The 72,089-nt window shown below is 37.8% G+C and overlaps 2 protein-coding genes and 3 pseudogenes across 4 annotated transcripts; 3 read left to right on the top strand and 2 right to left on the bottom strand.

The window, feature by feature from the left end:
- Nucleotides 1-19,014: 19,014 nt before the first annotated feature.
- LOC143557009 (receptor-like protein kinase FERONIA pseudogene) lies at nt 19,015-21,519 on the top strand (annotated as a pseudogene).
- Nucleotides 21,520-40,947: 19,428 nt separating this feature from the next.
- LOC143557011 (COBRA-like protein 1) lies at nt 40,948-44,902 on the top strand. The gene is made up of 6 exons (XM_077046187.1): nt 40,948-41,132; nt 41,839-41,918; nt 42,384-42,840; nt 43,444-43,603; nt 44,071-44,348; nt 44,438-44,902. The coding sequence occupies exons 1-6, from the start codon at nt 41,042-41,044 to the stop codon at nt 44,716-44,718; spliced, it is 1,347 nt and encodes a 448-aa protein (XP_076902302.1). The 5' UTR covers nt 40,948-41,041; the 3' UTR covers nt 44,719-44,902.
- Nucleotides 44,903-44,911: 9 nt separating this feature from the next.
- On the bottom strand, nt 44,912-46,881 carry LOC143557012 (COBRA-like protein 4; annotated as a pseudogene). The gene is made up of 6 exons (XR_013139493.1): nt 46,653-46,881; nt 46,503-46,582; nt 45,956-46,408; nt 45,724-45,871; nt 45,297-45,574; nt 44,912-45,216 (listed from the first exon to the last, which is right to left on the bottom strand). The product of XR_013139493.1 is annotated as a COBRA-like protein 4 (transcript).
- A 6,198-nt stretch (nt 46,882-53,079) lies between these two features.
- LOC143557013 (UDP-arabinopyranose mutase 1-like) lies at nt 53,080-54,994 on the top strand (annotated as a pseudogene). The gene is made up of 3 exons (XR_013139494.1): nt 53,080-53,576; nt 54,174-54,424; nt 54,504-54,994. The product of XR_013139494.1 is annotated as a UDP-arabinopyranose mutase 1-like (transcript).
- Nucleotides 54,995-55,106: 112 nt separating this feature from the next.
- Nucleotides 55,107-60,347, bottom strand: LOC143557010 (tRNA (guanine(26)-N(2))-dimethyltransferase 2-like). Its single transcript, XM_077046185.1, has 12 exons — nt 60,123-60,347; nt 59,382-59,639; nt 59,226-59,313; nt 58,403-58,524; nt 58,175-58,314; nt 57,978-58,050; nt 57,788-57,876; nt 57,599-57,704; nt 56,718-56,930; nt 56,434-56,628; nt 55,543-55,620; nt 55,107-55,438 (listed from the first exon to the last, which is right to left on the bottom strand). Exons 1-12 carry the CDS (start codon nt 60,255-60,257, stop codon nt 55,202-55,204), a joined length of 1,734 nt encoding a protein of 577 aa, XP_076902300.1. The 5' UTR covers nt 60,258-60,347; the 3' UTR covers nt 55,107-55,201.
- Between the last annotated feature and the right edge of the window lie 11,742 nt (nt 60,348-72,089).

The raw sequence follows: 72,089 nt of genomic DNA, 5'->3' as shown, positions 1-72,089 counted from the left end.
ACCATTCTTCAACACAGCCAGATGTAAAATTAAATACTCTTTTCTTTGGAGACGCATATCCCAAGAAATATCCTTCGATAGCCTTTTCATCAAATTTACCCGAATCCTTCTTCAACATTGTACACGGACACCCAAATGGTTCCAGGTACTTTAAATTAGGTTTTCTGTTATTCAATATTTCATAGCTTGTCTTCTTGAGTCGCTTTACTGTTAGACCCGATTAAGTGTATAACAAGCTGTGTTCACTGCTTCATTCCAAAATTGAATAGGAAGCTTTGAATCAGCAAGCATTGTACGTGCAGCTTCAATCAGAGTTCTATTTTTCCTTTCAGCAACACCGTTTTGTTGTGGTACATAAGGTGCACTATATTCTCGGTGAATTCCCTTTTGAATACAAAAGAAATCCAAAATTGTGTTCTTGAATTCAGTACCATTATCACTTCGGATTCTCCTCACCTTTTGTTTGTACAATGATTCGATCTTAGTAATAAGGTTTTGTACCAAAACAGGTGTTTGATCTTTTGAACTCATAAATAACACCCATGAATATCTTGAATAATCATCAGTCACAACAAGACAATACCAGTCTCAAGAAATACTCGCACGGTTCACTGGACCAAACAAATCCATATGAAGTCGTTCAAGAGGAGTATTAATGGAATTCAATAACTTAGAAGGATGTGTCTTCTTCTTCTGTTTGCCCTTCTTGCATGCAACACAGTGATCAGATAACTTAAAGTTCTTTAGCGAGACACCCTCAACTAAATTATTGGCCATTAAATAATTCATCTTTCTAACATGAATATGACCCATTCTTCGATGCCATAGAATCGAGTCTTTCTCGGTTGCTTTCGAGACAAAACATGTTTCGATCAATGTTGACATCTTAGAACTCATGTTTAAGACATAAATATCATTTGATCGTGGTGATCGCATGACAACCATGTCCTCGGGAATAATAAAACCCGGTTTCAAGATAAGACATTCTTTGTCAGTAAATATTGTAGTGTACTTTTTATCACAAATCTGCGATACACTCAATAAGTTATGATCAACCTTGTCACAATAATTTACTTTTTCAAAAGTAATATGACCATTTGAAACGTCACCCTCTTGTGTGATCATGCCTCCAGAATTCCCAGCAAACGCTACATAACCACCTTGAATATTTCTTACGTTGGTTAATAGGTCGAGATTTCCGGTGATATGACGAGAACATCCGCTATCCATGATCCAGTTTTCACCAGAATTGGTCTTGGATGAACCCTACACATAAACAAGAATGATTAGTTTAAAAAGGCAGCCCAGGCCTCAGTCTTGGGCACCTTTTGGTTTTCTCTTTAATCATTAACTTTAACAGTTTTCAGTTGTTGTTCAGCCACTTGTGAATAAGTTACAGGCTTCTTAGACTTTCGTCTTAAATAAGCTGCTTGAACAATGTTTGAATTCCTGTTTTGACATATAGGTTCAGTTGGAATGAATTTTGGTTTCACTTGACCGTGTGTCTCATTGATCTGAAACACCTTCCGAGGATTCACATCAGAGAACAAAATATGAGTATCATCAGCATACGACACTGGTCGTTTCAGAATCTCCTTAACCACTGGAATTGGCTTAGAATTGTCCTTGATAAAAGGATGAAGATTTTGAAAATTCTGTTGATTACAATTCTTCACAACATGACCTTGTTGACCGCATAAAAAACACGTTCGCATGTGTAAGGCCCCGTTACCGGTAGCCCTACTTTCGTGTTGGATTTACTCATAAACGCAGTCCTAAATATCAGAGTTAATTAAAACATTCGCGGAACATTAAATACATTCAAACCATTACATTCCATAGCCATAATTCTTGTCTTATCGAGCATTCATAGTCATTTAAAAACAAAACATAGTCTTTTAAAATAAAACATCATAGCAAAATCTTCAGATGCCAGCTTCATTTAACTCTGCCATGTGTCCTCCTCAAGCTACCCGCCTCATTCTACTCACCTGCGTGCATACTAAAAGTCAGCTACGCTGAGGGAGTTCTAGTTAATCACATAATCATACAATACCTTCTTACATTTCATACTTAACCTCTTAACTTCCTTACATACACACGTCAGTGCATATACTTTCATTCTTACCTTCATACTTCCTTTATATACATAATCATACGTTTTAAAGAACCTTTCGCCCTATAACCTCACAGATATTATAAGGGTCTGGTCCCTAACATCACAAGTATTATAAGGGTCTGATCCCTAACATCACAGATATTATAAGGGTCTGGTCCTTACCATCACAGATATTATTAGGGTCTGGTCCCTACCATCACATATATTATTAGGGTCTGGTCCCTTTGTTTCATGCTATTGTACCATACCTGCTCTTACATAATTTCCTTGACAATACGTGCAACCTCCGAAAAGCGTTCACGCACCATCAACATAACATACATACATTATGCATACGTCATATATTCATACATACATCATATCTTGCATCATACGTATCAATCATATCTTTAACTACCACCTAACGGTACATGCAATATCCGAAGATCGTTCACGCACCGTCAAGCAATCATCATACATAAATCATACGAGGCATACACTTACCACTTAAGGTAAGTGTATTAACTATCACATCGAGTATGCACACAGCCCCAAAAACATAACAAGGAAGTGGGGCTAGAAACTCACCTCAAGGCGGTTGCGTTCACCGTTTACGGTTATCCCCTTCTTTAGCTGTGCGCGACTAACTGTATAATAATTATACGTATCAATAACTATCACTACACATATCGTCTTTCTAGTTTAATTATTACCCTCAACGAACGGGGGTCCGGGGACAGCGCCCCTGGCAGCGGGGTTCTAGGGGCGGCAGCCCCTAGCGGGGTCCAAGGGGCAGAGTCCCTGGCTGGGGTCGAGCTACCAGGTCAGCTTGGAAAAATTTTATTTTCATTAACTGTCTTATCACATTTTCCATTACAATTTTGAATCATTAATTAATTTGCTAACTCAAAAGTTCAAGGGGTGAATTGTAATTAATTCATTCTTTTTCTAAGTCCAGGGACTGTTCGGTCATTTTATTAAACTTTCTAGTTCGTTATTCAGTCTCTAACGAATTGACTTATCTTAGCGAACTGGTCATTTGTAACGAACTGGTCCTCTAACGAATCCGTCCTTGTATGAACCAGTCCACATAGCGAATCAGTTCACGTAACGAATTGGACCTTCTAATTCGTTATCTCCTTTAACGAATGGCTATAACGAAATGGGAGGGTTAATTCGTTATCTTTTCCTTAACGAATCAGGACACGAACTAAGGCTAGTTCGTTATCTTTTCCTTAACGAATCAGGACACGAACTAAGGCTAGTTCGTTATCTTTTCCTTAACGAATCAGAGGCGAATCATAGGCGAACTAGAGCTAGTTCGCTGTGCCTCCTTATGCGAATCAACTAGCGAATCACCCTCAGTTCGTTAAGTCCCCATAGCGAACTAGGGTTAGGTCAGGGAATGTCAAAACATTCCCTGACATTCCTTATTCTCGTACTACTATTCCGGCGCCGCCTTTGCCGGAAAGCCGCCGGAAAACCGCGAACATGTCGGAAAAACGAGTTTTAGCTCGTTTTTCACCGTTTTTCGTCCCGTTCGATCCAGATCTGAGCTAGGGTGACCCCTAAGCTCATCATAGGTTCGGTTTATACCCGATTCCACCCGGATCTCGTGACTTAAACGGTTTAACGGTGTCGGCTCATCGTTTCGCAACTATATCTAACGGGTTAAGCTCATACAATATTAAACTATCGTTACCTCGGGTCGGTGCTCGGTTTCCTTCTTGATTTCGGCTAGAGATAAGGAAGAACTAGAGAGAAATCTTAAGTGTGTGTTTTGGATGGTGTAAGGGATATGTGTAAATGAATTAAATGGAGGATTAAGGGTATATATATTTTTGATCATGGGCTTAAGCCCATGGTCTTTCCTTCATTCCTCCATAACCCAAGTCCATAACATATATCCATTTACCCAACACAAGTTCATCTCGTATTCTATTCAACTAATCCGATAACGACCCGTTATAAAACTTTATTTTATTAATATAACCAAAAGCAGGATGTTACAGCATGTCCACATGATGATGTTTAGAAGAAATTGGAATAGATGATTGATGATGACTCACATTTTTATTCATACTCTTAGCAAACTCATTAGATAATTCAGATTTCTTCTTTAAATAAAAATCTAAATTAGAACTATTTGAAAAACTTTTTAGTGTATCCGTTCCAGTTGACTTAACAAAGTTAATCTTCTTAGCTTGTTTTAAAAATTGGTTTGCCTTAGTCAATGGATCACACTGAACTGATGTTTTTGTTTGAGCATACACACGTTCAAGTTCTTGAATTTTTGAAGTTTCATTGACAAAAACACTCTCAATAAGTTCAGGTTTGATAATACTTATTGGAATGTCTTTTTCAGTGAACATTGTGTCCATTCCTTTTAACTTAAAAACTCTAGCAGCAGATGGCTTAGAATTAGAAGGATTAATGAAACGCATTAGATTCTCATTAGAAATCTTTGGTTTAATTGACTTCTTTGCCTTCAAAGAGTTCACTTTCTTTGAATTTTCCTTTTTCTCTTGAGGTTTGTGTGAACCGTACACTGCTTCCTCAAATTCGTGAGGTTCGCACAGAATATGATTAGAACTAGGAATGTTCTTATTCTTGTGTATAATTTCTGGTTCAAACACATCCTCAATAATGACCTCGTCATTGTGTTCAACAAACACCTTTTTGCTTTGGATATGAGATTTTTGAGGAGCGACATGGGGTTTAAGAATTTCAGGTTTAATCATTTTAGGTTTCTCAGAAATTACAGATTCTTTTTGAATCAAATCCTCTTCTTTTCTTGCAAAAGGATTAATTTTATAATCATTATGAAAAGGTGGTGGAATTTCAACAAAACCAATACCTTTCTTAGAATCTTTTTGTTTTCCAGAAACTTCAATAATTTCATTCAATAAAAATGAAGAATTTTGAAATTTACCCAACTTGTTCTTCAACTCAAGAACCTCATTCTCAAGCTCAGTTATCTTATAACGATGTTTCAAGATTTCCTGAAACTTTTGGTCATTAATGGTCATTTTCACAGATAACTCGGCTTTGAGATCATGATTACTTGTCGACAATGCTTCAATCTTTTCTCGAGATTTCATTTGAGACTCAAGAGATTGTCGATAAGTGTCCTTAAGAGATGCAATTTCTCTTATAAGATTATCATTTTGATTTTTCAAAGCTTCTAACTTAGAGTTGTTAGATTCACAATCAACACATGATGCTTTAACAAATGAAGTAGAAGAAATAGAATTACTAACCTCATTGATCTTAGCCATGCAAGCAAACATTAATTCAGAAGACTTGTCGCAAGTATCGTCAGAATCAGATCCAGAATTATTATCTGAAGACATCACACTAGCAGTAGCATCTTGACAATCTTCATGTAACCCAAACATAGCTAAATTTGCTTGAACATCATTGCATAGTAGCCGTTGTGACCAATCAGTTCCGTCTGCTAACATTGCTTGTGTTGTTGAAGAAGATGGTTTCTTTTCAGCATCACTTCCCCGTGGGGAAGAAGCATTTTGACTTTGACCATGAGGTCCAGTGTATTCTTTTCTTGGTTTGTCACATTCCTTCGCGAAATGCCCGAATTCTTGACAATTATAACACTTCACCTTCAATTTGTCAAAACCCAACTTCTTGTTTAACACTGGAAGATCTTTTCCAGTTCTCTGCATGAATCTTTTAACTTTACGAACGATCATGGCCATATTCCATTTCAAATCCATGATCTCTAGATCATCCGGATCTATCTGATCATAATCCTCACCTGTTAACTCACTCGTGGCAATTTTACTACTCACCAAGTTTTCATATGAGGACATAAATGCCGTCAGAAAAGCAAAGTTTTGCTCAGCTTCCTTCATATTCATACTAGGTGGTGTAGCAAATGGATTAGTACTAGTAGAACTTCCTGAACCACCTGAATTACCAGCAGAGTAGAAACAAACTTTTGGATCATTAAATATAGCAGATTCTTTTTCACTAGCGGCATGAGTAAGAAAAGCAGTGATAAGTGAGATTGTTGAACTCAGAGGCATACTTCCACCATAGAAAGCCGAATCTTGATTTTCTTTGGAAGATTTTTGACACTTAAGATCATATTCTCTAGCTTCGATCTTTTGTAGAAATTCAAGTGCTGTCAAATCTTCATTCAGAAAATAATCATTCTCTTTCAAAACCATGAGAAATGTTGAATAGGAACTAGGAAGCACACTCTTGATAGTGTCAATTTTATCTCTTTCAGAAATTTCCATTTTCATTTTATCCATTTCAGCAATTAAGTGACTAAATCTTGTAGTCATCTCTTCAACTGTTTCTCCTTTCAATAAATTAAAGTTTTGAAATTGAAACTTAAGCATCACTTTCTTACTCTCAGTTGTGTTTCCCATGCTTCTCATACGCAGATGTTGAAACAAAGATGCACATCTCTTGATACTTCCAACTTGATGAAAAATATTCTCTGGTAAAGCCATAGTCAAAGTAGAATATGCTTTTATCTCAATTTCTAAAGCTTTCTTCTCTTCTTGTGAATATTGAGAAACAGCTTTAGGAGTATATCCAATAGTATCATCACCAATCATTGGTGCAACATAAACCTCATCAAGACAATAAGAACAGTCAGGATGAACAGATCCCAAATGTGCACGAAACCGAGGTTCCCATTTGGCAAAGTCACTGAACTTCATCAATCTTGGACATTTAGAATGTGAACCTATCTCGGTATCAAGTTGCAACATTTGTTGCATCAACATATTTTGAGACGCCAATGCATACATACCAGCCATCTTTGAAAATAAACAAGTAATAAAATATCTTAACAAATCAGTGAACAGTAGTAGCGAACTGTGAACAAATATAGCGAATCAAGGCTTAACGAATCAAGTCTTAACGAATGAGGTGAATGAGTGAATGAGTTAACGAATCAAAAGTCAACCTAGCGAGTCAACTTAACGAATCACAAATAAATTTAACGAATCACCCAAATGGCGAAACAGATAACGAATGTGATGAAGGCTTAACGAATCACAAGTCAACTTAACGAATTGACTAAACGAATTGACCAAGTCAACTTAGCGAATTGATCAAGAGAATTGACCAAGTCAACTTAACGAATTGATCACACGAATTGACCAAGTCAACTTAACGAATTGATCACACGAATTGACCAAGTCAACTTAGCGAATTACTAAGAAGAGCTTAGCGAATTAAAATAACGAATCAGCTACAGTTGATAGCGAATCAACACTATAGCGAATTACAATATAACGAATCAGGTTGTTACAACCGTTTGTAACAAACTTGATTCCTTTCTGCCACGTGGCAAAAAGTTGTTATGGCACAAATTCCAAGACAAACACGTGTCAAACGAATCAGTTATCTAGTTAACGAACTAGATAACACGAATTAATTAACCCACACAAATCAGTTAACGAACTGATTAGCGAATGGCAAGAATTGATAACGAATCAAACTAAAGACATAGCGAATCGCCTGGAACTTTATAGCGAATTGCATTCATCTTCAAATCTTCAAACATTCAAGAACAATTTTCCAGAAATATGAAGATCAAACCCAGAAACTAATCAATTCCAGATCTGTAATACACACTCAATTCTTAACCAAAACTAACAAATAACCTACCAAACTCTTCGTAATCACAACACGAATTCAGCCCAACACATCTCGTAACCGATTATCACCATACACGAATCAATTTCAACCAAAACCACTCCCCTGTTTACGGACTCAAACCGAAAACCCAATACACATCACAAATCCAATTCACAATTCAATTCCACACAATTGAACCTCAATAATACTTTAACTAAACCAGATTCACTCTAATCCATCCAGAATCAATCCAAATCAACTCGAATTGATTCAAAATCAATCCAAACAAAAATTAAACACAAATACTATAACAATAACAATCAAACCAAGTGAATTGAGCCCCGAAAGCTCTGATACCACTTGTTTGATCCCCTTTTACTTACAACTCGTTCTAATCAATATCACAGATCTGATCCAGATCTATACGTTGATATTAATTATACCGGATCTAACTCTTTAATACCTTAGTTCGATTGTTATGTAATTTATATTATCAATAATATTAATCGTGAAGCTTGAGAGAGAGAGAGAGAGTACTTTAAACTTTCTGAATAATGTTAATTCTCTCAAAACTTCAACATCTTACAAGTTAATAGTGGTTCACTATTTATAGAAGACGATCTGGTTCGCTAACATCCCCTAGCGAACCAGCATCCCCTTCGTTAACTGAATTAACTTAACGAACCACCCCCTGATTCGTTAACATCCCCTAACGAATCAGGAGGGAATACATTATAAAGTCCTAGTTCGCTTACATCCCTAGCGAACTAGACTTAACCTTAACGAACTAGTCTTAGTTCGCTAACATTCCTAGCGAACTAGACCGAACATAACGAATTAGATAAATAAACATTAAATATTACATTAAAATAATCAAATAAACATTTAACGATAATTACAAAGACTCGAGACGCAAAACCGTGCACTAACAATGCTTAATGACCCTAGACAATTAGAATCAAGAAAAAGGAATCAAAGCGAGCCTAATTCTTCAAAAGAAAGTTGTAACCAATTCAGTCATGAGAACGAATTAAGAAATAAGAATAACAAGAAACCTAAACTACAACCGGAAAATGTTTTTAAGAGTCACAAAGCCTATGAGCCTAAGAAGTTCAATGGAAATAAAGATACCATATCCACCTTGAAATGGCTTAAGGAGCAAGAGAAAATCTTAAGCAATATTCGTTGCACAAGTAGACAAGCCATTTGGTGTTCTTCACAAATGTTCAAAGATAAATCACTAGAGTGGTGGAGAGTATTACTTCAAGTTAAAGGAAATGAAGTAATGTATGATTTAATTTGGGAAGAATTTAGAAATCTTATTCTACAGAAATTTTGCCCAATTAATAAAATGAAACAAAACCAAATCTTGCCATGGGACCAGAAGGTCATTAATAACAATCTCAAGGAATACAACGCTAAATTCTTAGAATATTGTCAAGTAACTCCGCGATTAGATGATTTGGAGTTTGACAAAATGATGAAATAGATATTTGGGCTACCAAAAGAGACAAGAAGGGTAGTAAGAACTCAGGTACCACAAACAACCTCTGAGGCCATGATGTTGGCCAAATATACAATAAAGCCGGAAGAAAAAAAAAACAATAAAACAAAAGAAGTGAAGAAAAGCAAGGAAGAAAAAGGATCGCCAAAATTCACAAGACCCATATGTAAAAACTGTGAAAAAATGCATCTAGGAAAATGTAAGAAGCTAATTAACATAGCCATGTGTACCTTCTGTAAGAGAAAAGGGCATTTAGAGAATGACTGTAGAAGGAAAGCGGCTACGTGTTTCACATGTGGAGAAAAAGGACATTGCAAGAACGATTGTGCGGAAAATAAAGCAAGTAAGAGTTAAGAGAAGAACATTGAAACACTCACGATGAATGCATAAAGAAATGTCAAGACAATCAAGAAAAGACAAGAGTAGATCAAAGGAATGCTAACTCTTGTAAATAACTATTAGTCTAGTTAACTCTTGTAACCCGTTTACAAACTCGTTCTTTAAACGAGAGATTTTGTAATGATGAATGGGTATTTAAGTCCCTAATATATAAAGAAAATATTAGCATATAGATCGTGTCTTTACACAAGAATGATATTATTTATTCAAGTTTAAGAATAACATCTATCATAAATAGAAAAGTGAATATAAAGAAAAGGATTGATTAAATTAAACTCGAAGATAGAAACTAAGATAGAATCGAAAGGATGATGGATGGAAAGAAATTATCAAAAGCATGAAGAATAGATGAATAATTCTGCAAAATGAGATTCGATTAATTGAATCCGAGAAATATCTAGTAATATTAGTAGATATTTAGAATACTGAAGGTAAGGTAAATAATTAAACACAATTGGCCACTGTGTTTAGCGATTTACAATTACTTGTGACATTCTAAACTATAAACTTACTATATCATCCAAAGATATAGAACGAACGAACGAGATATACTACACTAGGAAGCATTAGTAAAGAGTCAAATAAGATAATTATAGAAGGAGGTTATCTGCTCCTTATTAAAATCACGGAAATTTAATTACAAAGAAGATTGCATAATGGATGTAAAACAAGATGGTATAGCATTAGAACATCTACTTAAGATAGTAGATTCAAATAGATGCTAAAGATAAAACCATTAAGTCTGAAGATTTTATTTCCCAAAATATGAAAGAATGAGAAGACCTGGAGAATTAGAACATTGGAGTTATAGAAATTTAAAACCCTAAGTAAACATAAACAAAGCAAAACCAAGAAACCTCAAGAGTAGTAATCAACAAAAATCGAATCTCCATAGAGAAATATTATGGCACAATCAATGTGTTAAAGTCAAAGGAGATGACGATATTCTTACACTCGAAAACCGAAATTGAATACCGATAATAGGAAAGTTACCGAGGTGATAACGAACAAAGTTCATAAGTACAAGATGCACTTAGAAAGTGATGAAACATACCACAAACCTTGGATCAAATTATTAATATAGGAACATGAAAAAGATATCACCTCATATGTAATGAAAAATCTAATTCATTTACAAGTTAAAACCGAGCACAAGAAACCTTTGTATTAGTTTAAACAACCCAAACTCCCTGTGTAGAAACGGGTAATGATAACCAAGAACTATATTACAAAGCTCTCCGAGACTACACGCCGACACAATGCAAGATGAGTTATTGTTGATAGACTAACAAAGTTTACCCATCTTTCTCCCAACAAACAATTCGTACTCGATGGATAGATTAGCATGAAATTATGTGAACAACACCGTTTCCCTACACTGTGTGACACTATTTAAAATCTCCAATCAAGATAGTCGAATTACATCCCATTTATGAGATACCTCCCAACAAATGTTAGGAAACTCGATTGAACTCTAGCATTGCCTATCATCCCCAAAAGATGGGCAAAGTGAAAAGAACAATCCAAACGTACGAGGTTATGCTCCGCGCAAGTATAAAAGATTTAAGTAGAAGTTGGATAATTATTTTACCCTAATAGAATTCTCAAGTAATAATAATTATCACACAAACATTCGAGCCATATCATATGAGACATTATATGGGCATAAAAGCATTACAAACCCGTGAACGAATCAAGGTGGCGTGAGACCGCCAAAAAGAGGAATAACCAGATATTTTGACCCGAACTAATCCACGAAACAAGGAATTAAGATAAACTTGTGAACTACTCAGGGTGGCGTGAGATCGCCAAAAGAATTATACGTCCATCATAAGCCATTAGAATATAATATATGAGATAGGGTGTTAAATAAAATTTTGCCTTAGAAAGACGTCATTCCCTTCGATAAGAAAAGAAAACTTAGTCCACGATTGTAGGACCATTTAGATTTTAGAATATTCGAGCAAATCAGTACTATCGCATAATATCTGTGATTACCCAAAGAAAACGAAAGGGATACACAATGTATTCCAGATATCTAATCTGTGAAAATGACTTGCCGATAAATCTTTATCTATGCCTTTAAAAGATGTTGAAATAAATGAAAATTTACAAATTTATAGAACGATCAATTCAAAATCGAAGATTTGGAAACAAAAGAAATTAAAAAGACGAACATTGAAAATTATGGAACTAATGTAGGGACACACGAAGAGGCCTCGAATATACTTAGAAACTTGAATCCGAAATGAAGAAAAAGTACCCCCACTCATTCTAAGAAGCGAATCTCACGGACGGGATTCATTCTAATGTGGGGAGGATGTAACATCACAAAAATATCGGTTTAAAAATACCAAGTTCCAATAGTGCAAGGACTTAAAATAAAATATAAAAAAAATCTGGTTTCCTGTCTGGTCGCGATACGCGACGTCACAAAAGTCAAGCCCATCGCGTATCTTGATGGGTATGTTTTCAAAACCCAAGAAATGGGAAGACGGTGATACGCGACGAACCAAAAACCCAACGTCATCGTGATACGCGATGACGAGGTCTGACAACGTGACACGTGTCCCGCCACGTGTCACATGGTGGCACCATGTTCCTGCCACGTGTCACCATGTGGCAAAAAGGCATGACATGGTGACACGTGTCACACGTGGCATAAAGCCATGATAAGGTTACACGCGTCAACACGTGTCACCTGGTGGCATTATGTGTATGCCACGTGTCACCACGTGGCATCATGGCGCCACGTGGCAGCCCTAGTGGGTGACTCATCATGCATGCATCGTGATACGCGATAGAATGATCAAGGGACCATCGCTTATCGCGATGGGTCCCGAGAAAAGTTTATAAATAGACACTTTGGCCATTCATTTCTCACACACCATTTCACACACTCTTTCTCTCGCTAACATCTCTCTAAAAATACCTCGATAAACGTGTACCGACCACCTCGTTTTACGTAACCATAAAACCCCAACATCTTACCTCGTAATATGTTCCATTAAACCGACAATACCCTGAAATACCGACGACAATATCTTGAAGTATGTGCTGACCCGAAACGACCCGACCTTCCGCCTCGAAGTACGTGTCGACCCGAGAAGACCCGACATTTCGCCTCGAGGTACGTGTCGACCCAAGACGACCTGACGACCCGCCTCGAAGTGCGTGCCGACGAGACTTGAAGACCGGCGTGCCATGATTTGCGTGCCAATGAAGTGTTGATCAAGATTCTCGATATACGTGTCAACGTCGAAGTGCTGCCCGTGAGTTTAGAAAACAATAAGCCAAACAAGGTAGGCATAATGCCCGAATAAAATATTAATAAAAAAATAAAGGCTTAGACCCTAGTCAAAAGAATAGTCAATACCTCGAAAATAAACGAAAGAAATGCAAAGAAATTATATAAAGAGAAAAAAAATAAATATAACTATTGGTTATAGATAAAACGAAATTATTATTAAAATGATTTTAAATAATAATAAAAGTAAAGTACATGAAATAATCTTTACTAATAAATAAAGATAGAAACATTATTTTGAATAATGAGTAAAAGAATATATATATATATATATATACATATATATAGTTTATATGAACTAAAATATATATATATACACGTTTTGGAAACGTAGATTATAGAAAGAAAAACATATCGAACTAAAAGTTCGAATATGAGAATAAGAGATATATGATTTGGACTATAGGTTCAAACATATTATAAAAGAAAAAAAATGAAAAGATAAAGTAGAAAGTAATTATAGTTGATAATATTATTTAATTTATTATTCTTAGGTAATAAGAGAAGAAAATGATACGTTTCTTAATAAAGAAGAAACGTAGAGTTTAAGGAAATGAAAAACAAGTTATCCTAGAGGTTTATCTTGCAAAAGAAAAGAAAAGTAAATAAGTTAAAAGAAAGAGTTTTTAACTTGAAAAAGAAAAGAAAGAAATAATATTTTAAACTAAAGGTTTACAATAAAGAAAAGATGTTTTGAATTAAAGGTTCATAAAGAAATTAAAATCGAGGTAAAGATTTTACAAAAGAGACTAGAGGTCTTAAGCCGGATTGTATATCCGACTAACAAAAAGTTATACTCGTACTATAGGTGCGAGATAACAAAGAAGAGGGAAAGACCCTCGGACAGTGTATTGAAGCTGATTCAAAAGAAAAGGTTATACTCGTACTAAATGTGCGAGATAGCAACGGGAAAGACCCTCGGACGGTGTATTGAAGCCGATCCAAATCAAAAAGGTGAATACGCCTCAAACTTTACAATTGGTTTTAAAATAAGTCAAACGTGTTATATGAAAAAGGTTTATATGTGACTACGTGTCTCTGAAACATTTATAAACAAAAGTAAAAGCCTATCCCTCAGGCTGTCGTGTACGTTTGTCTGGATCCTTACTTATGTGGTATTACATGGTGTGCGCATCGCACCACACTTGGTCGTATTACGCTTTCATACGGGGAGGACGACCATGTGTATACGAACGGTACTTAACTAAGTTGAACGTTGCGGTGTTTGTTGGGTACTTAGGTAGAGACTTGAGTTTGTAAATAGTATTATAACTTTGTTATTCCTAAGCAAAGATGGGCCGAGGCTTGCGTAACCCTCGAGGGGTAACAAAGTAAAAGAAAATATTTTAGCGTCAGCATATTCACCAGCATATCGCTGACGTATTTTCTAACATTTCAGGAAAAGTAAAGTATCAAGAATTGGAGTCATTCATGAGGTGGATGTTCGCAAGGTATAGATAGCTCATTGTTTTAATTTTTTTTAAACTTAACATTTATTTAAAATTATAAACAATATGAATTGAAAAATCAAACGATGTTTATAAATAAAACATTCGGATATTTATTACCCGAAAAGCTTTTCAGATAAATTAAATATTATTACAAAACAAAGATTTATTAATAAAATGTTTCAAAAAAAAAAGATATATTAATATTTTATTATAAATAAAGCTTTATAGATAAATAAATATTTTAAAATATATTAATACTTTTTAAAGACTTCCGCTGAACTCTGATACATTTACAAAACCGGTACCAACTGCTGGTCACACGCCTAAGCCGTAAGTCGGGTGTGACAATCATTGTGTGGATTCATGAAGTTATGTTTAATTAATAATCGTCATCTCCTCTCTTCTAGATTATTATCGATTTTTCCTGCCAAATTTACCGTCTTATGATATAATGTTTATGAATCAGTTTGAATTAAGTCTGTATTTGGGCCTGTGAGCAGTTGTTTTTAGTCTAATATAGGTCTATTATGAATTGGAAATTTGGGTCGTTTGATGGGTTTAATTATAATTTCATGGATCATGTAGTTGTACTTGCAGGTTAACCTTAGATTCTAGCATTCTAATGATATAAGTTGTGGCTAGAAGTTGTGGTGCTTTGTTTGGTTTCCTGCTAACTATGCAACCAGACACTTCATATTAGGTATTTTGCGAGTCCCATGCCCTATTTCGCGTAATGCGTGTGCTGGTCTGGGATACCCGTTTGGTGTGCACAAGCGCTCGGTAATGCGTTTTGCTCGTACAAGCGCTTGGTTACGTGTTCTATGTTTCGGGCCCGGTTTCGTGTTACAGACATACTAGGCCGGATTACCCCTTTGGCATGTACCGCGTCCGATTACCCATTTGACGCGTACAAGCACTTGGTTGTCTGTTTCGTTTGTATCGGCGCTTTGTAACGCATTTCCTATGTGCCTTCACCCGGTTATCTAAGTTGGGATTTTAGGTTTTAATTAAGTAGTAGGCTTTTTATCATCTTGAACTTGAAGTTGGAATATTTAAAATTGATGATGAACCGAAGTCATTGTTTTCTTTTTTTTTGACGTTTAAAATTGCTGATAATAAAAGGTTGTTTACTCATCTTCAAATTTCCCTAAACAAAATCTGAACCGAAAACTTAATATCAAAGTTCCCTAAACAAAATTTGAAACAAAAACCTAATATCAATAATCAATTCCAATTTGGCAATTTACACATAAAACTAAAAGCTAATCAATTCCAATTTAAACATAAACCCTAATACCTAATCAATTCCAATTTAAAGATAAACCCTAAATCCCGAATTAATTCTAATTTAAACAAGAAAACGAAAAATCTTACCGGAAAGATGAAGAAGTGGGCGGTGGTTTTGGACTGTGGTGACTAGTGTGGTGTCGTCCAGTGGTGAAGACGTAGTTCGGCTGCCAGCGCTGTGGTGTGGAGTGACCGGCGAGGCGATGGATGGCGTTGTGGTGTGCTGTGGAGGCCGGCGCTGTGGTGTGGTGTGAACCAGTGAACTCAGAATTGTGAAGCGGCTGCTGCTGTTGTAAATGGATTAGTGAATCGGTTTTGGTTTTGGTTGGGTTGGATTGTGTTGGGTTATCAGGTTTTTTGGTTTGGGCTTGGGCTTTTGACGGGTTTAAAACTTAAATTTGTTGGGCTTAAAATCATAGGGGTAACACTATTTTTTTCAAGGGTAACGAAACACAAAAACTGACCAATTTTTTTTTACACTACCGTTATAAAGTTGAGGGGTAGCGGAGGCTACCCGTGCTCTCTATGTATGTCAGCCACTAGACTCATACTTTTCAAAACCACGTACCCGATGGGTTCCAGTTCCATATCTCATAGTTAAACGGGTTTGGTCCAATCGGAACCTTTAACTGCCATAAATCTTATAACATGTGAATTAGATGTGGCAATGTGAGTGGGTTGGGTTGGATCTGGGTGATGGGTTAGAATGGGTATGGGTCAGGATGAGTATGGGTCAGGATAAATTTTTAAAATAGAGGGTTATGATGGGTATGGTTCAAGATGGATAAAGTTAACTCATCTTGACCCAAGTGAAAGTTAAAACACAAAGGGTTTCAAAAACCCCTAAAAATCAAAAAAATTATTAAAAAAGAATAACTCAAAATATAAATTAAAAACGCAAAATGTAAAATAACTACAATTGTTTCCCCCATCATCCTCGTTCATTAAAAAACCCGGTTTTTGTATCGGTTCAACTTCGTTTTTTCGGGTTTTTTTCGGTTCGGTTTTGCTTTTTTTTCTCTTCGGTCGGTTTCGGTATCTATTGTTTTCAATGATTTCGGTTTCGATTTCTCGGTTTCTATTCGGCTTTGTGGGTTTTGTTTAAAATAAAATTGGATGGAGCTTGTTTAGTCCATTATAACCGATAAACAAACTTAATCTAATCCATAACTAAAAGTCACTAGCATTTCCCTAACTCATCTTGACCTCATTGAAAAATTCTTTTGATCCATCTTAACTCATTCCAATTTTAAAAATTATCCATATTGTCCCAAAACAATCCATTTGGGTTTGTTTTGCCACCCCTACTGTGAATATTAAAAGGCAGCCACTTTTCACATACCTGATATCCAGGTGCTGGTGCTGCCTAAACGATGCTATATTATAAATCGAAAAATCGTTCATAAATTGATTTTTTTAAGTCTTCTTGTTTGAATGTTTACTGTCATGATAAAATACAAATATTAAATAAATGTATCGATAACACGCAACTTGCATATATGACTTTGTTGCTTGAAGTCTTAGAGCATGTTTGAGATTGAGTTTGGAAAATACTTATTGGCTTATTGTTGTTTTTAAAAAGCCAAAAAGTTTAAATGTGTTTGACAATTACAAAAAACTTTCTTATTTTAGCTTTTTGAAAATGTTAAAAAGCAGTTTTCCAAAAGCCCCAAATCATGGCTTTTCAAAATGGCTTTTTGAAAAAACATATAAGCCAATAAGCATTTTTCAAACTCAATCACAAACATGCCCTTAGCATAGAACTTTAAAGTTGGAGTTTCAGATGTCGGTTGGTCAATGAGGATTCTGGTTTGAATGATTATCTAAACTAAAAATATAGGTTACTGCTTTGGCATGAAAGTAATTGTAGGACAGGGATCTTGATGCTTAATTGACTTTGTGATGATATGTTATAACTCTATTAAGCGTATCTCTATTGCTAATTATAGTCTCAACTCTCAAGCATAGTCACACATAAATCGCTCAGTATGGCGCGAATTTCAGATTGGTACGAAATGTACCAGATCAGAATTCGTTATCGTTCCAATCGTTGCTCAATTCGTGTACCTAATTTGCCAATTCGCCGATCCAATCTAACGAATTTGGTGCCCCCAATTGAACAAAATCGGTGTTCTAATCTAATGAATTCGGTGTTCCAATTGTTCATTTTCTCGCCGAAAAGAGGAAGAAGGAATAGATAGATGAGGAAGACGGAGAAGAAGAGAGCGGCTTTAATCTGTATGTTATTTTAGGGTTTAAAAATTTATATAATTTATCATTAACTCCCTACTCTTTCAGCCTTAACATTTAGTCGCTAAAGTTTATAATTTTTTACATAAAAACTATTAAAGATGTAAAATTAGTTTGTGTATTCTAACCATTAACCATCTCTATTCTCACTAGTTTACATTTGATCCTTAATCTTATATATATACATAAAAAGTATTAAATTAAATTTATAATATATATATAGGTATATATATATATAAATTATAAATAGCTAGTTTTTTGTTTGGGTGCAACGAACCGAACTACATGGTATACCGTACCGGTTCGTACCGAAATGAACCTACCCCTCCGTACCGAATTCGTCTAGCCTAGCAAACCGCGTACCCGTACTGGAGTGTACCGCAATTTATGTGACTATGGTCTCAAGCCATCCTTTGAAAGTGTGTTTCTATTTGTAAATGTGCTCATCATTGGTGTGATATCACATGTAATCACATAAAAACATTTTTGTTGACCTGGGGAACTCATTGAAAGCATAACGGGCCAGAAGTATGTTGTTTTGAATATGTGATCTATGAGTCATGCAATTGCAAACCAGTTTCATGGGAAACCCGATTAAAACCTGGACCGACCCATATGTAAATGGTCCGGTTCCAGGTTTGAAAATCCCTTCTAACCGGTTCTGGCCCAGGTCGGTCTCGTTGCACACGCCTAGATTCACTTAAAGACTTTATCTTAAAAAGGGGAACTAATTGGGTTCAAGTCCCGCATGTGATAAAAAAAACAAAGATAATTCAGGTTGAGCTAAGTAGTTTTCTCAGTTCTCACAAATGGTGAGTTTCCTCTTAAGAGTGAAATGGAGATGATCGGTTATGTTTGTGCCCGTCAGCTTAGAAAATATATGCAAGGGTAGGTTTCAATTTGTTATGCTTGTACTTCAATTCATTGCCAAACAATTTTGTATTATCCTCTTTAAATTATTGACTAATTCAAATGACTTTTTTTTGTGGACATCAAGTAATGCAACCTATATACTCTTACAACAAGCATGTCTATTTATTTGGTATTCCCTGGACCCGCTAACTTTCAAGTCTACACGTAACAAATCTATGACTGGTGCTATTTATAATATATTAAAGAACAATAATCAATACTCTTCTCCAAGAATACATACTACTCAACCATGATGCTCGACTTCAGTTTACCATTTTTTTGGCACTCCTCTTCTCCACCTCCATCACCAGCACAAAACCATATATACCCACTGATCGCTTCTTCCTCAACTGCGGTTCATCCACCTCTTCAAACTCCAAATCCGACCAGAGATATTGGGTCGGTGACGAACATTCCAAATTTATGCCTTCCAACTTCATCACCACCTCCTTCACATCCACCCCGGACATTCTACATTCTTCACTCCATGATATTATCCCTTACAACACCGCAAGAATTTTTAACACTTCTCCATTTACCTATACATTTCCTGTCTTACAAGACCCCAAATTCCTCCGTTTACATTTCTATCCTACCATTTACTCCAACCACAACACCCAGCAATCTTTTCTCTCGGTATCATCCAATGGCTACTCTCTTTTAACCAACTTTAGTGCTTTCCATGCCCTTGGAACCGATACACGAGTCCTCAAAGAATTCCTCATCTATGTAAAAGATGCCAAAACCCTCAAAGTTACCTTTACACCCTCACCCAATTCACATGCCTTCATCAATGGTATTGAAATCGTTTCATTGCCTGACGATCTGTATTATACGTCCAAGAGCCTGAACTACGTTCGACTAGTTAACAAGCCAGTTTTTGATAACCTAACGGCACTTGAAAATGTTTACAGGCTAAACATGGGTGGGGGACAAATATCCGTTCAAGATGATACAGGTATGTACAGGTCATGGGATCCAGATTATATCTATATATATGGAGCTCTAATTGGGTTACCACCAGCTTCTCAAATTCCGATCATGTATACCAAGGAGACACCTTATTATACCGCACCTGGGGCAATTTATAAAACCCAGAGAAGTATGGGCAAACAGTTTGGCAAGTACAATTTGACATGGTTACTTCCTGTTGATTCTGGGTTTCATTACATGCTCCGACTCCATTTTTGCAACATTATACCACAATACAACAAATCGAGTCAAGTTGTTTTTAAGATCTTCATTAATAATCAAAGTGTTGAAGACGAGGTTGATCTATTCAACTGGACTCAAGGTAGTGGGTATCCAGTATTCAAGGATTACATTGTGTTTAGCAATGACCCAAATGGCAATCGAAGCAAGCAAGATTTGTGGTTAGTGATGCATCCTAACTTCGAATCCAAGCTGTATCATGATGCTTATTTAAATGGTTTAGAAGTCTTCAAGCTTAGTGCGGATAAAAATCTTGCTAGCCCAAACCCAAAACTTAGTTCCACAACCACACAAACAGGGCAAACACCAACCGTAAAAGGTAACAAGAACAAACCTTCATATCCCGAGATAACGGGAGGAATTGGTGGAGCCTTAGTCTTGTTCTTTATTTTAATTTTTATAGTCGTATGGCAACGAAGGGGAGCCAAAAACTGTGGTTCTGCCAAGGAGAGGTCATCAGATCCATGTCGTCGTTTTTCACTTAAAGAACTGAAAGCAGCTACATATGAATTTAGTGACAATTGTGTCATAGGCAACACAGGGTTTGATAAAGTATACAAAGGAAACATGGACAATGCTACAACCATAGTTGCAATTAAGCGGCTCGACTCATCATCCAGACAAGGTTTTCAAGAATTTCGTACAGAAATCGAGATGTTGTCTAAACTACGCCATGCCCAACTAGTGTCCCTGATTGGATATTGTGATGATGAGGGAGAGATGATATTGGTGTATGATTACATGGCACACGGGACTCTACGAGAGCATCTCTACAACATAGACAGGCCTCCTCTGTCATGGAAAACACGTATGGAAATTTGCATTGGCGTAGCCAAAGGGTTGCATTATCTCCACTCTGGTGGAATGCGTGCAATAATTCATGGTGATGTCAAGTATACAAATATATTACTGGATAAGAATTGGGTTGCTAAGCTGTCTGATTTTGGCCTGTCAAAGCTTGGCTCCGAATATCAGTTAGAATCACATGTTAACACAGTGGAGAAGGATAGTTTGGGGTATGTTGATCCTGAATACTGTTGGACACAACAACTCACAAAGAAGTCTGATGTGTACTCATTTGGAGTGGTTCTTTTGGAAGTGTTGTGTGCAAGACCTGTTATCGATGCAGGGTTGAACGATGAACAAGCTGGTTTGGCAGAATGGGGAAAGATTTGCTATCAAAAGGGAACCTTTCAAGAAATTATTGATCCAAAACTAAGTGGTGAGATCGCACCTGAGTGTTTGAAGAATTTCGGATATGTAGCAAATAAATGCTTGCATGAGGAAGGGAGTGAGCGACCTGCAATGGAGGAGGTTGTTTGGCGTCTGGAGTTTGCGTTGCAACTACAAGAAGATGCTGAGCAAATGGATGGTCTTGAGACAATAGCAAAAAATCAAGAGCTTTCGATTATTATGTAAAATTATAGAAAGAACTTAGTAAAAAGAGTTCCAACTTTACATAACACAACTAGGTTAGTCATGGTTTATATATTTTTTATTAAACAGGGTTTGCCTTCTGAAGAAACACTAACCAGACCCCGGGCAGATTACGGGTAACCTGGGGGTTAGATAGATGTTTCCCACGAGGGGTTAGACCCAGAGAAGATGGTTCTTCTGATAACCTGCAAAACAGACACCGTGAGCTTGTCACTGAGAAGGGGGGGGGTTCCTCCTTGTGACCACCCTCCGGCGTGAGAATCAGACTAGATTGCTCTTTAAATATAAATGTATATTAAGAGATTGCTAGAGCAGATATCAGGTATAATATGATGATAATATGGTAAGATATGATAAGATGAGATGGTCATACCATTTGTGGTATTTATAGCCGAAGGTAGGTTTCCAAGGAGGTGTGGCCTGCTGAATAGTAATCTTGTTCAACCAACAGTGGCCTACGCACGTGTCCTGCTGGTAGTTGGTGGGTAGGCAGCGGCTGATAGTGACCAGGCCTGCTGTATACTATTCCTTTTCCACCAACTGCCGGCTATGCACGTGGTATGACAGGAGTTGGTGAGTAGGCAGCGGCTAATAGTGACATACAGTACAGGAGCATGCTGCTCGCCATACTGTTGTCAATAAGCTGTCGTATCATTAGTCAGATCTTTTGCCCATACCTCGTCAGGTACAGTACAGAAGATCTTCCCGTATCGTACGGACTGGCTTATTTGGGCGGGAGTATTCCCCCTCCCGCCCTTGTGCGGGATTGTTCCCGGCTTTGCTCATTCCTTCAGGTGACACTAAGTGATTGAGAGCTAAGTGCCTTGTGCGTGTAGCCTTGCTGCGCGGGTGGCCTTCCCTGATGGCTTGTATCCGAAGCTGCGAGAACAGGCGGAGTCCTTCACCATTGGGAGGCATTTCCTGCGGGAACAGCTTGCGTACTGCGCGTAAGGACGTCACGTCTCTGAGCATGGTTGGTCCTTCGGATCCAGTTGGTTTCTGCGCAGACGTCCCTCTTCAAAGTGAGTCTTGCGGGTCCAACTGGGCTCTGCTGGGACCTACCTCTTCAAGTCCCCCCAGTCCAATGTTCTTCTCATGAGTGTTTAATAAAGTGAGGTGAACTTTTGGACTTAAGCAAAGGGTTTTGAAAAGGGTAAGGTTTTCCATGGGGATTCTTCCCGCGGAAGTCCTTGTCACTTGCAGAAATTCCCGAGTTTCCTGCTTGATCTTTGGGTATGATGCGGGTAGGTCTGTAACCTCCTCGCAAGTCAGGAGCGTTGAGTCCCACTTGTGTGGATTCTCCATGAGGTTTTGGTAGTTTTGAACATAGTGATCAATTATGTTAAAACCACCAATTCCATCCTGGAGCTTCAAACAACGTAGTTCTCGACGTTCCCGCTATGCGGGGATGTTATTTCTTTTTCCGCAAGCATTGCCCAGAAGATCCTTCTTGGTTTCAATTCCCAGCGGAGCGCTAGGTATGTGAAGGGTTTTGCCTTAACACTGTACCCGCGCTCGTCTTACGGTTACTTTACTTCCAAGGTATTCCTGGCGTCAATTCCCTGCGGGTGCTAGGTATGTGAAGGGTTTTGCCTTAACACTGTACCCGTACCCGTCTTATAGTTACTTGGTTGCCGAGGTATACTTGGCTTCAATTCCCTGCGGGTGCTAGGTATGTGAAGGGTTTTGCCTTAACACTGTACCCGCATCCGTCTTACGGTTACTTGGTTGCCAAGTTATTCTTGGCTTCAATTCCCTGCGTGTGCTAGGTATGTGAAGGGTTTTGCCTTAACACTGTACCCGCATTCGTCTTACGGTTACTTGGTTGCCAAGTTATTCTTGGCTTCAATTCCCTGCGTGTGCTAGGTATGTGAAGGGTTTTGCCTTAACACTGTACCCGCATCCGTCTTACGGTTACTTGTTTGCCAAGGTAAGGGGTATTTTCCCGCTTACTTTTGAATCTTTTTGAATTTTTGAAATTCAAAAGGTTGGTGAAAGGATAAGAACAGTCCAAACCTCTGAAACGTCGTGCGACGGTTTCTTCTGACTGTGTCAGAACGTGCAGGAAGTTATGGTGACGTGACAGTACATGGTCATTCCAGACGCTTTTTCAGGCGCGTGGGCGCGATTTTTCGGGCGCGTGGCCGCGAAATTAATGGTACGCGTCCTTTCAACAACTGTTGCCAGCTTGCTTTTTGCCACGTGTCATAGTTTCATTGCACCTTCGATTTCTCTCTCTTCCGCATTAAATGCATCGCATTAATTGCGATTAGTATATAAAGGGGGAGAGGGTTCTTTGTAATTCACACCTTTCACTTTTCTCTTCATCTTTAGAACGATTTCCGGCGAATACTCATCTTTCAGTCGAGCATTCTCTTGAAATCGTTTTCTTCTTTCTTTTGCAAGATGTCTCGTGATCTCGAATCTACAGCCGATGACAAGAGTACTGCTGGCGAGTGCCAGTGTGCTCTGCCTGTCGATCTGTACCAGTACGTCATCAGGAAGTTCATGCTCGAGTCTCTCGAGCCTGAGTTTCCTGAACCCCATCAGACTGTGTACGATGCCCCCAGAGGCATGATCGGGGTATATGCTGCATTCTTTGTTTATGGGAATCTTAGGTTCCCATTGACAAAGTTTGTTTACCGTGTCCTTGAGAGGCACGGTGTGCACCTGACCGAGTTGCACCCGATGGCGATTGCCAAGATTCGGCACTTCGAGTGGGTGTGCCGGATTCTGGGCATTGAGCCCTATGTTGACCGCCTGATGACCTTCTACACTTGGAGGTGCATCCAGGGGTGGTATACGTTGATAACCCGGATAAAGGGTTTGAAGATTTGCGCAACCGAGCGCAGTCTTCGCGCGTGGAAGCGGGAGTTCTTCTACATCTCCGCTCGCGCCATCCCCCTTGCCATGAAATTCAAGAACGGGCAAGCCCTTCCCAGCCTTCACGCCTCCAACTACGAGGAGGCGGAATGGTTTTCGAAGATATCCCGAGTCCAATCTCCGGTTTACCGGTTTGCGGAGTCCGGGATGGTGATGCTGGGGATGAGCCGGGTGTGGAAGGAGGCGGATGCGCGAAAGATTCCGATCGTCCTCGAATACGGTTCGAACTCTGTTCCTTACGGTATGCTTTGTTTCTTTTTGTTGATTCTGAATTTCTTCTAACTTTTTTCCTGTTTATTTCAGAGGGGAACGACTTGCAGTCGCTCCTAAACCCGCGGGAGGCTGACGGTCCCGCTCGGATGGGTACTCGCGCTCTAGACGAGAACGAGTTGCCCATCCTAGAACAAACTGCGGATCGGTTCGTGGAGGTCTACCCGCTAGGCTACGAGATCCTGAGCGCCAGGCGGCCAGGTAAGGCGCTATTCAACCCTCGACCCCTCAATGTTGAAACCTCTGCTGGAATTCCTCTAATCGTATGTTCTGATGAGGAATCCGCAGATGGTCCTCCGTTGGTGCGGAAGAAGAAGGCTGCCGGCGGGAAGGGAAAGGAGAAGGTGGCCTCCACTGCCGATCCGGCGCCTCGGTCTGATTCGGAGACCGAGAGCGAAGAGGTGGCGGGGAATCCCGGTGGTGATAAGACCACCGCTCCGGAGGCTGCGACTGTCACCTCCGGAGAGCCCAAGAAGAAGACGGTAACCGGCGCAAAGAGGCCGGCTCCATCGGGTTCGTCCCCGCCTCTCCGTACCTTTAGGCTCAAGAAAACCCGTAGGTACAAACTTCCTTTATCTTTTAACTTCATAGTTTAATATCGTTTAACACTTATCTTCTTTACGCAGGCGTGGATGTTGACGCATTCCAGGGTGGAGCGCAGAGGAGTACCTTTCCGCCAATGACGGTAGGCTTGGTCAGCCTACCTGAGGCGACGACCCAGGCGCCTGCGCCTGCTTCCGCTGGCTCAGTTGCTCACTCCTTTGAGCCGACTGTCCCAGCTGAGATGACGTCACCCGCCGGCTGTGAGTGCGATTTTTACTGCATCTTTCACCGAGCCGGCGGTTACTTTTGCTGCGGATTCCGCGGCGGCGACAGCGGCGGCTGCTACCATGCCCCCGTCATCGGCAACGACGGCCGATCCATCAGGTACGCATGGGGCTTCTCGCCAATCTCTGCCACCTTCCCATCTGCCTGACCTCTTGGATGGATTTCCCTTGGGTTCAGGTGATGGGTTCGGCGGCTATCGGCCTGTTATTGACCCTACAGGTGCGTAGGGTTCTTTTGGCCCTTTTCATATTTTTTTTTTTTTTTATATATCATCTTTTCCTAACTGCTTTATGTTTTTTGCAGTGTCGGATTCCAATGAAGTGTATGTTCCACGATGGAACATTCGCCGAGGAACAACCCTTCGCACCCCTGTGGAGTGCGTGGAGTGGGCTCGTCACGCTGCTCCCAGTGGTGCGTTGGGGGAAGCCATGGCTAGCTACCAGGATGGTAGGCTAAGCAATGAGCTTCGGGTTCTCCTTGCCCGGATGCAGCCGCGCGTCGAGCTGCTTTGTCGTGAAAACGACAAGTTAAAAGCAGCTCGCGTTAAAGAAGTAGCTCAGGCGCGGGCTGTCCGGGAGGAGAACCAAAGACTTACCGCAGTGGCTGCGGAGAAGGAGAAGGCCTTCAAGGCCCTCGAGGTTGAAGTTCAGGCCCGGCTCGAGGCCCGTTCCAAGGCTGCCCAAGCTGTTAATGAACAGCTTCGGCTGGCTAAGGAAACTGCAAGGAACGCAACCGAGAGGGCCACCAAGGCTGAAGCTGTTGCTGAGCCTCTACTCATGGAGAATGAAGAGCTTAAAGCCAAATTAGAGGCTCTCCAGCAGGCTCATGATGCCTTGGCGATGGAAGACGCCAAAAAGCTCCAGGAGATCTTGGACCAGAGGGGGGTGCTTGACCATACTGAGCGGAAGCTAAAGGGCGTCGAAGAGGCTGCGGCTAAAGAAGTGTTGCTTGCCAACCTCAACAAGAGTGAAGCCGAACGCGCCCGTAACGAAGCTCAAGCTGCCCTCCAAGAAGCTCTGGTTGCCAAGGAATGGCTTCTTCGAGAAGCGTTGTCTCAGGTAAGCTTTTCATGTCTTTACGCTTTTCTTTGTAAATAGAAAAGGTTTTTGACACTTGTATATTTTCTTTTGTAGGTTGTGCATCGAGTCTTCACTGAGACATCTTATGACGATGCTATGAGCGCAGCCCTCAACGCTTCTCACGAGGATGGGGAAAAGGCCGGTTTCCTGCTTGGTCTAGGGTTCATTGAGAAAGGCATTCCGCCTTCCAACTTCCCTTTATTCGATGTAGATACTGAAGCTGTATACGACCAAGCAGTGAATCAGTATGCCGCCTTCCCGCATCTGGTGGTGGAGAAGGTGAACCAAGTTGCTGCTGCTGATGATGGGCTAGCTATCCTTAAAGCTTTCCTTGAACTGCCACGCTCTACTGATGGTGCTGGTCCAAGTGGAAGTGGCCCTGAAGCCTGATCCTGAAGATCCCTTCCCACTGCTAGGATAGATTTAGTTTGTATAGATTTATTTTCTTGTAGGCGGGTAGTTACCCGGCCATTCTTGTAATGAATCATTATGAAATATAAATCTTTGTGCGGGTAAGACCGTTATTTTCTCTGGATTCCTTGCTAAACGTTATATGACTTGCATACTTTAGTTTAAACTAGCAATTTTCCAAGTGTTTAGAATAAGTTAACCTTTGAACGTGGTAGATAATAGGTTGAAGTTTTGCTTCCTCTTTCGTGATTGTGCGGGTAGGACCGTCACTTGCACTTAGTAGGATGGCTAAACTTTACCATCTGACCTGCGTGTAGGTTTTCCTCATCTTTTTTGAAATTTCTAAGTGTTTAGGATAAGTTAACCTTTGAACGTGGTAGATAATAGGTTGAAGTTTTGCTTCCTCTTTCGTGATTGTGCGGGTAGGACCGTCACTTGCACTTAGTAGGATGGCTTAACTTTACCTATATCTGACCTGCGTGTAGGTTTTTCTCATCCTTTTGTTAGAAATTTTCTTGAATAACCGTTCGCCGCGCAGTTGTCAATAGGTTAGTGTTCAGTTTCCTCTCATGATTCATGCGGATAGACCGGCACTTTCATTTAATGGGATGACTGAACTTTTCCCCTTCGACTGATCTGCGTGAAGGTTTGCCGTTTTTTGGGTTTATGCGGGTTTTGCCGCCTTCCCCATGCAACGACTTTCCACGTAATTATGCGGTGAAAACCGGCATATTAGTGTAATAAATTAACCGTTCGACGCGCGGTTGTTAATAGGTTAGTGTTCAGTTTCCTCTATCATGATTCATGCGGATAGACCGGCACTTTCATTTAGTAGGATGACTGAACTTTTCCCCTTCAACTGACCTGCGTGAAGGTTTGCCGTTTTTTGGGTTTATGCGGGTTTTGCCGCCTTCCCCATGCAACGACTTTCACACTTATGTATGCGGTGAAGACCGTCATCAGTGTTGATAGTTCATAAAGTATAAATGTAAAATCATTAGCGTCGATGTTCTAAGGAGAATCATTTCCATTAGAAGTGGCTCTTGGCCTTTTCTTTACAAATTTGGAATTGATTTACATGCAAACTGTGTAAATGAGCTCCCTTCCATGTTGTTGGGATGGGAGTGCCATCGAGCCGATACGCACCTGGTTCGGGATCTCGTTCTTTACGCAGCATGTAGTCTCCTCATTAAAGCTGGAATTTTTATTCGTGTTTTCCCCAGCTGGGGTTCTACACGCATCAGCCTGCTCAGCGTTCATTGCGCCACGAGGTGCGCGAGCGTCCCATCTCTGACAAATGCTTCGACCATGTCCTTTACGTCTATGCATTCTTCGGTGTTGTGGCCTTTTGTCCTGTGAAAGTCACAGTATTTGCTCCGATCAGCATTGTGACGATGTCGGATTATTGGAGGCTTTGGCCATGGGAGCTCCTCAGTGGCGAATATCTCGGTGACGCTTTTGGTGAGCGGCGTCCATCTGGAGTTCTTGTTTGACTGTACGTTATCCCTTCCGCCTAACCGATGTTGCAAGCCGGATGAGGTGTCAAAGTTTACCCTTGAGTGCCAAATGCCTAGCTTTCGCTTTTTGTTTAATCGGGTGGTAAGGACGTTGTCTTCCCTTGTTTTCTGGGTGTAGAGGTTTGTGCTCTGTGGGAGATCTCTACCCAGTTGCTTCTCCGTTTCCGCAAAGCGTTTAGCTGCTGTCATTATGGCATCCCATGTGGATGGCATGCCATCTTTACCCGTTAAGGTGCGGATGAGCTCTGGGTCGTTCGCGCCCTGAATAAAAGCAGCGCGAACAAGATCTTCGCTAATGTTAACCAGACTTAGCTTCTTCGAGTTGAAGCGAGTGATGAAGTCTAGCAAAGATTCATCTTCCTCTCGAATGCATTTGAGGATTGTCCATTGCTCCTCGGTATACTTTCTTTGCTGGCTGAAGTGTTGGCTAAACTTCTGTTGGAAGTCTGCCCAGTCGTAGATGTGGTTGACCGGTAGACGATCGAACCACGCTCTAGCAGCCCCAACAAGCGTCATTTGGAACATGTAACACCACGTAGGTTCCGTCCAACTACTGACGGTTGCCCCCGCTATGAATCTGTTCAAATGATCATCTGGGTCAGATATACCATCATATGTGCCTATGCTGGACATTTGTTTGGCACTTCTTGGGCAATTGCTTCCGCAATGTCCCTTGCAAATTTGGACGTTCCCGCATTTGCAGCGTTTGGTCTGAATGTTTTGGAGAAGTCACGTGGACTTCCACCTGTGTTTTTTGGTTTGAAGGCTTCTCCAAAATGCCTTCTCGGTTGGGAGTCCGTTTCCTTACGCTTCCCTTTTGCCCTATGGCAAGGGTTCGCGTCGGAGTCGGATTCCTCCGAGTCATCGTCCAAATATTCTTCGAATTCGTCGGCCTGTTGGACGGAACGCAAGCGTTCGTCCAACTCAGCTTGGAATTCCTTTTGTCGTGCCTCCGCCCATGCCTTAACTTCATCGAGAGTTTGGCGGGGGAGTCTTGTTCGTTTCTCAAACTGGGTATCGGTGAATCCCAGTGAGCGATTATTTACTGCACTTGCCCCAGCTTGTGTAACTGGGGTAGTGTTCGTAAAATTTACTTCACTTGCCCCGGCTTGGGTAACCGGGGTAGTGTTTGTAAAGACTGTGTAGCCGGTATTCCCCCCAGTAGCTGGGGTTGTGGTTACCGGAGTTTCTTTAACCATCTTTCCAGAAGTTTGAAAAAACTGGAGAAAAATGTTCTTGCTTTATGCACGGATGGCGCCAATGAAGAAACACTAACCAGACCCCGGGCAGATTACGGGTAACCTGGGGGTTAGATAGATGTTTCCCACGAGGGGTTAGACCCAGAGAAGATGGTTCTTCTGATAACCTGCAAAACAGACACCGTGAGCTTGTTACTGAGAAGGGGGGGGTTCCTCCTTGTGACCATCCTCCGGCGTGAGAATCAGACTAGATTGCTCTTTAAATATAAATGTATATTAAGAGATTGCTAGAGCAGATATCAGGTATAATATGATGATAATATGGTAAGATATGATAAGATGAGATGGTCATACCATTTGTGGTATTTATAGCCGAAGGTAGGTTTCCAAGGAGGTGTGGCCTGCTGAATAGTAATCTTGTTCAACCAACAGTGGCCTACGCACGTGTCCTGCTGGTAGTTGGTAGGTAGGCAGCGGCTGATAGTGACCAGGCCTGCTGTATACTATTCCTTTTCCACCAACTGCCGGCTATGCACGTGGTATGACAGGAGTTGGTGAGTAGGCAGCGGCTAATAGTGACATAAAGTACAGGAGCATGATGCTCGCCATACTGTTGTCAATAAGCTGTCGTATCATTAGTCAGATCTTTTGCCCATACCTCGTCAGGTACAGTACAAAAGATCTTCCCGTATCGTACGGACTGGCTTATTTGGGCGGGAGTATTCCCCCTCCCGCCCTTGTGCGGGATTGTTCCCGGCTTTGCTCATTCCTTCAGGTGACACTGAGTGATTGAGAGCTAAGTGCCTTGTGCGTGTAGCCTTGCTGCGCGAGTGGCCTTCCCTGATGGCTTGTATCCGAAGCTGCGGGAACAGGCGGAGTCCTTCACCATTGGGAGGCATTTCCTGCGGGAACAGCTTGCGTACTGCGCGTAAGGACGTCACGTCTCTGAGCATGGTTGGTCCTGCGGATCCAGTTGGTTTCTGCGCAGACGTCCCTCTTCAAGGTGAGTCTTGCGGGTCCAACTGGGCTCTGCTGGGACCTACCTCTTCACCTTCTGTTTTCAGTGAATCCCGGATATATAACAGCATTTGCATTATTATCCAACAAAACTTTTTGACTGCATAAGGATAAGGAAGAACAATATCAAAACACAGGAAAATTAATATAAGCAAGTCTTAAGAAATCAATATTCATATGCAATGTCAAAGTATTACCTGATTTGCCACGCATTACAAATTGAACTACATAGAACACCAAAGTGAAAGATTTACATCTCGATACAAGAAATGATAAACGATAATTATGTCGGAAATTTAGTCGAAATGGAACGAATGATTGCATTCTTTTCCCAAATTAATTCCGGTTTGCGCGGAAGATCCTGAATCCAAACGAGCAGTCTCCATGCCTCGATCAAATTCTAACACATGTACAATCAAAAGGATTCCGAACAAGGATACTGGATAGCCTATCACGAAGAGTAGGAACTCGATCAGTTGTAGTATCTATAAAGATCGGTGGCGTCTTGACCGTGGTCAAACGATGGCTAGGCATGATGACAAAAGCTTCGCCTAAGAGCTATGACTGAGTCAGCCAAAGCAACGACTTGGCGGCACGTGGCAGCAATTTTTCTCTTCCAAATAATAAATTAAAGAATAAAACTAAATAAATAAAAACAACTTTTAACGAACTAATGACGGGGAATAACAAAATAAAGCTAAAGAAATTACAAAGGATAATAACTTTTGTGAATGAGGAAATAAACAAAATATATATGTATAAAAGGTTTCCCCGTAGGGTAAGAATTTTTTCGATTAATACAAAAAATTAGATATAACACAAGAAAAATAGAGAAAATCAATGGAGCACTAAAAGACAACCGTAGTTGACCCAAACCAAAACAGAGAGAAAAAAGAAAAAAAGAAACAACTAGTTGTAAAAACCGCAACGGCGGTCTGTGGTAGATCATAATCTATGTGATGACAGACTGACAGTAGGCCGTAGTCCACTTCGGATAATTCAAAAGCAGCGGCAGTTGGGTAGTGTAGTAAAATATATTCGTGTGTACAAACGTCCCGGCGATAGAACGAGAACCGGAAGAATAAGAGAAAGAAATGTTTAGGGTTTGGAAAAGAAAAGATAAGAAATTTATTTTCACTCTTGAGTTTTTTCATTAAAAGAAAAAAAAATGAATGAAAAGAACTTTTTTCCCTTTAAAACTTTCTCGTATTTGACATGATTGTGAAGGAAAGTTCATAACTCATTACAATCTTACTAATTTATCATATCTCAATTTTCCTTTTCCATGTTGCTATGAGAAATTAATTGTAAAGTTATAATTTTTTCCCTATCTTTTCCTTCCAATATAACTCAAAAATATAATTAACACTTTCTTTTCTTTTATTTTTACTTGAGAATTACTTTTAAGTATATAATTTTTTTTCATTTCTTCCCCTATCCATTCTTATCATTTATTTTTCTGTGTATTTTAAACCCGAGAATACAGTGTAAGGCTTTAATACCATGTAAAATAATGAAAACTCTGTAAGGTGTAATTTATTATTTATAACCTATATCTTACAATACTAATAAAAGAAAATGTTGAAGCTTAGGTGTTAAGTCTATATTTCTTCTAATTTCTAATCTCTCATCTCATTCATACTAGATATTCATGGGTCATGGGTCAAAATCATTTTGTCAGTTGGGTTACAACATAGTGTGGATTTTATTCATCATTGAGTTAAGCGCCTTTTCATACCCGGGGTTTGACCAATTATACAACTTTAGTACATTTTTTAAATTTCATGCAAATAAACACCTAACGTTTTCAAAATCATCCTATTTTAGTAGTTTTTGTTAACCTTTGATTTTTCCATTAGGGATAAAATATTTTTTTTCTCTCTTTTACTTAACCATTTAGTCAAAAATAAATAAGTCAAACTACTTCAATAAAAAAAACAAACCGAACCACTATTTTTAACAAAAAAAACGAACCGAACCACTTTTTACACAAAAAAATAAACGTACTGAACTACTCTTTTAACAAAAATAAACGAACCGAACTACTTGAAAAAAACAAACAAACCGAACCTCTTTTTTTAACAAATATAAATGAACCGAGCCACCTTTTTTTAGCAAAAATGAACGAACTAATCCACTTTTTGTAACAAAAAAATAAACAAACAATGGCAGTTGACTCTTCATTATTTAAAGATTTGCAAATTTCACATTTATAATCACATTTAAAAACAATTGATTTTTTTTAACGGCCAACTAAGTAACGCCGGGTACTCCGTACGCGACCTCCATTGGCTAAAGGTAGCCCAGGCCAGCCACTAGTCCGGACGAACGGAGCCCCTAGCGGTCCACCTGTTGAGGGATTTCACCGGATAAAACCCGACCCCCACGCCCGCCAAACGGCACGACAACGAGAAGCCAGTAAAACCGGGTGAGATCATGACTCAAACCCTAGCAAGCCAGGGTCATCCCTCATATCTCCCATATAAATTGGTAACAGTGAGGTTTGAACCCCCTACCTCTCACTAGTAAAGTGAGTGCTCTACCATTGAGCCACATCATGCTAAATATAATCAATTATTGGGTTGATGGTTCGTTTTCAACATTATAGAAAATATATATTTAGGTTTGCAATTATTTTTTTTAATGACATTATAATCTAGATTATTGTCTATACACATTAATTATTATCTTTTAAATATTTATACACGAGAAATTATTTTAAGTTCAAATTTTCCATCATGTGTAGTACACATGATGAAATATGGAAAGATGCATTTCATATGTCGTGAACTGAAAAAAAAAATATAATTTATAAGTCTTACTTTGTCATTAAATTGATTCATAAGTATTTTGATAATCACAATTGATATAACGACCTTATTTATTTATCACTTGACAAATCACGTGTAATACATGGGTTCAAAAGCTAGTATACTTATATAGGAACACAATGAGATATATACAAGGAAACATAATCAAATACAATCTCCTAATTAAGGTAGCAGTATAATAATCAGACTCCAATAATATTCTCTCTAATATTACCATGCAGTTACAGGGGTAGGAAATCAAATGCTTAGACCGGAGCGCAAAGCTTGTGAAGATACTCTATCGCGTGCCACGTAGAGCAGGAACTCGATGGATTGTAGGATCTAAGAAGATCGGTGGCATCATGAACGTGGTCAAACGATGGCTATGCAAGATGACAAAAGCTTCGTCTGCGACAACAGGAGCTATAACTGAGTTGATCAAATCAACGACTTGGCGACACGTGATGACAATTTTTCTCTTCCAAAGAATAGTACTAAAGAATAAGAATTTATAAATAAAAATTATTTTTAACGAACCAATGATGGAGGAAAAATAAAAATAAAAGCTAAAGAAATTACAAAGGAAAATAACTTATTTGAAAGAAGTAAATAAAATATTTATACAAGGTTTTTCGCAGGATAAGAATTTTCTCACCCAAAACAAAAGAAATAGAGAAAATACAGGAAAACCATAGAAAATCAAAGGAGCACTAAAAGACAACCGTGGTTGACCCTTGACCAAAACATATAGAAAACAAATAATAAAAAGGAAATAGCTAGTTGTAAAAATCAGTGTTTTGAAACCCGGCCCGGCCTGGCCGGTCGGACCGGGACCCGGTCTCAAAACCTGGCCGGGTAAGGGTATTTGACCTGTTTTCTAAAAACCCGGCCGGTTTTCACTTTTTACGGTCGACCCGGACCCGGTGACCCGGCGGGTCAACCGGTAAGCTCAGTTCAACGTGCTTTTAAGCTTTTATTATATTTAAAAATCAAGATCTATCTAACCCTAAATACATCATTCGCCATCTCCTTGTTTTGCTGCACATACACATAGTCGTCAGTTGCTACCGGAGATGGTATGAACTTGAATAGGCACCTGAGATGAGTAATCGAATCTTGAACAATCGGTTGCCTATCATTGCTTCACGGAATGGGAATGTTCAAGAACAATAGAGAAAAATAGATGTGAAGAAACCATAGAGAAAAATAGATGTGAAGAAACCATTGGTTGTCAATATTTGCTCAAGATGTGAAGAAACCAAGCAGCCAACATCTTTTAGACTCCACCCTAAACAAACCCTATCCCCTCTTTTTAACTATTATTATTATAAAATTGGACCTCATCACAAAATAATAGCCCAACACTTTTCTAGCTATTGAATTAAAACTGGGCCATACTTGGGCTTACATAATCCGTATATAGGAATCTGAATTTGGAAAATTATTATGCTTAATTTTGTAGGATTTCAATTTATTTATATAAATATATATATAATATATTATTTATGGGTCATTCGGGTCAAACATCGGTCCGCCCTCCCGGGTCGGTCCGACCTTTAACCCGGTAAAGTGTCCGGGTTGACGTCCGGGCCGGGTCTGAAAACATTGGTAAAAATCGCAACGGTGGTGTTGGTAGGTCGTAATCTATATGGTGGTGGCAGATCTATAATTTGAAAACGGCAGGGGTAGGTTAAAGCGTAGTAAACTATATTTGTATGTACAAACGTCTCTGGGGTAGAACGAGAACAAGAAGAATAAGAGAAAGAAACCTACATGTCATAATCTAAGACTTTGGTACCATGCATGTAGAATAATGAATTCAATGAAATAAATACAAGTAAACATAATCAAATTCAATCTCCTAATTACGATAACCGTATAATAATCAAACTCTAATAATATATTCTATAATATATTAAATTTATGTCTTAAGTTTCTATATGAATTTTGCGAGTTAACACTCCGCGACACGTGTGCATGGCTTAGCATTTCCACATCTATTATGTGTGTGGCTTAACAACCTTATCGCAACACGTATCATTATTCATATCTATAGTTTTTGTTATTAAATACATGTCTATATCTTTTATAACATAGATATATGTGTCCATATTATCATTCAGGCCATCTCCGAGAAAACAAAAAATGATTCATGTCGGGGGCGAAAATTTTTGGGCGTTAAGTAAAATAAGTATTTTGTTGGGTTTAAACAATTTAATTTTTATCTAGGTTTACTTGGTTATAATTTGGGTTGTGTAAAAACTTTTTATAAAAATATGATTAAACATATCTCAAATTAGACTGAAAAACCAATAACCTTTTGATTAGAAGTAATACCCCTTTGACATTAGACCAAGTTAGTAGTTATGTAATTGAGTTTAAACATTAAATATACATATTGTATTTAATAAAAATAGATATAAATTTTTTTGCAAAAATTCAGGCCTATCGAGATGTCGGGCGTGTGGCCGTCGACCACCCTGCCACCCCCAAGGGCCGACCCTGTTATCATTATCGGCATTTGTTTTAAAGTTTTTCGTTTGTATATCCTTTATAAGTTCACATTTAACTTTTGTTTTACAAGTTAACGTATGTGCGTGATTCAATATTTTTACCTCTATTTTTTTTATGCGGGTCTTAAAAACTAGTTTGTTTTTAAATAATTTAAGATCATAATATTTTGATGAGAAATCTGCATTTTGTCTCCCTGGTTTATATCGTCGTTCGACGGGTTAACCACTGAAAAAGATTTTGCGAACTTTGGACCACTGTGAAATTTGGGCGGGTCAGTCTGTGCCCATCCGTTAAATATTTTCGTTAAAGGCTGTCGAGTTGAAGGGTATTTTAGACTTTTTACAAATATAAATTTGGCCGGTCACATCTGTGCCCCTCTGTTAGTTATTTTTTTTAAAAGCTTGAAAAAACCAGCTTACCAGGAAAAATGACAGTCCGACCACCGGTTATTATCTTCTTCCTCCTTCCTCCATACTCTTCCCCCTTCTCCATATCTCCTTCCTCCCTCTTTCCTTCCTTCGTTTCTTACCCAACACCATCACCTACATTTTCCCCACAATTTCCCCATTATCTATATATATACACCACACCATCACCCATCACCAACACCATCACCATCACCGCCATAAACAACACCATCACCGACGCCATCTCCATCACCATCACCGACGCCATCTCCATCGCAATCTCCATCTCCATCACCAACACCGACCCACGCCGTCACCACCGACGCCGAGCCGCCATCCCCATCCACATCCGACACCGTCATCCACCGCCGTACAATGATTTTCGTGTTCGTTATTCGGTTCAACAGTTTAATCGGAGTCCCACTTGCATTGAGTCTCTGAATCCGGTTTCGGATTCGGAGAGTTTCCGTCCATGTTGTTGTTAATGTCGCCGGTCAAGCCCGGTTGGCGTTCCGTAGAACGTAGAATATCGACCCGCTTCTCCTACCGTAGTGTTCGGGGTCGGGGTCGGCGCGTAAAATCCCGAAGATTATAATTCGGGTGTTTTGATATATGTGTTTATGTATTGTGTTTATGTTTTGTGTATGTGTTTATGTGTTTATGTATTGTGTAATATATATAAAAGAATGGTTGTGTTCATTGTGTGTTCGGGCTCGGGTTTGGGGATAACTAAAAAACGAGTCGGTTCGGTGTTTTCGGGCGTATAGTTTACTAGAAAACGACCCATTTTGTCGTTTTTGAGCTAAAATTACAACAAAAAGTGACCCGTTTTGTCGTTTTTGAGCTAAAATTACAATAAAAACGACCCGTTTCGTCATTTTTGAGTTAAAATTACAATAAAAAACGACCCCCGTTTTGTCGTTTTTGAGCTAAAATTACAATAAAAAACGACCCGTTTCGTCGATTTTGAGCTAAAATTACAATAAAAAACGAGCCGTTTCGTCGTTTTTGAACGATAAGTTCACTAAAAAACGAGCCGTTTCGTCGTTTTTGAACGAAAACTTTACTAAAAAACGAGCCGTTTCATCGTTTTTGAACCAAAAATTTACTAAAAAACGGCCCGTTTCGTTGTTTTCGGATGAAAAGTTTACTAAAAAACAAGCGGTTTCGTCGTTTTTTTGTGAAAAGTTTACTAAAAAACAAGCGGTTTCGTCGTTTTTTAGTGAAAAGTTTACTAAAAAACTAGTAGTTTCGTCGTTTTTGAACGAAAAGTTTACTATAAAACGGTCCGTTTCGGCGTTTTTGAACCAAAAGTTTACTAAAAAATGAGCCGTTTCGTCGTTTTTGAACGAAAAGTCTACTAAAAAACGAGCCGTTTCGTCGTTTTCGGACGATAAGTTTACTAAAAAACGAGCCGTTTCATCGCTAAAAAAACGTTTAAAAAAGGGACCAACTCGTTTGATTTTTTAGAAAAAAATGGCCGTTTAAAAAAAACGATCCTTGTAATATACAGAATATATACAGCATATATATACATAATATATATCTATATACAGAATATCTATATACAGACTATATATGTACAGAATATATATATATATAAGAAACATGCATATATATAGTTTCAATTCAAATGCTTAATATATATTACATATTGTGTCAATCAATCAATCAATCATACCCAGTGAAGTCCCACCAACAGCAAAGCTATAGGTAGGGTCTGGGGAGGGTGGGATGTAGGCACACCGTACCTCTATCCAAAGGGATAAAGAGGTGGCTTCAAGAGAGACCCTCAACTCTAAAGTCCATATGTATGAAGCAATATAAAGGAAATCAAAGTTTAACAGTAATAATAATAATAATAATAATAATAATAATAATATATATGAAAAGAATATACTAATACTATGTATATGGGAAGAATAATACTAATAGTATTATTAATACTAATACTAATACTATAAATGTGACCAAAATAAGGTAAATAGAAGCCCTAAGGAATTCCTTTCTCACTAAAAATCCTTAACTTTAATTCTACTTCTCTATGAATTCTTATCCTCAACCATGTCCTCAGAAAGGTTTAAGTCTATCAAATCATGCTTAATCCTCTCATCCCACGTCAGTTTAGGTCGTCCTCTACCCCTCCTCCCTTCTATAGTAATGTTTTCTATGGTTCTAACAGGATTCGTCGGCTGTCTTCTCTTCACATGTCCAAACCATCTCAATCTCCCCTCTCTTATCTTTTCTGCTATGTTCGCCACCCCTAATCTCTCTCGAAACACAACGTTTCTTATTCGGTCTAACCTTGTGTGCCCACATATCCAACGTAGCATTCTCATTTCTGCTACCTCCATCTTCCGCACTTGTGCCTTCTTGATAGCCCAACAATCCGATCCATATAACATTGCAGGTCTAACCGCAACCCTATAAAATTTTCCCTTTAGTTTAGATGGGAAACTCTTGTCGCACAGTATACATGTGGCTGCTTTCCATTTACACCATTCTACCTGAACTCGATGGGTTACATCACTGTCTAATTCCCCATCGCTCTGAACAAATGATCCTAGATACTTGAACTTCGTTACATATTGTGTAGTTTTATTAAATGTTAGTTCAGTTAAATTGGTTGGTCTTGTGTGTTATTAAACTAGTGGTCGGAGGTTCGAACCCCGCCATTTACACGAATTCTTGGTATTTAGTTTTAGGATTAATTATAGGCTCAGGGGTAAAACGGTAAATTCAACGTTTTTTGTCAGTCAACTCATAGTCAACTGACGGCAAGGAGACAGACTGACCCGCCAAAATATCACAATGGTCCAAAGTTCGCAAAATCTTTTTCAGTGGTTAACCCGTCGAACGACGATATAAACCAGGGAGACAAAATGCGGATTTCTCTATTTTGATATACTAAAGATTAAAAAGTGAAAAGAAAAGAAAAGATAAAAATACGCGGAGAAAGAAACATAAATGATAAATCCCGAAAGGCCCACACGTAATTACCAGGGTGAGCTGGTTTTGCACTGTCCAAATAAAATTGAAAAAGATTCAAAAGAATCATGAAGCACCATCTCACACGCAAACAAATCTCGAAAAGGTGTGTCATGAACTAATGGTTTTTGACTTGACTAAGTTAAAGACATAAAACGCCATAAAAATAATATTGTTCCATTTTATCTTATTTATATTCATAATTTTTATAAACGAAATTGTCAAACATATAAATTGGTTAAAGGTAGATTGAAAGAAAACCAAATAAATAAAAGTGTTACCATCTTTCTCTATCTATGCGTTTGAAATGGTAAAAGTTCTAGCTATTTGGTTTTCTTTGTTTCTTTTTTTGAACGGCCAACTAACGCCGTATACTTCGTACGCGGCCCCCATTGGCTAAAGGTAGTCCGAGCCGGTCACTAGTCCGGACGGACGGAGCCCCTAGCGGTCCACCTATTGAGGGATTCACCGGATAAAACCCGAACCCCACGCCCGTCAAACGGTAAGACAGCGAGGAGCCGGTAAAACCGGGTGAGAACAGGACTCGAACCCTTGCAAGCCAGGGTCATCCCTCATATCTCCCATATCTCCCATATTTGGTTTTCATTTTCAGTTTTCATTGATTATATTTTATTTCTAGCAAATTATGTATTTTATTTGCCTGGTTTATTTAGATATAAGTTTTATATTATGAAGATAGTTATATCCAAATTAATGTACGGATAATCGAATTCAGATACATTATCAATTTCATCATGAGTATAACATGATAAAACAAAATTGGTAACTAAATAATAGATTATTCCTAATATAACAACTATATCAATATAAGCGGGATTAGTTATCACCGTTATCTCTGGTTTTTTAAGCTTGCTATAATAATAGAATCCTGAGAATGCTGAAATATCAGATTATAACAAGACAATATATTTCCTAACTTGGTTTTCTAACAAGGTTGGTTTTGGTTATCAACAATGCGTATCCTTACACAAAGCTGTAAACTTTAATTTATAATGAACTTAGTATAAAAATATGTAAAAAGAAAAAAAAATCTTTATAATCCAGTTACTATTAAAAAAAGGAAATGATTGCATTTGAACACCCACAATACTGAGTTTAAAAATGTAGTCACATAAGCATTTGTATTCTTGTCCGTGCTTTGCCCCCTGTTTGCTTTTCTTTCTTTGAACGACATTCTTTTAACAACCACCCATAGCATGCGTCCGAGCATATTTTATAAACTGACATACTCCCCCCTCATAATCAAAACCAGTTTAAAAAAAACACTCTTATCTCTCCAACTCCTCTATATTCTCTCTCCCCCTCTCACATAGCTCCTGGTTGCACAAAACAACCTATAAATTTATGCTTTTAGTTCTAAAATTTATACTTAAAAAAAGACCCATCTTTGGCAATGTTGGTAGAAAATAATAGTTTAAACTCAAAAAAAACATCACATCTTGTACAGCACTTATCTAGGGAGCTGACTGTCCAATTTATTATTATAAGTTCCCACTCACTTTTCAAGACCCTTTTTATTATTACAACATCTTTCTGCCTTCATCACTTGTTCCAAGTTTGAACAATTCACCACCCCCACCCCATTATTAATTAACAATCCAATAACCAAATCTTCTAATTAATGGATTGCTTCAGATCATCCCTCAAACCATTCTCTGTTTCCGCCATTATTATCGCCATATTTCTTTCTTCACTTCTATTCACATGCACAGGTTTCCACTAATACTTTTTTTTTTTATTATTATTATTATTATTATTACTACTATTATTTCATCGGTGGATTGTTTGAGTCTTTGAGGGTTCTAATGACCATTCTGATCGAATTGGTTTTGGGGTTTTTATAATTGCTTGTTTGATCCGAGCGTTTTTGAGTCAATGTTTTGTGTTTACTAGTTTTGTTGACTGGTGGGTGTGAAAGATTTTTAAAGTTTTAATCTTTGATGAATGTGATGGTGATTTGTTGATCAAATTGGTTTTAGGGTTTTGAAAATTGAATAACGTTTTCATCTTTTTGGGGTTTTTGGGTTCAGAGGCTCTGTTTTACTAATGGGTTTTTAATATTTTAAAGATTGATGAATTAAGTGATGAAAATTGATTTTTTTTATTGTTTTTTTTTTGATAATTTTAGTGTCATGTTTTGTATAAATTTGTATTGTATATGAGGATCAGTAAATGTCTAGATTGATCAAAAACCCTAATGTATATGCTTGATTATCTAGAATGATAGAACAAAGAACAGTTAAGTTACTATCTTTTTTTTAGTTGACTTCACTCAGTCAAGATTGATCAGTCAATGGTTTCCAAAGAATAGAAGTCTTTTAATCATTTTTGCAATAGTAGCTTAATGCGTAGTCATCTTTCATTTGAAGTATCCATCTTGATGATCATTAATCGGACCTTGGTGTTCTTTACTTGCAGAAGCCTATGATGCACTTGATCCCAACGGAAACATCACTATCAAATGGGACATTATTAGTTGGACCCCGGATGGATATGTTGTAAGTCTCATACTCGAGTTCTTTTAGACCACTAATATAAATAAAACTTATAATTTTAAGTTCAATAACAAAAGTTACCTTTTTTCCGGTTTCTACGGGTTTGGTTAGCTTATTAAAGTTGGTTCGGTTCAGTTTTTTGGGTTTTTGGTACTTGCAAAACCTTAGCCAAACAGGAAATTCGGTTTTTAAAAAACCATAAAAATAACCAAACCATCGTTTTATGTTGGGTCAGGTTATTTCGGTTATTTCAGTTTTATGCACACCCCTACGTACTAATAACACAAAAAGGTAAGAAAACTATGATATGATCATTAACGAACCCAAAACGTCTAAGAATTGAGTGAAATTCACATTTTGTCTATAATTTTCTATGTTCTTAGGGTGCAAGAACATAAAGTCATTAAATTTATAAGTTTTGAACACCTCTATTAGTTAACTAAGTTATTTAATTTATAACATGTGTAGGCTGTTGTTACAATGTACAACTTCCAACAATACCGCCACATTTCACCGCCAGGGTGGACCCTCGGGTGGACCTGGGCTAAGAAAGAGGTAATATGGAGCATGGTGGGCGGTGAAGCCACGGATCAAGGAGATTGTTCAAAGTACAAAACCACACCGCCACATTGTTGCAAGAAAACACCTTCTATTGTTGATTTATTACCCGGGACTCCTTACAATCAGCAAATAGCAAATTGTTGTAAAGGTGGAGTTATAAACTCGTGGGCCCAAGAGCCCAACAATTACGGGAGCTCGTTTCAGCTTAGTGTTGGGTCAGCCGGAACCAGTAACAAGACGGTTAAACCGCCCAAGAATTTTACATTGCTTGCACCGGGTCCCGGGTATACATGTGGGCCTGCTGTTGTTGGTAAACCGACAAAGTTTATAAGTCCAGATGGAAGAAGAGTGACTCAAGCTATGAGTGAGTATTAGTAATAATGCTAAATTATATTTTACTAGGGGTCTCAATTGCGTCGGGTTGGTGGATTAACGGGTGCGGGTAATAATGCATAAAATCGAGTATCCTGAGCATGGCCCATTTAACACATTTATCCAAACATATCAAATGGATTGGCGGGTAATAATCAAGAAACAAACATGTTGGTGGGTTGTAAGAAAATGGGTTAAATAGCTTTCTGGGTTGACCTGTTTTGTTAAACAGGGCAACCGGAACACAACCCGTTTGACCCATTTATCTAAGTGTGTCAGACGGGTTGGTGGGTAACAATCAAGAAATAAACGTGTTAATCAAGTTGTTGGGTTGTATAAAAATGGGTTAAACAGGTCATAAGTGGGTTGGCGAATTGACCTGTTTAGTTAAACTGATCAACCTGTGAATACGATCCGTTTAGTTAAACATGTCAACCCGAACACGACCGTTTAATTAAACAAGTCAACCCGTACACGATCCATTCTCTTAAATGGGTTAGATACTTAGATATGTCAACCCAAACCTGATTGTTTATGTGTCGTGTCTTGGTCATGTTTGGAATTGCCATAACTAATTTTTACCCGTGGTGCGCAGTGACGTGGAATGTTACGTGCACATATTCTCAGTTTCTAGCTCAGAAAATCCCCACTTGTTGTGTGTCACTCTCATCATTTTACAACGATACTATTGTGCCATGCCCAACATGCACTTGTGGATGCCAAAACAATGATACTCACCCCGGAAGTTGTGTGAAGTATGTTTTAGTTTTTGTGCTTCCATTTTAACAACATTTAGGGTAAACTACAGTTTTCATCTTTTATGCATGTGCTAACTTGCAGATCGTCTCTTTTAACTTCCAAAAAAAAATCCTTAATATGTTACACTTTTCGTCATTTTAATAACTCTTTTCAAAAGTAATTATTTTGTTATTACAACTTAAGGATAAAATGTGTAATTTTGTAGTAAAAGAAAAAAGAAAAGAATTGTAAAATTTACATATTTTGTCACAGATTGTTCATCTTTAAAATACTAACTGAAAAGGTTAACAAAGTTAGTGAAAAGAACGAACAACATGTGAGCTTTAGGGACATTTTTTCTACTTATTAGAGTTGAGGACACGATATGCAAGTTACCCCATTCATAAATGAGGAAAACTATTATTTACCCCAATATTTATCATTGTAACTAGTTTTTATTCAAATTGTATTGGCTGTTTTGTAGCGCAAACTCACCATATCTAGCTTCAGTTGTTAATGGGCCCGGTAAGAACAGCTTAACACCCCTAGTTCAGTGCACCAAGCATATGTGCCCGATTCGTGTTCATTGGCACGTGAAGCTTAACTACAAGGATTATTGGCGGGTCAAAGTCACGATTACTAATTTTAATTACCGGATGAATTACTCACAATGGAATTTAGTTGTACAACACCCGAATTTTGATAACCTTACTCAAATTTTCAGCTTTAACTACAAACCGTTGACTCCTTACTCTTCTATAAGTAAGTAATTATTTCTTGGTGATTAATTGACAACTAATGCTTAAGTTTAAAACACGTCTAATGGTGATTTGTAACTTATTTATCTACAGATGATACTGGTATGCTATGGGGCGTTAAATTCTACAACGATTTTCTTAACCAAGCGGGACCGATGGGGAACGTTCAATCAGAATTACTCTTCCGAAAAGATAAATCAACTTTTACATTTGATAAAGGCTGGGCTTTCCCGCGTAGAGTTTATTTTAACGGTGACAACTGTGTAATGCCACCACCAGACGCGTATCCACATCTCCCAAATGCTAGTCCGCGGGTCAAACAGTCAATGTTCGTTTTCTTCATAACATATTTCACCTTCTTCTTCCTCTTTTGAGTAACTAGCCGAGGTTCGTTTTCATCATGCAACATTTTGTATAGTAATATATGAACTTTGTTCTAGTAGAAAGTAACAACTTTTTGTTCTTTGCTTGTAATATTATTATATATTATATAATAATCAAATTTTGAACTTCTTTCGGTAACATATACAAAATTTTGTAGTACACTGTCACATGATACACGCGGAACTATAAAAATGTGTTAGAAAATGGTGATTAAAAGAGGAAGAACATAATAAGTGAAATTAATAAAGTTAGCGTGGCAACTCGGGTTTCATGAGCCGAGTTAGGTAGGAATGGGTAAGACTCCGGTGGAGGAAGCATGCATTCTTCACCATTGAAGTAGACTTTCCTAGGAAACGCCCAACCTTGTTTGAAAGTGAACGTGTTTTGGTCCTTTTGTAGCAGCACCTCGGACTGTACGTTTCCCGTGGGCCCCGCTTCCATTAAAAGATCGTTGAAGAACTTCATCCCGTAGAACATTCCTGTATCATCTGCACACCCAAAATAACAAGACATTCGTTATCGTGTCAGTCTAGTACCCGAAGAAAGCATATTATGTATTAGGCGTTACTTATAGACTCGTAGGGGACGAGGGGCTTGTAGTTGAAGCTAAAAACTTGAGTAACATTATTGAGATTCGGGTGTTGAATCACGAGTGTCCACTGCGTGTAGTTCATCCGATAGTTGAAGTTAGTTATCGCCACCTTGGCTCTCCAGTAGTCTTTATAGTTTTGCTTTACATGCCAGTGGACCCTGATGGGACACATATGTCGAGTGCATTGAAGCAATGGCGAATTGTCCTTTTTTGGCGTGTTTATTCCGACAACACTTAGGAGCTTAGAGTCACTCCTATGAACATGATCAAATTATTAGATATTGTATGTTATATAACAAACAAACTTAAGCAGTTTTGTTAGTAGGGTCTGCCGGTCTGTGAAATATTATATGTTTTATAGAAGTAGTAACACCAACTTATGTTTAGGAATTTGTAATCTTACTTGACACATTTGTTCTTATTTTCACAACCACATGCACAATTAGGACACGGTGTGATCGTTTCGTTGTAGAATGACGAGAAAGACACACAACAACTCGGATGTTTCGACGCCAAAAATTGTGAATATGTGCACGTCACATTCCATGTCACTGCGTATACATAACCCAACTCATTAGTCTTTCACCTCAAGTCAAAGTCAAACCATATGTTATTCGGATACAAGGAACGCTTACTTAACGCCTGGGTTTTTCTTCGACGATCAGCTGTGAGAAAAGTGGTTGGAGGAACAATCTTTGCGGGCCCACGCGTATACCCTGGTCCCGGGCCTAGAAGAGTGAAGTTCTTCGGTAGTTTGACCGTCTTATTTGTCGTTCCGGCCATCCCAACACTGACCTGGAAAGATGACACCGAAGCCGATGGATCTTGGCCCCATGCCGCCACCACGCCGCCTTTGCAACAGTTGTCGATTTGTTGGTTGTACGGAACACCCGGCATCAAGTCCACAACCGTAGGGTTCTTACAACAATGTGGCATGTTGGCTTTAAACTTTGAACAGTCTCCTTGCTCAGTGGTCTGAGCCCCGACCATGGACCATATCACTTCTTTCTTAGCCCACGTCCAACCTAAGGTCCACCCGGGATTTGGATGTGGCGGTACATTTGGAAGTTGTTCATCGTTACCACCGCCTAACAACAAACATCAATAAAACATTATGAAAGTTTCAATAAACAACATCAATAATAGCTAAAAATGGCAAGCTTTTAATGACAAGTTTTATACCACGTAACCGTCTGGGGTCCAAGACATAATATCCCATTTGATCGTTATGTTTCCCGTTGGATCTAGAGGATCAAAAGCCACTGCAAAGCAATAATATTGTTAGATAAAGTTATGTTGTTGTAAGTGTAAGGATTTATAAACATGTAATACCTGAAAACGAACATAGTGCAAGAAAGACCCAAGGGGAGATGACGATTCTCATATTAATGTTTCGTGTTAAACGTTGAGACACGGTTGAGCAACTTGAAATGAAATAATTTTGGGTTGTGAGTTGTAGGTGTTATAGAGAGCTTGAAGATGGATCACCTACTGGTTGTTAAATTTGAAATGTTTATTTATATATGTAATGTAATATAGACATTGTGTAATTTACAAATTTGTCTGTTGGGGTGTCTGTTTCTTGAAGCAAAGACTTTGTGTGATGGGTGAAGCAGAATAAAGCCCAACGGCCACATTTTGTGTCTAGAAAGTGACAATTAATCTGACTTTAAACCGTCATTACTAAGATCGGTCGATGATGTTTGTATTACAGGCTTGATTGGATGTTTGGACATGTGAGAAACGGGTGTCGGTTTCGGGGCTTTGTTAAAAATCTATGGGGTGTAATATTTCAAATGAAAATGACATGGTAACCTTAGGATGATGTGATTATAAAGTTATAGATTGAGTAATTGAACGGATTCTCTTGGTTTCTCAATAGTTCTTGTAGTGTGATTATTCTAGATGTCTCTAGCTTGAGTTAAAGTCGACACCAAAAGTGATTTGGAAGAGTAAAAACTAATTTATAGAAAGTCATGCCAAACGTAGTGGGCGAGATTGGGGCGAAATTAGGGTGGAACACCGCCCCCTGGGCGAAATGGGGCGGGGGCGGGGTTAGTTTGTCGCCTGCGAGATTGATTAATAACAATATAATAATAATAATGTTACCGTTGGGTAACGGCTAAATATAAAAAAAAATTAATTTAAAAACTTAATATATATATCAAACCAATTAAACCATTTTCACCCTATCGTACACAAACCCAAACATAAAAATACCAATCATTTTTATTTTTTTCATATTTCTTCAAACTCAATGAGTTCCCCCGATTCCACGAACTCTGCCGAGATTTGGGATCAATTAATCAACGAGAGTCGAAGAATTCATCAGATTCGTCGACAAGTGGCGGGAGAGCATTTAGAGGTCACGAATGCAGTTCGGGCCGTCGCCAATAACATGGTGTCCGGCTCTGCTCCATCTACGGCACCATGTAGATGGTCATATATCCTTCGGGATCATATGCAAGCGAACGCTCGTTTAATGAAGGACTACTTCGACGACACACCTACATTTAACGACGCTATGTTTCGACGTCGTTTTCGGATGTCCAAGCGTTTATTTTTGCGCATCGTTGGAGATATGGAGTAGGAGTATGAGTATTTTCAACAGAAACCCGACGCAAGAGGATATTTAGGATTCTCCGCCATCCAAAAGTGTAGTTCGGCTCTACGCATCATCGCATACGGCAACACGACCGATATCAATGACGAGTATTTAAAGATGGCTGAGAAAACAACGAGAGATGCGTTGGAGAATTTTTGCATCGGTAATATTTAAATTGTTTGTATTAACTATTGTTTTTAATATAAATATTGTTTAATAATTTATTTGTATAGGGATAATACAATTATACTCTCGTCGTTATCTGAGGATTCCTACTTCAAACGACCTGACTTCGCATATATGATGTACACGAAAGCAAACATTCTTTTCCAGGCATGATCGGGAGTATAGATTGCATGCATTGGGAGTGGGCCAACTGTCCAACCGCATGGCGAGGTCAATACACTCGTGGTGATCATGGAGTGCCAACGGTTAGTCTTCAAGTCATTTGTTCACACGACCTCTGGATTTGGTCAGCCTACTTCGGCTCAGTCGGGTCCAACAACGACATAAACGTTCTCAACGCGTCACCCGTGTTAGAGTGTTACATCATCCGTAGCATACCGGTCTTACCGTTTTATGCCAACGATACCTTCTAACGTCACAGATACTATTTGGGAGATGGGATATATCCAGAGTACTCGATCATCGTCAAGACGTTTCAAGACCCTATCGAAGAAAAAAGAGATTATTTTAAGAAGCAAGAGTTCGCGAGAAAGAATATCGAGAGGTGTTTCGGGGTTCTAAAAAAACGTTAGCATTATGTGAAAAACCCTTGTCGTGTATGGACGTTGGCAAAAATGAGCGATGCCATGTATACGTGTATCATATTGCATAATATGATTTTAGAAGACGAGGGAAAAACAATATGTCAACACTATATACCAGGAAGCGTTCCAGAACAGTTTCCTGAACCAACCCAAGAACAACGAACGTATAACATTCACCAGCTCACATCAAGTGATATACATAACCAACTGAAGGCGGATTTGGTTCAACACGTGTGGGATAATCGTCCCGTTGAGGAGGAGGACGAAGACGAGTACGAGGACGAAGACGAGGACGGGGACGAAGATGAAGACGAATAGATTAGTTTTTTTATAGAAATTTTTATGTGTATTTTTATTTTGGTGTGTTTTTTTATTATAATTTATTTTTATTATTCGTGTATTTTTTTTTAGTTTATGTATTTTTTTTGTATTTATTTTTTAATTTTAATACATTTTTATTTAATTATTTAAATAATTTGGTTTTTATTTAATTAGTTTAATTATAAAAAGAAAATAATAACAAAACACACTGTGGGGCCAACTTGTATCCCCTACACCATTACACCACAAAAACAAATTTCCACTTCATGCTGACTAGACGCCACGTGTCACAATTCGCCCCCAATTGTAGCCCCTTCACTATACATGGCCTCACAACATGTAAGAAAATAAAGTCCAACCAAAAGGAACCGAAAATCATTTGTTTCCATGTTTTGGGCCCAAGGAAGTGGGCCGACTGCGGTTGAGTACTTGGGCTGACGTCTTTCGGGCGTCTTAAATGTCGGATCTGAGTTGGCGTCCGGCCGATACCCTTGACTTGAGTCCTTGACCTTCGTACCTAATTATGAGACTAGTTAAATATATACCTCTCTAGCCATTGATTTGTAGATAGTTGCGTGTTAGCATGCTTTTTCAGTGGCGAAGCTTGGGCTTAAATAAAGCGGTGGTCGAAGTCCTCAGAAAATAATTAAGAGGTGTTCGGAACCAATACTTATAAAAATTTTCAGATTAAATCACGAAAAGTTACACTACTAAGCAAAAAAAATGAGGGTGACCGGTGACACCCCGGGTCCTATATAACACTCTTCCCTGTGTTTTTCCTACACCTGTAACTCCAAGATGAGAATTTTTGGTTAATGAAGAAAGAGTAAAATGAGAGTTTACCACACCCATAAAATTTTACAACATTGATAGGTAACACAGACACAATTAAATCTACGCTACTAATATAGAATACACTAATTACAAATATAAGACTATATATTCTCTCTCTTCTACCACTTGTTAGTATTCTATTCTAATATAAGAAAAGGCAATGGTTATTCACACACCCTTTTGGGATATTCACACACCCTCTTAACATACATATTATCTCTATATACACTCTATAAAGGGTGTATGAATAACACATCCCTAAGAAAAACGTGCTTCTTCATTGTGGAAGATCCAAATTCATAGAGAAAGTCTTTGAAGTTTTGATTATAATTACGTAACATGTTAACTTTATAAAATAAATAAAAACAATTATAGCAATATAATATTCAAATCAATTAAAGAGAATACAATAATCGTTTTTAAGATGTCTTTAGTAAAAAAAAACTATTAATGTATAAAATGCTCGTTCTTGTGTTAGTATTCTAATATAAGACATGGTTATCAACTTTCAATATCAAAAACTAATACTTTTTAATGTGAAAACAGTGAGAACCAGTTTATTGTTATTATTAGGTTTGTTGTTATAAGTATTTGCTGTTATTTTTTGTTTGTAATTCCTGATTTCTTATTATATGACTTTATAAGTATTTGTTGGTATGATTAGGTTTTAATCTTTTGCTTTTATAATTATTTGGTGTTGTTATTTTTGATTATTTTGTTGTTGTTATTATAGGTTTTTTTCTTTGTTATAACATTGCTTTTGTAGATCGGTGGTGTTTACATTTTTATGCTAAGGTTATTTTATAGATGAACCCTCTCCCAATTATCAACGTAGCTAAAAACTACTATCTATTTCTATAGATTATAATTGTATGTGTACAAATATTCTTATATTAAATAATACGGCTTGGTTTTCTAAAATCCTAACGTATACAAAAAAAAAAAAATTAAATACGCACTCTCTTTGTTATTGCTTACTTTTTCAGAGAATACATATGACCAAATTACCCTCGAATGCCCTTTAAATAAGAAGCCATGTAAAGAATGAGATGTACAGCCATAACGCGTATAACAAGTAAAAACTTTGACCCTGCTCCATCCATCACGTTAACCCGCAAACAAATCAGTTGGCTGTAGCACCTGGTTTTCGTTTCCTACAACATGTATTTTTATAAAACTATATTACACAATTTATATATTATTTTCATACCTTAACTTGGATAAAAATATGCTTAATAATGGTTAGTTGATGTAAATGTTATTATGAATTTTTAAATAAACATTTTAACCAAAAATTCTTAATTGTGTTAATAAGCAGACTGACAATAGCAAAAACACAACATGGACCCGGTACAAATATAATAAGGCAGCGGGCTATCATGTCAACTTGTTAATTTAAAAGAATTGTGTTTGGATTGAATTGTCTAATCTTTTAACTAAACTAGTCCCCGTCAACTTGTTTAAAACTAAAATTTGAATGTACACATCTTAACTAAAATATCGTAATTGTTTTGATAACTAAAGTGAGTTTTTGACATAGCCTAAAACCCATCACTGGTTCTACAAAAAAATAATAAGGTAGTGAGTTATTATGTCTAACTCATTTAGTTAAAAGAGTTGTATTCATATTAACTTGTTTAATCTTTTTAATTAGATGATCGACCTGTTGGTTTGTTTAAAACTAAAATAAAATCTAATTATGTTAGTCTATTTTTTTAAACAGCCAACGAATCCTCCAAATGAATTACTAGCTAACTTCACCACATCGGTATACACTCGTCTTTTGATTCAGGAAAAACCCTCATATAAGGCCAACGCCCGTTAACACTCGCCCGAAGGCACGACAGTGAGATAAAATCCGTGATCCTTGTGTTATAAAGTGTATATTCTAAAAAGACTTATTTTTAACGATGCAGGTTTATCCTTTAATGCTTGCGATGACGTTTGTGACGAGCATGTGTGGCTAGTTTTGTTTGTGGCTCTTAACTTCTTTTTGATCAATAATTTGTACATAGAATGAATTAATGATCGGTGTGTGGTGTTACAGGGTGAATAAGGCGCATCGTACCATGGGGGTGCTTGAAAATCACGAAGAGGGTGAAAAATACGCTGAACATGGACTTCGGAGATTCTTACGTACACGGCCACCTGAGGTTATGCCAACTGTCAACTCCTTTTTCTCCAACACCAAATAGGCATCGCTACAATCTCCTTCGGAATGACACATTCGTGAATCGGTTTTATTACATAATTGTTACCCATGTATTAGCTAGTACTGTGAATTATGAGATTTTTTCTTGTACAAGTGTGATGGTTTTTGTACCATATAATTTCCATAAATTAATATACTTATATATTAGCTGTTTGTTTGTTGGTTTTGTGAGCAACTTACCATACTCTGACTGGCAACCGTAGATTGGAACCAAGCTAAATTAGACGACTTGGCTGGGTTAACTGTGAACCGGTTCAGTTCAGGTTTATAGTTTTATAATTCGGACCTCACTCTTTGGTTTATGGTTTGGAGTGGGCCGGCTAATTTTAGCTAGGCGAAATATTAAAACAATAATATTTTTAATATAAATAGTTTCAGTAAAAATAAAGCAATTTTTAACATATTGAAATTTAACATTTGTAATACATAAAGTATCTTATAGTTATATTACGTATAAGCTATTAATTAAATTAATTAATTTAATTGTATTAGTTCTATTGATTTTTTATTTTCACATTTTTCCATTAACACTGAATACTCAAAAGGGTAAGATGTATTTTTTTGTAACTACCATTTTAGTGAACTTTCAAGATACAAAGGCATAATTTCGTGCATAAAAACATACCCCGAACAAGAACATTTTTTCCTTAAACCTTTGAATATGTGAAAGGTAAAATGTCTGATCATTTCTTATAACTACGAGTTTACTAAACTTTCAAAATTTATAGGTATGATTCCATGATTTAAAAAAAGATGTAAGATTTGTCAACCTTAAGGATCTTGTAAGTCGAATTTGCACAATCGAATTGGAGACGATTTTTGAACAATTATCGAATCTTTTTTAAAAAAAGAAATTACTTATTATTTATTAATGTTTTGAAAAAAAAAATGTTATATAACTTATAAGACATTCACAGAATTAGATGAATACTTGCAAAATGTACATTTTATTTAGACTACTTAACCAACCCAACATCTCATAAATCTGAAACAGTAACTTAAACCCCATACAAAATTTTTAAACCCTCCACTTTCGGTAAGCATAGCAGTAACACAAGGCAAATCAACAAACTCGGAATATAAATTTACTTTGAACAAATCCCAGCCGTTACAACCTCTAACTCCACACTTATATAACACACACACACACACACTCATTAACTCAACCATTAACTTCTGTTTTCCCCTATATCTTTTAAACCATGGCTGCTTCATCATTCCCTCTAAAAGATGAACTCGATATCGTTATACCCACGATTCGAAACCTCGAGTTTCTTGAAATGTGGAGACCGATCTTTCAACCGTATCATTTAATAATCGTTCAAGATGGTGATACGTCTAAGGTCATCAAGGTCCCGGATGGGTTTGATTACGAGCTTTATAATCGTAACGATATTAATAAGATCTTGGGTCAAAAAGCGTCGTGTATTTCGTTTAAGGATTCGGCTTGTCAGTGCTTCGGTTATATGGTGTCCAAGAAGAAGTATATCTTCACCATTGATGATGATTGCTTTGTGAGTTGTTTCTATGTTAAATTTTTATCTTTTACATTTATATATTTCTTTAATTTATATGTAAATACAGACAAACATAGCTAGTAAATAATATCTTAAGCGTAGAGTAACATTTAAGGAGAGGGTGGGATAAGAGAAATATTAAATAAGATAATCATATCATTTCAATTAGACCAAATGGTATCATCAATCACTGTCTAGGGGTTTTTATGTTTAGTTTGGAATTGATTAAATCGGTCATCAGTTTGGCTTTATCGTCGGTTTTCAAAACAATTTTAACCGGTTGTTTTTTCTTTTTAATTTTTGTCAGCCGGTTGGTTTATTTTTAACGATATCTAACAGTTTAGTTTACGATGTATACTCGAAACCACTTGGAAAAACCAAACCAGAAAGTCGAAATTTGGTCACTGTAACTTTTTATAATGCTCAAATTATTGGAACATTATTGTCTTGTTATTTAGACCGTTAGAAATGATGTGGTTTGATATTAATTTTAAACAATTGGTTTTTATTTATAATAGTAAAAACCCGTTACTAATTGTTTGACCTAAAATCCATCAAAACCTTAGAATAACGATTTTGACGATATGTTGACAGGTCGCAAAAGACCCCACCGGAAAGGACATAGACGCGCTTCGACAACACATCAATAACCTCCTCAACCCATCGACGCCTTACTTCTTCAACACCCTATATGACCCATTCTCAGATGGTGCAGACTTCGTCCGTGGCTACCCGTTTAGCCTCCGCGAGGGTGTACCAACCGCCGTGTCTCACGGGCTTTGGCTCAACATCCCCGACTATGACGCACCGACACAACTCGTTAAGCCCCGAGAAAGAAACACAAGGTACATTGTGAAATCACTCGTTATAAACCCATGACCAATAAATACATGGTTTGTTAACACAGTTCAGGCTCTTTTTCAGGTATGTTGATGCAATCATGACACTTCCAAAAGGTGTTCTATTCCCTATGTGTGGAATGAACCTCGCCTTTGACCGAACCCTAATAGGCCCGGCTATGTATTTCGGGCTCATGGGTGACGGTCAACCCATTGGCAGGTACGACGACATGTGGGCAGGATGGTGCGTGAAGGTGATATGTGACCATTTAGGGTTTGGGATCAAAACGGGTTTGCCTTACATTTGGCATAGTAAGGCGAGTAACCCGTTCGTGAACCTAAAAAAAGAATAAAAAGGCATATTTTGGCAAGAAGAAATGATACCTTTTTTTCAAGACGTTATTCTCCCGAAAGAGTGCATCAGTTCAATCATGTTACAAAGAGTTGGCGAAACAAGTTAAAGATAAGCTTGGAAAACTCGACCCATATTTTGTCAAGCTTGCAGATGCGATGGTTACGTGGATTGACGCTTGGGACGAGCTCAACCCACCGGCTAAGACTGTTAATGGCAAGTGAAGAGATAATAATACGACGATTCAGTTTGGTTCGTGTTCGCTTTTAATCTTTTTGCAAACTCTTGATCATCAGACCGGGCCAAGCTCGGTAAGATTGGACTGAACGCGTAACATTAGTGTCTGTAATATTATTAAGTTCAAAATTTCAAATTATAAGAATGAAAACAAAACAAAACAAAACTGAAACAAAAGCAAAACTTTAAGGTTGTTAAGAGCTTGGGTCTTTGGTCTTTTGACACTTCACTTGTGGCTCTTCGGCTTCTTGTTCATTATTGTTAAGAATCTCATTGACTGTGTCTGCACCCAATAACGAGACGTGTTTGCCGGTTATGGTTCGGCCCGCTCTGAGTTTTGGGCCCCAGTGTCTTTCCGGGTTTGGAAGGAAACGGGCCACCTTCTTGGCTTGAGCTTTGCTTAGAGATGCCACTGCTTGTGCAAAGTTAGCCTGTTTGACGAATCGAACACGAAACATAAATTTCAAAAAAAAAAATGATAAAAGAAACTGGTTCGATAAAAGTATAAAAATAATAATAAAGCGCTGCAAGAAACCTGAAGAACGGGTTCTTTGGCGAGGATTACACTTCCCGACTGATCGGACGATTGCTCCTTCACGGGATGATTTTTAACCTTGATAGAAAAAAAAAAGATTAGCTTTAAAAAAATATTTGCCCTGCTGGCGGTGCACGCATATAATGTATATATGTGTGAACTCTCGGGTGGGCAAAAGTAAAATTGCACTAATTTTGACGTTATTTTACTAATCTCGTGAAAATAACGTTAAAAGTGGGGAAAGGTTAATCAGGCATCATGTGGTGGCGTTGATAGCCGAAAGACAAGGGCACATGCACCAATCAGCCGGTGTCCCGATGATTGAGTGCTATGTGCCTTATGTCCAAGGCTTGTGCAAAACTACTATCGAGCCGGGGGTCTCATCGGAAGCAGCCTCTCTATCCCTATGGGGTAGAGGTAAGGTTGTCTACATCTTACCCTCCTCAGACCCTACCATAGCATTGCTATTGGTGGGATATACTGAATACGATGATGATGATGATGATGATGATGAGCTTTAAAAAATATGCGGGAAAATGCATTTATGGAATAATAATTTGAATTAGTGTGGTGACTTTCAAAAAGTAGCAGATATGCAGAAAATGCATTCATGAATGATAACGATTAGAATTAACTACACGGTTGGTCCTTGTGGTTAACTTGTATTACGAATTTGTTACATGTTTTTCAAAAACTATACCTTTAGTCCAGTGAAGTTTAAAAAGTAACACATTTAGTCCCTGCCGCTGAATGGGGTAATCTTTTCTGTTACGTGTGTGGCGCTTTTAATATCGATGCATTGAAATCAAATATAATGCGCTTAAGCGCCTTAAACGGTCGATTTAGATAACTACGGTGTGAAATGACCAAAATGGGTAAAAACACACTCACCCAACAACGCATGATATCCCATATAACATCCATAGGAGCATCGGATTTTAACCCCAACGGGTTAACGTGAGTTCCCGATATACGATAACCCGCATTAATCACGGCAGACCTGAATATTACAGCTGACGGAGACGTGCATTTGAGGGTCCCACATAGATTATGCAAACTCAGGAACAGAGGAACATCAGGCAGTTCCTGAATATTTGGAGTTCAATTGCAATGGGTCAATAAAATGGAAAACGGGTCAAATATTAATAGAGTCAAGTTAAAGGAGATAACCCGACCTCTGAAATAGTTGTCAGAACCGCAGAAATCCGACCAAACGCGGGATACCGATGCTTCATAGCTTTCACATTAGATAGTATTGATGCCACCCAATCTTGATCGTGAATCGGGTCAGACCAAATGGGCCCACCCATGTTATATTTCTTCCCGCAATCGCTGCAGTCTTGTGGGACCACGGGCCCAAACCCAGGAAGATACCTTACACTAGTATTCTTCAAAATATATATATATATATATATATATATATATATATATAAAGAAAGTTAATTAAATTTATATTCAAGATAGTCAACAGTAAGTCTGCCAAAACATGGGGTCGAGCTGTGGGTCCAACTAGGCCAGGTCAAACCGGGTCATTAAAAAAGTATAAGTTTGACTCAAAGTCCGGGGTGTGCATGGGTCGGTTTTGGCCAAAAATCGTCACCATAACCGAACTTTTGGTTAACCAGAGAATGATAACTGAACGGTTAATCAGTTTAACATGTTCGTTCGATTATAAGTCGATTAACAGTGAACTAGATTTGGTCTTGAAACTTTGGGCGTGAAAGTTTGCATTTAAAATTTTTTAACCACTAAATAAATTGTTATTACACATTTTCGCTTGAATAACTTGGCCTTTATCAATTTGACATTTGTATATATTACTTACCATTTGGTTATACGGATCGGTTTTATATACTGGGTAGGTTCGTAACAGTGAAATCAGCAAAACTGACCCACTAGTTTTAGTCATTAAAATAAAACAATACACCGACCCATCGATTTTTGGTTATATCGGTTCGGTTAATTCGGTTATGGATCGATTAATTTGATTATATGCACACCCTAAAATGTGTTGATTCCTATGTACAAATTCAAAGATTGTTAAAAAGAAGCATACTTTAGAAACGGTCCTTCCAATTGGTTGGAGATGAAAGGAATCACAACCGACACACTGATACACGTATGAGAGCTTAAGAGGCGTATTCTTCATTGCACTTGCTGACCTGGATTTATTTTATAACTTGGTAAACATGTAAAAAATGTGACTATATGCCTATATATTATCATTTGCACAAAGGACACTCACGTGTAAACTCGAACAAACACGCGAACATAAAAGTCCATTTGAACAGATAACACAGGGACAATGTATCGTTTGTACCGATTTGCATGACTCTGCACTCAAAGATGGTATCAAAATGTTGGAATATAACAATAATTTTTAACAAACAATATTAAATTACAAATTGAACAAATCCACTTTTCTAGAGAAATACCTCAATGCATGCAAGTACGATCCGCAAAGCCATTTCGTGACAATATTTTCCTCTCAAAGGGTACGAACCATATCTAAGTCACAATTAAACATTATTTAAGGGCGTCAACGTCGAAATGGGTAAACATGATATTTTGAGTATTAAGCAAGTTTTCAAGAACATATATGTATTTCCCCAAGCAAAAGAATAAATCTTACTTTGAATAACAGACTTCGCCATTGCTACCACATAAAACCGCCATATCTGTTGCGGTGCACATTAGCAACCCGCCATCTGCAATTGATTGAACCGCAGAGTCCAGAAACACGGAGGGCGAACCATACGGATCAAGATCAACCTAAAATCAACAAACAATGGTTACGAAATACAAACAATAATAAAAAAAATTATAATTTGATGGTTGATAGATAAACACATATGCATACCACATCAAATTCCTTAGGATGCGTCATCATATAGACTCGAGCATCAACCAGATTCGATTCCACCTTCGCACTCGCGACCGCACCGTTAAACTTTATGTTTCTTCTGCAAGCTTCAACAGATGCTGCACAAAAGCAATAACAGATATTAAAATCAAGTATTTTTACTATTTTCAACCAAGATTTGCACTATCACAATTAGACTTGTAAACAAACCGAATGAACACAAACAAGGCATGTTCATGTTTGTTCTTTTAACTATAACTAAACAAACAATCGAACACAGACAATTAAACAAACGAGGTTTTCTTGTCCATGTTTGTCCGTTAAGAAAATGAGTGTGTCCGTCTTCTTTTATGTTTGATCGTTAATAATATGACCAAAAAGCGAACAAACATAACTGAACATAGATGAGCAAACACCAACTGAATGTAAACGTGAATAACTGAATATCAATTTGTTGGGACTAACAATCTAATAAAACTATAATAAGTTTTAAAGTATAATATTTTGATATCATAACACTAGTCTAAAATCTAAATTGTAATGTGCCTAAGCAAAATTAATGTAGGCGAACAAACTTAAGCAAACGTAATCGAACATTCACGAACATAAATGAACAAACATAAACGACCATAAATGAACGAACGTAAATGAATGTTCACAAACATAAATAAACAAACTGGACATGTGTTCATGTTCGCTCGTTAATAAACATAAACAGGCTTCTCGCTGAACGGTTCACTAAACGCTCAATTTATTTACAGGCATAATCACAATGAGTTAATTCAAGGAATGTGCTAGAATAACATGTTTTATGACCCACCTTTATCGTTGTCAAGTGCGACAACTTGTCCAATCTCTTCCACTTCTCTTGCATATCTAAGAGCTCTTAGTCCCGAAGCTGACAGAGCCTACAAATCCAAGGATAATATAAATAAAAAGTTAATAAAACATGCATATACAAATAAAAAATGGGAACCTCAAGAACTCTCGGTGGCTTAAGTTGCCCTTGAACTTTACCCTCTACAGGTTTCCCGGGTTCATCACCGTTGCTACACGGTTCACCCTCGGGTATCTCCTTTGAAGCTTCATGTTCACCATTGGAGATTCCATTCGAAGAATGGTTTTCTTTTTTTGATGCTTTATTCATTCTTTTAGACATCAATGCTCCATGTTCTTCTTTACGCTTTGAAATGAATGTCCTCAGTACAGCAATTGACATGTCTCGGTTGTTAACCTGATATGCGTATAACCATGATGTCACAACATTTGAGGCTTTGATTTTGTGCATAGTTTAAGTCAAACATTTGACTACTTGTCAACCATCTAAAAATATCCTTAATAAATGCGAACAACAGAATTGGGTACCCTCAAATCAAAGGCAACAATAATAGACTACATATGCATAACTTAACAACTTGATTCATATGTATATGTGACACTTAAATGTCTATTCGGTTTGCTTTTTTGAATTAAAAAGGAATAAAATGGACTATATCTAAAGTAATCAACAAAGTAATGCAATAAACCATTGCATCCCATCAGACAAAACAATACATTAATTCCAATAAAAAGCCCCTATTTGTTTGTATCAAATGAGGCAACCTATTTATAGAGCCTAAATTAACAAACTTTAACCATAAAGACACACAATACATCACACCCACAACATACTTTCAACAAATAACATCCATAACAGCATAAATATGTGATAATTGACCTGGGCTTTATTGTAAAAGACTTGGTTTTTCTTGTGCATCAAAATCTCAGCTTCGCCTTCTTTGATAATGGTGTAGTCATTGAGATCAAAAGGCCGCTGGGTCTTGTTAATCTTCTGTTCTTCAACGCTACCCATTTGTTGGATTCTTCCGGCGGCCGGAGATATGTTTAAGATAGTTAGAGACTACCGGGTTTTGCGGAAGAAGCTCAAAGTATTCAAGTTGAGTGGTTTATAAAGTGGGAACTAAGAGAAAAAGAACCCAATTTTCTTTTTGAGTTAATGGCAATTTTCGTCCCTGTGGTTTGCTACTTTCGTCATTTCAGTCCAAAACTTTTAATTTTGTCAATTTAGTTCTTATAGTTTTAAATATTAGCCAATTACGTCTCATCCGTCTAACGGCATCCAGCTATGCCGTTAGTTTAAGGGTATTTTTTTCTTTCTTTTTTTAATTTTGAGTTAATGGTCATTATAGTCCCTGTGGTTTGATATCTTTGCCAACTCAGTCCAAAGTTTGAAAATTTGTCAATTTAAAACTATGAGGACTAAATTGACAAAAATTGGTTAATATTTAAAACGATGCCGTTAGACGGATAGGACGTAATTTGCTAATATTTAAAACTATGAGGACTAAATTGACAAAAATACAAATTTTGGACTGAAGTGGCGAAAGTAGCAAACCATATGGACGAAAATGGCCATTAACTCCAAAATTTTGGACTGAAGTGGCGAAAATACAAATTTATTCTAAACAATTTGGGTATACAAACATCCTATTAAATATTAAACTAAGGAGGTTTCTGGTGCTTAATTAATTAATAAGAGCTCCCACGAATTACGATGTAGGGGGTGTTTGGGATTCCTTATTTCCATCAACTTATAACTTATTAATTTCTTAAAAAGTTAATAATGTGTAAAAGGTGTTTGGCAAACATTAAAGACTTATGGTTTTTAACAGTGTTTTAAAAACAGGTTCAAACCGGCCGGTTGAACCGGTTAAACCGGATTTTGCACAGCAGGCCGGTATTTTGAGTCCGGTATTTTTGGTCGGTTTGCTAGAACATCGTATCGCCGGTTTTTGTCTAAAATACCGGTTTTTATCGGCAAACCGGTTTTGTGTCCGAGAAATTTTTATTTCAGCGGCCCGTATTTTTTCGAAATAACTTTTAACCCAACAATAAACATTCAAACGTGTAAACTTTAGGACTATTTTTTAATAAACTAAGTGCTTTTGCATTATTTTTTTAACATGGATTAACTTTTTGATTATTTTTTGTTATGGAATCATTTACTTTTAGGTTACTTTTGAATGAAAATTATATTTATATAAATTTATAAGGTAAACTATTCTAACTTATTAACTTAATGGGTTTGATTTACCTATTACACCCTTCTAACCCTCAAAACCCATTACACTTCTTTTGAAAAAGAGTGTCCTTTTTAGTCATTTTGGTTTTCTCCAACATATAAGCTAATCCAAACATTTTTTTAAAAACTTCTTTTAAAAAATCCATAAGTTAATAAGGTCTTTTAACAAGAAGTCCTTTTTCACTCAAATAAGGAATCCCAAACACACCTGTAATCTTTGAATTGTACACTTTGAATGAGTCACTAAGAGATATAACCAAATATATTGTACATTTAACTTTAAGATTCAGAGATATCCTATTTATTGGAAACATTAATACTCTAACATTATACCAAACGACTCCTTAATGTTATACGATTACTCTTCGGATGGTGTGGATGGATAGATAAGTTGAATATAAAGGATGAGGTAGATGAGGAGAGGAAGAAAAGGGAAATTGGGAGGAAGCTGAGGAGAAGAAGAAAAATTAAATTGAGTGTAGAAGAATATTGGAGTATAAAGAGAATGGATAGTGTAAGCGGAAAAACAGTACTTGGTTTCTCGAACTAAATCTCGAACAATATATCATAGTGGCTCAATTCAATCACCTAATTATATGATGTACAAAGTCTAAAATACCCCCAAATATAACACTCCTTAACAGTCAAAATTAACGAAAAGGGGGATATTGAGCCCGCCGGAAAACTCAAGTGGTTCAATACGCGCAAATTAAGATTCAATGGTTCAGGGGTATCCTGCCCATATTACTCGAGGGGGGGGGGGGGGGGTTCATAATTTTCTCTTTAATAAAAGTGGGTTTAAATGAACTGGGTAATTGGGTTTAAACATTAAGAATATATAACCAGCTAATAGTATGGTACATGTACATGAATATGAGAGACGATGGGTTCAATAGAAATACAACATTTTATAAATCACCAAAATGTTTTGAGCGTAATAGTTGTGGAGAAGTGGAGAACTTCACACGTAAGCATGCACCCGGGAGTAGTATTATGATGGATACGCTCCTAGCCTATGAAGTTTCAACTTTGGGCGACCAATAACAAATCTGTAAGCTTATTGATGGCAAAACATACAAGATTGGTTAACATGAGAGGTCGAATGTTAATACACACACCCGTATATGAAGCCTAATGTACGGCATACGCTCGTATCATCCAACATGTGTTATGGTATGCGCTCGTATAGAGGTATATGATCATTGTATATTGGATAACTAATTAGTTGACGTGTTGGCTAGGGTTATGCATCATGCAATACCCCAAGCTGGGTGGCTTTACGTGTAACTATAATAGTGGTTAAAGAACATGATTACAGCTTAAGGATGTCACACCCTGACCAAAACAAAGGAACATGTAACATCCCGAGATTTCCTTGAGTAATATTAAAATATTAGTTGCGCCGGAAGAATTAATTTGAGTTAGTAGAATAATAATAATATAATAATAAAGATAAAAGAATGGTGGGCTAAAATAGATTGAATTAATTATGGACTTAAGATGAATATGAGCCTAAGGTCCATGGGCTTAGGGAGTATAAATACCCATTAAACCCTATATCCTTTCCATCTCCATCATTCTACACCTTAGCCTACACCATCAAAAACACACACTCAAGCTAAACACTCGTTACACTATACTTTTCAACAATCCAAGACCAACCGAAGATAAGAAATCATTTACCTCAGCTGACCCAACATTTTAGAACCCAACACCGCATCCTAGGGATGCCGATAATAAATGTTTGAATCTAGATCTAGCTTTATTCGGGTGTTTAATCAACCAAAAAACGAGCTTAAGGGCCACCTTAGCTTATAATCTGGACGCCCCGAAGCTACTTGGGTTATAAACAATCAAATCGGGCCAACCATAGTGGTTAACGGCGGCTGATGGCGCCAGAATCGAAGAAAAACCCTAAAAACTCGAAGAAGAGGGCTGGTCTACACATATAGGGCGTATAAGTTTGTATGTCGTATATGTATAGATCGTATAAGTATGTATAGGCCATATAAGTATGTATGCGTATATGTACATGACTGTATAAGTATGTATAGGCCGTATAAGTATATATACGTATATGTACATGGCCGTATAAGTATGTATGCATGCGGTATATGTATATTGTGTATATGTATATGTAGTCGTATATGTATATAGCGTATATGTATATGTAGCCGTGTATGTAAATAATGTATATGTATGTATGCATGCCGTATATGTATATAGCGTATATGTATATGTAGTCGTGTATGCATATAACGTATATGTATGTATGCATGTTGTATATGTATATAACGTATATGTATATATGGCCTTGTATGTGTATAACGTATATGTATATATGTATGCAAACCATATATGTAGATAACGTATATGTATATTACGTATATGTATGTATGTATGTCGTATATGCCGTGTATGCACGCCGTATATTTATATAACGCATATATATATGTATGTATGTTGTATATGTAATATAACGCATATGCATGTATGTATGTTGTGCATGTATGAGTGCCGTATATGAATGTATAACGTGTATTTATGTGTGCCGTGTATGTATGTATGCCGTAATTACATGTATAACGACTGTGTATGTAAGATGTATATGTATGTATGACGTATACATATACAAGCAAAAAATATGGACTTATACGGTACATACGCTAAGAGCAAGAAACTAATTAATAAAATGTAATATTTAAAATGAGAAAGACCTAGAAAGAAGGGCCAAGGACGTATTTGAATGGGAAATCGATAAGGTGCAATAGTTAATTGAATTATTCAAGTCTCATAAGTGTTGCATTCAAATTCAACTTAACTCTTGTAAGGCCCCGGTCCAGTGTCCTACAATGGACGTTGGATTTACTCATAAACACAGTTTTAAATATCAGAGTTATTTTAAACTTTCGTAGAATAATATAAAAGTCAACCATTCATTACAAACATCCATAACTTGTCTTTTAAAACATAACATAAAACATGGTATTCAAAACATCACGACAAATCTGCAGATGCCAGCCTCTTCAGATCCTGCCATGTGTCTCCCTCAAGCCAGCTGTCTCAGTCGATTAACCTGCGTGCATACTAAAAGTCAGCTACGTTGAGTGAGTTCTAGTTAATCAGACGATATACAATACATTCACATAGTTACATATGCACCCGAAGGTACATACCTTCATATTTACTTACATACTTACATACATACATACGTACTTTCATTCTATCTTTCATACTTACATACATACTTTCATTCATACATATACGTTTTAAAAAACATTCCGCCCTATAACCTTCGCCGATATTATTAGGGTCGGTTTCCTACGTTCGCCGATATTATTAGGGTCGGTCCCCTACATACGCTGATATTATTAGGGTCGGTCCCCTAAATTCGCCGATATCATTAGGGTCGGTTCCCTTTCTAATTATACCATCCGTTCGTCATATAACCATACGTACCTTTCTTTATATAATCGTCCTTTCGTACATACTCATTTCGTTACATACTTTCATACATACATATTTCATACTAGGCATTCTACATATTACTTTCCCTGCCGATACGTGCAACATCCGAAGATCGTTCACGCATCGACAAGCATTCATTCATAACAGTCATACATACTATCACATCAATCATTATAGCATACACTTACCATTTAAGGTAAGTGTATTAACGTTCACATTGAGTATGCACACATCCCCGAAAACATAACAAGGAAGTGGGGCTAGAAACTCACCTGAATGCGGTTACGTTCACCGTTTACGGTTATTCCTTTCTTTAGCTGTGCACGACTAACTGTATATCAATTAAACGTATCAATTAACTATCACTACACATATCGCGTTTCTAGTTTAACTATAACCCCCAACGAACGGGGGTCCGAGGGCAGTGTCCCTGGCAACGGGGTTCTAGGGGTGGCAGCCCCTTGCAGGGTCCAAGGGGCAGAGCCCTGGCTGGGGTCGAGCTGAAAAATTTTATTTCCATTAACACATTTTTCATTAGAATTTTAATTTATTATTTTATTCTCTAACTCATTCGTTATAGCGAATTGTCTCCGATTCGTTATGTAATCTTCCTTAATTCGTTATCTGGTTCATTATCTTAACATAGTGAATGATGAGTAACGAATCACCTGATTCGTTATCTTAATATATCGAATTGGTGAGTAACAAATCTCCTGATTCGTTATCTTAACATAACGAATTGGTGAGTAATGAATCACCTGATTCGTTATCTTAATATAGCATATTAGTGAGTAACGAATCACCTTATTCGTTTTTCGTAGCGAATTAGCATATGTTCTTATCCGGACTTTGACTCAGGGTCAAAGTCAAAATCAGTAAGAACACAGAACAGTCAACAGGTGTAGGATTTCCAATTAAATCCTCATTTCGTGATGAAATAACACGAATATGGTATCTATGGACTCATAATACCAGCGCCAACAAACCCTAACCATTCATTCATCCAAATATTCGTGTTTATATGGTGCGATTACCCGGTACATGAACCCGGTTGTTCATATTAACAATTAACCTATCTATTGTTAACGAATTTCAATGAGATTTGTTGCGTTGGATTCGATTTTACAATACTCAAACAGATCTATGATTTCTAGACTAGATTCGAACTTAAACGAACAAGTTCTCATTTTAAACGTACCTTAAACGAGTCGGTTTACGAACACGGACTAGTCTTGATGTTGTCTTGGTCGTCACAACGTTCTAGCACCAACGGGTTCAGGTTTCCACATTCAGATCTTGGCTCGGGATAGAGGATGGTGTTTGTGTGTGCTTTTCAAGGTGTAGGCTATGGTGTAGAGATAGATAAAAATGGAAAGGTTTAGGGTTTAAGGGGTATTTATACTCCCTTAAGCCCATGGACCTAAGGCCCATTCCATCTCTTATTCCATCTTCTAAAGTCCAAGCCCGCCCACTTATAGTTTATTATCTAAACCGATGTACGACACATTATGGAATAAACGAAATTCATTTATTATTATAACCGAGAGTAGCATGTTACAACCCTTATAGTAATGGGGTGTTAACTCAAGGCGTTTGGGTGAGACATGACTCATGTATATATACTACCATAGGTCTTGGATCATTTTTGGTAGAGAGAAAATCCCGACTTTTCGATCTTACGCGCTCTTGTTCAGGTATAGTTAAGGTACTAGGCTAATCTTGGCAGTACAATCTTCTTAGGCTATTGTACCATGGGAAACAGACGGGTTCACTTGGGTGGCTCGAAAATCTATTTTATGGGAAGCGTGTTTTACAGGTGCCTCAGTCACCTTGTTTCTCTTTTTGTTATTTCTTTCTAATTTGTTTGAGTTTGGTTTCTATCTTGTAATTTTATTTTCTTGTTTATGTATTGTAATCTGTATTATATAAATAAAATTTTTCAGTTTTATTATATTTTATGAATGGTGTTCCTACAAGCATAAAACCACTTTTCGCTAACCCAACCGTTCATTGTTAAAAAAAATTGAATTTTCTTGCATTCCGTCCTTTTTCCAACTTTTAATGTTTGTTATTTGGTTTTCCTTTTTAGCTTTTTTGCAAAACGTTGTCTGACATTAACTGTTAGATTTTAGTTAGTTATTATTATTTTTTTTAAAATTTCTCGTGATATGTTGTTCTCTAAGTTTCTAAAGCAGCTATAAAGTCCAACTAACTTATATTATTATTTCTAGCCCTTTTATATTTATATTGCATCTGGTTTGGTGCAAACTTTGGAAAAAAGTTTGTTTATGGTTTTTAGTAAACCTATATTTCATTAATACACCTAATCGTTTTTTAACTTGTTTTAGAAATGGCGAGTACTGTTGCATCCTCCACTACCGTATCTATGGGATCCACTTCTATTTGATCAACTTCTACCAACATGGGACCATTGGTTGGTACCCACGCTGCCCAAACTGTTGTTAACCATGCTGAAAAACCAGGAAAATTTTCTGGTGTGAATTTCAAAAGTTGGCAACCAAAGATGATGTTTTACCAAACAACTTTGAACCTTGTGAGGTTTATGATCAAGTTTCCCTCTCAACTAGAGGAGGGTGCGAATGTTCAAGCCGTTAGTGCTCTTGATGCTTGGAAGCACTCCGAGTATCTTTGTCGCAACTATGTGTTGAATGGCCTTGTTGATGAATTGTACAATGTGTATTGCAAAATACTAAGTGCCAAAGAATTATGGGACACTTTGGAACGTAAGTACAAAACTGAAGATGCGGATACAAAGAAATATGCGGTGGCCTGATTCTTGGACTTTAAGAAGCTTGATTCTAAAACTTTGATAAGTCAAGTTCAAGACTTGCAAATTTTAATTGGCGATATGATTTCTGAAGGAATGACTTTTAGTGTGACATTCAATTGGCTTCCATGATTGAAAAATTTCCTCCAATTTGCGTAGACTAAGAATTATCTTAAACATAAGCGAAAAGAGATGACTGTTGAGGAATTAGTTGTCCATCTTCGAATTGAGGTGTACAATAGGGTGGCACTAAAGGGAACTCAACTGGAAGTTTTTGCAAAGGCTAACATGGTTAAACATGGCCACTCATCAAGGGGGTACAAAGGCAACAAGAACCACAACCCGTATGGCAAGGGCAAAGGTAAGTTTGATCTTGGGCCTAGAAAGGGTGGTGTGAAGAAAAAGTTTTTGGTTTTTAAGGGAAAGTGTTATAATTGTGGAGAATTTGGTCATCGTGTTGATTGATGCAACAAACCCAAAAAAGAGATGGCAAACATGATTGTTGAAGATGAGAAACTTGTAGCCATGATCACTGATCTTATTGCTATGATGGATGAGGTAAACTTGGTGTCCAACCACCCTAAGGGGTGGTGGATCGACACCAGGGCTACTCGTCATGTGTGCCCGGACAAGACCCTTTTTAGCAAGTTTAAGGAGGTTGCAGGAGATGAAAAACTCTACATGGGGAACTCAGCTACAACAGATATCAAGGGTGAAAGTGAGATGATTTTGAGGTGGACTTCGGGGAAGGAGCTCGCTCTAAGCAACGTGCTTTATGTTCCTGATCTGTGCAAGAGTCTTGTGTCTGGATGGTTGCTGAATAAGTTTGGCTTTCATTTAGTTTTAAAAGTGATGAGTTTGTGCTAACTAAGAATGGTGTGTTTGTTGGTAAGGGTTATTCCCTTAATGGCATGTTTAAGTTAAATGTAATGGTTGTGACCAAGAATACTATGAATGAAAAGGCTAGTACTTCTGCTTACTTGATTGAGTCTTTTAATGTGTGGCATGGTCGTTTAGGTCATGTTAACTATAATTCCATGCCTCGTTTGACTAAATTAAATTGCATACCTTCTATCACTTTTAATTCACAAACTAAATGGAAAACATGTGTTGAAGCAAAAGAATCAAGATCATCATTTGAATCGGTTGAAAGAATAACCGAGCCCCTTGACATGATACACACCGATGTATGTGATCTAAAATCAGTTCCCACGAGAGGAGGAAATAAGTACTTCATAACTTTTATTGATGATTGTATAAGGTATTGTTATGCATGCCTACTTAAAAGTAAAGATGAAGCCATAAACAAGTTTCTCTTGTATAAAAATGAAGTAGAAAACCAACTAAACAGGAAAATAAAAAGTGTAAGAAGCGATAGAGGTGGTGAATATGTTGCACCATTTGCAGATATATGTGCACAAAGTGGAATTGTTCATGAGCTTACCCCACCACACTCCCCACAATCTAATGGCATTGCAGAACGTAAGAATCGTACCTTAAAAGAAATGATGAATGCCTTATTGCTGAGTTCTAGGTTAAGCCCGGACATGTGGGGGGGGGAGCCGTTTTGTCGGCTAATTATCTTTTGAACAAAATACCTTTCAAGAATAAGGATGTAACTCCTTATGAATTATGAAAGGGTAGAAAACCATCTTATAAATACTTGAAAGTGTGGGGGTGCCTAGCAAAAGTGGTCGTACCACCACCAAAGGCTCAAAAGATAGGACCCAAAACCGTAGATTGTGTATTTATAGGATATGCTCATCATAGTAGTGCATATCGGTTTCTTGTTCAAGAATCAAAGAATCCCGAAATACACAATAATACTATAATGGAGTCAAGGAATGCATCATTCTTTGAAGATGTGTTTCCATGTTTGAAAATGCATATTCTAGCTCATCTACACATGCTAGTTCGTCAACACGTGTTAGTACATTAATACATGTTTATGAGATTGTTCAAGATGAAACTCAAGAAAAATCTGAGGCTGAGGAGGTTGAGCCAATAAGAAGCACAAGGCAAAGGACTGAGAAATCCTTTGGACCTGGTTTTCTTACTTACTTGGTTGAGGGTGAGCCCCAAACCTATCGAGAGGTGGCCACCTTTTCAGAAGGACCACAATGGAAAGAAGCCATTAAAAATGAAATTTATTCTATCTTACAGAATAATACTTGGGAACTAGTAGATTTCCACCGGGTTGTAAACCGCTTGGATATCAATGGATATACAATAAGAAGATGAAAATAGATGGTTCCATTGATAAGTACAAGGTAAGGTTAGTAATCAGAGGGTTTAGACAGAAGGAAGGTCTAGACTATTTTGATACATACTTACCTGTGACTCGAATAACCTCTATAAGGTTGGTGATTGCGATTGCCGCTTTGAGAAATTTGGAAATACATCAAATGGATGTAAAAACTGCATTCTAAATGGGGAGTTAGACGAAGAAATATATATGGAACAACCTGAGGGTTTTTCAGCTCCTGGCCAGGAGGGTAATGTTTGCAAACTCGTCAAGTCCCTATATGGTTTGAAGCAAGCTCCAAAACAATGGCACCAAAAATTTGACAAGCCATGCTGGAAAATGGTTTTAAAATAAATGAGTGCAACAAGTGTGTCTATGTGAAAGATACATCTAGAGGTTATGTGATTTTATGTATGTGTGTGGATGATATGCTTATCATACGGAGTGATGATAAGATGATCAAATATACTAAAGATATGTTGAAGCAGATATTTGACATGAAAGGCATGGGTTTAGCCGAGGTGATTCTTGGAGATAAGATCACTGGAACCCAAAACGGTCTTGTGTTAAGTCAATCTCATTATGCAGATAAAATCCTTGAAAAGTTCAATGCGAGAGATACGAGTATAGCTCAAACTCCGATTGATACTAGCCAACATTTGTCAAAGAATAGAGGTGAGGGTGTTGCTCAGTTGGAATATTCAATGATAATTGGCAGTCTTATGTATCTTATGTCTTGTACCTGGTCGGACATAGCATATGATGTAAGCAGGCTAAGTAGATATACTAGTAATCCTAGCTCTAAACATTGGAATAGTATGACAAGATTATTAAGATATTTGAAATACAGAAGGAGTTATGGACTGCATTATGGCCAAGGCCCAACTGTTTTAGAAGGATACAATGATGCTAACCGATATCTGTCAAGAAAGATTCCAAATTCACAAGTGGTTGTGTGTTTACCCTTGGAGGAGCTGCTATATCTTGGAAATCCTCCAAGCAAAAACTTGTGGCTAGATCTACGATGGAATCTGAGTTCATTACATTAGACAAAGCTGTTGAATAGGCGGAATGGATACGCCAATTTTTGAAATATATTACAGGATGGCCAAAACATGTTACGACTATTAGTATACATTGAGATTACCAGTCGGCGATTGGAAGAGCTCAAAGTGCAACGTATAATGGAAAATCTAGACACATACACGTAGACACAATACTATACGACAACGTCTCTCAACGGGAGTTATCACCATTGACTACGTGAAGTCAAGGGATAACATTGCGGATCCGCTTATAAAAGGCTTAAGAAGAGAGGTCGTATGTAAGTCTTCGAGAGGAATGGGACTAAAGCCTATGGAGTAAGTTTCTACAAAGGAAAACCTATCCTAGAAGAGTGGAGATCACATGATCTAGTTTTAATAGGACAACCTAACTGTATAAACTAAGGTCATTGTGGGGGAGTACCTCAACATTTAAGGGGAGTTGTATACTTCCTAGTCCATTTCTGTAATAAATTCGTGATATAAAAGGAGGTTAAGAATAATACTTTTAATGATTTGTAGGAAAATCACCAATGTGAGAGAGAAGTGGAGTCGCTTCGAATGGATTTGTGGGGCACACAAATCTTAGAGCTCTCGCAGAACCAGGCTAATGTTCCATGATCATAATAGACACGACAATGAGTGGTTAGCCAAACCAGGAAGAGTGTTGTGTGAAATGTAATGACGTCTACATCAAAAGGGTTGGTTCAAGGAAACCGCGTCTACTAACCACTAGGTGACGAAGTACATTTCACAAAGGAGGGTTCAAAGGGAACACCAACTTCTCCTGCAATACTCAACCGCTGTAACTATATTTGACACTTGGGCGTACGCATCAATCTCCATTCATGTGGGAGATTGTTGGAAATAGTATAATAATTATTGTAATATAATTATTATTACTAATTGTAACTATATTTGAATGAGAAATCGATAAGGTGCAAGAGTTAATTGAATTGTTCAAGTCTCATAAGTGTTCATTCAAATTCAACTTAACTCTTATAGTTAATGGGGTGTTAACTCAAGGCTTATGGGTGAGACATGGCTAATGTATATAT

The sequence above is a fragment of the Bidens hawaiensis genome, unplaced genomic scaffold (assembly GCF_021521415.1).
Source record: "Bidens hawaiensis isolate Kalapana, Puna unplaced genomic scaffold, B.hawaiensis_p1.1 tig00018769_1, whole genome shotgun sequence".
NCBI classification, from domain to species: Eukaryota; Viridiplantae; Streptophyta; class Magnoliopsida; order Asterales; family Asteraceae; genus Bidens; species Bidens hawaiensis.
Note: the sequence above shows the minus strand (reverse complement) of the source record. Positions and strands in the feature narration are given on the sequence as shown.

Bases quoted from the DNA above. Each gene is read 5' to 3' on its own strand.
- LOC143557011 (XM_077046187.1), top strand. From the start codon at position 41,042: ATGGATTGCTTCAGATCATCCCTCAAACCATTCTCTGTTTCCGCCATT. The intron at 41,919-42,383 runs GTAAGTCTCATA...TAACATGTGTAG, and splicing joins GGACCCCGGATGGATATGTT to GCTGTTGTTACAATGTACAA. The intron at 44,349-44,437 runs GTAAGTAATTAT...ATTTATCTACAG, and splicing joins GACTCCTTACTCTTCTATAA to ATGATACTGGTATGCTATGG.
- LOC143557010 (XM_077046185.1), bottom strand. From the start codon at position 60,257: ATGGGTAGCGTTGAAGAACAGAAGATTAACAAGACCCAGCGGCCTTTT. The intron at 59,314-59,381 runs GTTCCCATTTTT...TTGGATTTGTAG, and splicing joins AGCCACCGAGAGTTCTTGAG to GCTCTGTCAGCTTCGGGACT. The intron at 57,705-57,787 runs GTGAGTGTCCTT...AAATAAATCCAG, and splicing joins GTGTTTGTTCGAGTTTACAC to GTCAGCAAGTGCAATGAAGA.